Genomic DNA, 72,089 nt, shown 5'->3' on the forward strand with positions numbered 1-72,089 from the left:
TTACTAAGAATTAACTCTAATAATGTCATATCACATTAAACCATCTAAAATAAAGTAGATCATTCGGGCATAGACCTTAATAAAAATTCATAATACCTCATAACGCTTACAACAATATCTTCAATAACAGGAAAAAAGTGAATGTCTTTAGACACTATTAAAGCTACTAAAGTAGAACACGTGGCACCATTTTCGAACTAGATGACCTACAAAAACATAGGGAAATCCATGAATTCTTGCAAATGGACTTCTAACATCAATGACCCAAACCTACATAATAGTAGAAATATAAAGAATATGGGTTAGTATATCCACTTGTACTAAGAATGGAAACATATGCACATATAATATTTAAAATCATGATTAAAGGGACATTTTGTTCAAAGTCATGCTAATTCACTTTTGGAAGCATTTATGAACAAATAGCAACACATACAAAAAGCCAATGATAACATATTCATTAAGACAATTCCATATTAAACACAAGACCAATATCAATATAAAGTCAAGTGAAAATGGATACTATGAACATAAGATCATATCGACAAGAATAGTAGCATATCAAGATCATATAACCAAAGAAACTCCAACATTATGTCATAACAACAAAACCTGTACAAGAGTTCATATCACCTTAACATATAAGATCCTTAGCAATAATCCCTCCCCAAGCATATAAGTGCAATGCTCATGTAAAGTCACATAACCCCACATTATCAAGTAAACCAAGAAAAGAGATCATAAGTAATTCCTTGCTTCATTTAACATATCATTATTAGTAGTCATCATCATATATAACAATATAGACCAATAACGTGTTCATAAATGCAACTAACATCATATAGGATCATCAACATCGAAGGTCAAAATATGCATATCATTTACTTTATAAGATCATAAGAGCACTCTCCTAAGACTATTCTCAAGGACAACTAGTTCAATGCATAGGTAGAGTCTCATACCCCTATCTACACTTAGTAGAACCCCTTAAGTCACCCTAGTTCACTTTACTTTTGGGAAAAATTGGCTTAACCGAAAATAGACCATGTGAGATAAACATAGAATCTGATACCATGAAATCGTACTACAAAAGAAGGTGGTCAACTTCCCAAGGTAGGACCAAAACATGAACATAGTATTCTAGGTAGATCCACTAACATGTTTTCCTGTGGGGATATTATAGTTTAAGGAATGGGAGACATGTGTTGGACTCTCTTTATGCATAATTGCATTACAGTCACTATCTCAGGAGAACCCTTAGTGAATCTATCTTCTATGAGAAGTCAACACCTCTCATTTTCAAGTTCACTCAGTACAAAGCTAAAGTACCTTTTTGAAACGTCATTAAGTAATTCTTAATCAGTCATAGCTTAATATAGGTCGTAGGAGAGTAATCCCTTATATATCTTATCATATCATTTATCTCGTTTAGCATAGGATGATAACATACTTTCATCACAAACTATCATTAGTGAGATCACATATCATAGTCAATATCACATAAGGCACACAAGAAGATCATCTTCAGCCTTTCACCCTCACAACCTTACCATTGTCTCACATTCAATACAATACTATCATGCCATTATAATCATCACATCATATTTTCCTAAATATAATCACATGTAATACTTCAATTGCACAAAACCATCTGCAAATACAATCCATCATTATTGAAGTAAATATGTCAAGATCACAATGTCTTACCAATAAGCCTCCATGACCTTCATAAATAATCTCACCCTCAATTCATCACAATTATCCAATAACGCACTCATCATCATCATCATACTGAAGTAAATTAAACAATAATATGATCAATTCCAACAACACTAATCATTTACTAGTCCAATTCATAACTAGGGTTAGGGTAAGGGATTAAATTAAGGGATTAAATTAATGTATTAGTTCACAAGACTAGTTTAAGGATTAAGAAATGCAACAATTAACACAAAAAGAATCATAAACTATAATAATTAAAGGAAATCAACATCATAACTAATTAAAAGTAAAATCAGGAATTTGGATTGAAACTCATGCTTTGGAATCTTTTTGAAATCAATTCGTAGGAACCTCTTAGGGAAAGAAGTCTCAAGAGTTAAGAGTCGTCATATCTTAACATTCATAAAGATTAATGGAGATAAAGTTGAAATATTGGAGATCTGGTGACCTTGAAGCTTGATCTTCAATGGAGTTGTTGCGAATAGAGAGACAAAGTAGAGAGAACTTTGAGAGAATTGGGTTTGGGAATTATGGGTTGTTAGGTTAGGTTAATGAGGTTTAGGTATTATGTAGTCCCTTAACTAAATTAATTGGAAACCCCTTAACCCCTAATTATTTAACTAATCAACTAACTAATTAATTGCCTAACATAAAATTCTACTAGTGAAACATACCTCCCATCGATGACTCACAGACCTAAACACCGAAGACTAGACGACAAACCGTCCAGATGGTCCGTGGTTATGGTAAAAAAGTAACATTCATCCATTTTACAAATATGATCAACTGTCCACCCTCGAAGCCAATGACGGCTCGTGTTTGGCTCATGGATGCTCACTATCAAATGACAGTTCAAGGACCCCTAGGGTGGTCCTTGGGGTGTCGTACATTGACTTTTAAAACCTTAACACACTGTCGTTTATATTTTACACCTTTTATCAAGCTTTCATTAAATTTTGACTCGTACAACATATTGAAACATGACAAGGCACACTGGCACACATTCACAATTCACCAGATGTGGTGGTCGTTTCTTAACATTTTTACTCTAACACTTCCTACCTAGTTTAAATACAATATTTTAGGCCGATAAAAAGTGTTCTAAGTATTAGTTCTTCATGTGAGGCTCTAGATTAGGTAATGGACTTTCAGAATGTTACATTATCCCCTCCTTAGGAACATTCATTCGCGAATGATACTAAAATCTTTTCAAAGGGATAGGATGGCCCAAAACTAGAAAGCCAGCTAACAACAACACAAAATCATTATGAGTCACAGCCCACAGTAATTCACAACTCAAATCAACACATAACTTTGACATTTCACATAGAAACTCAAAATACAATTTACAACATATAAGATCTTAACTTCAAAACATAGGGAACTACCTTCTCAATATCAACATGAGATCAACATAACATCAAAAGTCACTTATGGAAAATATCTTTTCAAGGGTCATAAATACGCTCAATACTGTTAGATGAAAGAAACTATACACAAGGTCGCATATAAGTTGCAAGTTAAGCAAAAGAGGATATTTGCTAGAAAACTTATTTTTGCATGAACCTTTTTCTTAATTAGGCATATTTTAGGAAATAAAGGCAAATTAATTATTATTAATTAGTTCATTTTAATTGGATTACTAACCTCAACTTTGGCTAGAATTGTGGGGAAAGAGGTAAGGATAACAGGATTTCATGTTTTCCTCTGTCACATTCGGGGAGCACCCCCAAGATGTAACATAGCGTACTTCACCTCTCAAAGGTGTTATACAATCTGATAGTTAACATTCATCGCATTGTCATAGTAAATGTAGCGGAAAAATTTAAAACTTTTCATAATACATCATATGCTAGAAACTTAACTTCATATATACTCAAAATATTATATAACATACTTAGACTCTAAGTCTCTTTGTCATCTTAGACTGAACAACATTAGATTACATTAGGGACACAGCCATTAAATCATAAGACATAAGTACAACAATACTACACTTTATAGTAAACCATAGTTTAGGAAATCCTTGGAACTTAAGGATTCATTTCCTTGAGCTTGGGAATCACATATTAAGCTCCTCAATCATATAGACATCCTTTAAGCATCCATAATCTACGATTTGTAAAAATAAGTAGAGGAGAATGAAATTAGTGCAAGAGTGCACCAAGTCTTTCAAAAGAGACATTACGTCAAATAATACTTCATGCCTTTTTTAGTAAGTCTTAATAAAAACTTTATACAATAGCATTTATATCATTCACATACTTCATATCAGCATATTAAAAATCCAAACATCATATAAAATCACATATTTAATTTAAGTCATATTTGAGATCACTTTACAGTGAGCTCTCTTTACATAACATTGAGTTAAGTTTCTTTTCATTATTAACCTCCCAAGTAACCCTCTAGTGATACTTGGTTCAATGCATCACCTTAAGGTTACAAAGAAAGGATACATACAATCTACATAAGCCAACACATAACATTATATAAGCATAATATATCAAAGACACATTTATGTTAAGACTCCATTGTCTTTAAAGTAATTTACATCTATTTGCACATCTATACACTTTACTTTACATAAATCATTATAAGATCTTATTCATGACCTCAATCTTAGTCTACTAGTGCAATGTACATATGAAGCTCCATAACATCAGACATACTTAGTAAGCCCTTCATGAGACCACAAACCCTAACAGTTCATACATCAACATAACAAGGCAACTTAACCCAAGCTAGGCAAGACCTTCATCATATAGTCATTAAGACCAACATTATGCATATATGGACAACTTTACATCATATAGACTCATACCATGCACATCTTCATAAGAAGTAGACCAATGCTACAATTTCATGCATAAAGAATTATCCATAATCATACACCTTTTATCACCTTCCTAGAATTCCCCAAGGTGCCACTTGTGCAATGTCTAGGTGGTTCATTACCTGCACCTATCCAATGTAACCTCCCTTAGGATCCTAGTTAGTGTTTTAGTCATTTACTTCCATTCTCCATTTTACATTAGGAAAACTATAGTCTTAGCCAACACTAATAACATGCGTGCTAAACATGGAATTTGGTGTTGTATAGACTTACACCTATCACATCCGGGAAAGACCCCTATACGTAACCAGCGTCATCATCCACTTTGAGGACTAAGACTATCCTCTTACCTTACATCATTACATTCATAGGTCAAATTTAGCAAAAAGTTTAAGAACTTATCATCAAATCTACTCAAAGGTTTAGATAGAGCTTTACATACACATAATATATATATATATATACATATATCAAGTAAACATAGATCCTTCGTATTGGAAGATTACTTAGTCTTCTACTTTTATTGCACTTAACAATATAAAATATAAATGACATAATAGTCGTCTCATGTCATAACCATCTAATAAGAGTGTAAGAACTTTGGCATAACCCATAAATCAAAATAAGAATGCCTAACATGGGCGATACAATGTTTCATACTAAATGAAAAGGAAAGAACATAATAGTCTTAAGCTCAAAATAACTCCATTAGCTAAATAGTGGCATCTCCCTAGGAAATCGAGGACCTACCCTAATTGCATTAATAAGAGATCCAAGCCTTCGTCAAGTCATCTTTGAAGAACTTCAATTACCGGAACCTAAAATATTGGGGAAAAGGAAGAAATATGGTTAGTGCATCACTTGTACAGAGTATTAGACCATATGCACATATACCTTTTAAATCATGCTAAGAAAAGGGATATTTCATAAAGTATGCACTTTTCATTTAAACCTTTATGCACAATCAACAAGACCATACCAATCAATAATGCATGTTCATTACGTCATAGGCATGTACATCACAAGAACAAGAACATCAATTCTAGTCAATTAAACATGCATAGCATATAGTTGAATACATATCCAAGTAACTCTATCATAAAGTCATAACGTTAACAAGCATGAATAAGAGTACATTTTAATATAATTAAAGCAAGACAGTTAAACATGAATTCCTATCAAGTCAACAAGTTCAATGACCAAGAAAATACCCATAACCTTACATAATAAAGTAACAAAACAAGAATCATGACTACTATCCTACTTCACGTACCATAACATTTAACAGTACATAGCATCATACATTAACAATATATACCAACACATATTCACATGTAAAACTTATCATCATATACTATCAACAATGTGCAAGTTCATCATATATATATCATATATCATCGTAAGCATATTCATACACAGTAACAACCTCCTAATGTTCCCTGCAAGGCAAACTAGTGTAAGGCCTAGGTAGAGTCCCATACCCCTACCTAGGCAATGTCAACATATCAAGTCACCTTAGTTAGTTTATACTTCATTACTTCCTTTTAATTTTTTGGGAACACTTGCCTTAACCGACATAGACCATAAGAGCTAAGTGAGGAATCTGGTGTTTTAAATTTTACACCAAAGGAAGGTGGTCTACCGGCAAAAGTAAAACCCAACATAAATGTATCTTTCTAGGTGGATCCACTAACTAGTATTCCAATGTGGGAAACATAGTTTAAGAACTAAGACATAGGTATAATCCCTCTACATACCATTTGTAGATTGGGTCCTACTCTCATGGGAATCAAATGGATAAGTATCCCTCCTAGGGGAGTCAACACCATATGTGGAACTATAGGGTAAATCTCCCTCTATGGAACGTCAACCCTTCCCAATTCAAGTTCACTTGGTGAGCTAAGTACATTTTTGAAATGTCTTTAATATATTTATTACTCATCATAGTTTATTGTAGGTAATAGGGTCTAACCCTTGTATAAACTCATCATTACATAGCTCAATAAGAATTGCATGAGTATTTCGCTTTCATTACAGTCCATATAGGTGATTTTAGCAAATTGACATTCTCATATCATGATAAGGCATATAGGTAATTCATTCACCATCCTTATAACGTTTACATGTTAAGCCAACACCTCACAATCATCATCAAGACATTTCAAATCAACATCATATCACCCTATCAGTCCTAATGCAAGGCATACTCCAATACAACATCATGATTTAATCAAGATTAACCACAATTTGAAGTAAAGGATAGGTATCATAAGAATTACCAAGTCTCCTTCATAGTTCATCATCAAAGTCTTACCACAAACCCTTAATTCAACCCAATTGGGGAATACATCATGATAAATCAATAACCAACATTATAACAAGGCTCGAAGAATCACTATATCACAATTCAATACTAGATCTTATCCTAAGACAAGATAGTTAGGTCAATTCATAACATACTTCATGTAACACTTTGAAAATCAAAAATGTGTCTTAAGGTCTAACATAGGTGTCATAAGTTCTAGACACTGTTTTAAGTCCTATTATAATATTTATGAGTCATTAATTAAATTTAGGAATCAAAATGTCCAAGAATGTCTATGACGTCCAGAAACTTATTCTAGGAGGTACTAGCGTGCCTAAGCCTATTTGACAAGCTTTTAGGAGTTGAAAATCTATGAAAATTGGTGGAAGGGTTTTTAACATGTGTTTGAGTCGATTCATAGTAAAAATATTAGGGTAATACTCCTAAAGGACGAACGAAAGTCCCTTGAGGATGACCCTTGAAAGTGGAGTGGAACACTGCCTGGGCTGTGTACACCAATGAGAGGGCATCGACGGTCTGTGTGTGGATTGATGAGGTGTCTTCGACAACCATCAATAAACACTTAGAAAATGCAATGGATACCTTGCCTACACAAGTCTCTGACCAATACAACGGATGTGCAGCACGGAGGAGGACTGATCCGTCGACTGACCCACGGTCCGTCGATCGTGGTGTCATTGATGGCACTATAATTTTCCAGCTTATTCAAATTAAGTTTAATTTAATTATTTAAGGTGTTATGTGGTTAATTAGTGGTTTATGGGAGTCTAATTAAGTTAATTAACCCCCCATATAAAGACCTCAACCCTTAACTCACAAAACAAATCCTCTTCTTTCTCTCTTTTCTCTCTCTGTATTGGAGACACCATTGAACACTAGATAAGGGAGGGATTTGGGGGATGTAAAGGTACGAATTCACCATCAATTCTTCATGAACTAACAAGTTACAGGATCTAATTCACTTTTGATACCTTTTTAATCGAAGGGTTCTTTCAAAATTGATTTCCAAAATTGAGTTTTCAAGTGGGTTTTCATCCAATATGAAATCAATGTTATAAATTGATTTTTTTATGATTTATTTTGTATATTATGGATATATTAATATATATTTTAACTCAATTATAATGCATCTTGGTTATTTGATCTTAGTTGTAGAAGATGACCTTCAACCCTAAACCCTAGGTTTGATTTTGATGTAAATTAAGTTGAATTTAGTCCTACTAACTTGGTTATTGATTGAATTACCATTAGATGATATTGTAACATTAATTATTAAGAAATTGGATCTTATTATAGTCTTACATTCTAGACATGAGAAGATGATCTAGGTTAGAAAAAGAATTGACCTAAGTATCTTATCTTATGCTATGATCTGGTATTGAATTGTGCTATTATGTTTCTTTTAGTCTTGTTATCATGTTTATTATTGATCTAGTATTATGTATACCCAACAAATTTAATTGATTAAGGGTTTATTGTAAGACATTGATGATGAACTATGACAAAGACTTGGTAAGTTATATGATCTCTATCCTTTACTTCATATTGTTGTTAATCGTGATCAACTCATGATATTGTATTGGAGTATGTGTTGTATTAGGATTTATAGGGTGGTATGATGTTGAATTTAAATGTCTTGATTATGATTTTGAGGTTTATTTATATGTAAATAATATAAGGATGGTGATGATTACCAATCACCTAGTTGAGGAAGCAACATGGGAGGTCGAGGCTGTAAGACCCCCAAAATGAGTTAGGGTGTCTAGATCCTAACAGGTTCATCATAAGAATCTAAGGTTATAAAGTTTCTTATAATATTGTTTTGAGGCAGTGTGTAATGTTTGAGGTGATTTGGAAATTAAACGTCAAGGGACGACCAAGATGTTCGATGACTAGTCACCTATATGCCTCATGTGTATATTAATCCAATGAAGTTCATGGATTGACCTAGGTCAGTTTATAGGCTAATCAATAAAGGATTCTTATATTCGAAACCTATTGGGAAGGGCAGTGTAAGAGAAATCAGACAAAAATGATCGGATCTTGGGACGCCCCGAAAAACATATGAGGTGCTCGGAAATGGTCTAAGTAGTTGAATAGGAGGATCACTATGACTATAGCAAATATATCATGATACTGTGAAATATTAAAATGATTAATAATGATGTTTATTATAAGTATATGGAGTTTCATGAAGTTTTGAGGTCAAACATCCAAGAACGTCTAAGACATTTGAAAGTTCGCCCTTGAGACGTTCAAGTATGTCTTGATGGGGATGTATTTTACGTGTGCATTTTGGGTGAAACTTGCATGTAAGGTCATTAAATTGTCAACGGGAATATTTATGGTGGTAATATCCGATTAAGACTTCTCAAGGGACCCGCAAAATAGCCAACAAGAAGGACCCAAAGGTTGTCGAAACACTGCGTTGGGAGTGCCAATCAAGATCCAAGTGACGATCATTGGTGGAATGGTGCCCCGTCAATAAGAACTAAGCCTGGGGAAGGCGTGGCCACATGGCACCCTCAGACCAATCGACGGAGGCACAGAATGGCCCATCGATGGACGAAATCCCTATCGTTGGGTCCATCGCTGTAGGATAGTGCATCACTACCAAGTGATTGCTCATTAAAGAGGTGAATGGGAAATTACATGGTTTATTTAGTTATTTTTAATGTATTTAAGGGATAGAAACCTCCATTTAAGGTGAAGCTCAAGAACAACTTGGATTTCTTCATTAAGTTTTAGAGTTTTTAACTAGACCAAGGTATTGTGATCCTTCATGTCTAGTTATCCTTTCATCTAGAGAATTAATGTTAAAGTTTCAAAAGAGATTTCATGATCAAATATTCAATCATTCAATCTAGCCATGGGTTATTTCTTAAAACGTTTTAATGGCTTAATGATGATGAATTGTTGATAATGTGGTGGTTTTAATGTGAAAAACAATCCAATTGCATCGTGAACCCATGTCCCTCCCAATTCGATTTAGACCTTGCATGGCATTGTAATCGTAGCTTGTTATTGATTGAATTGTGATTTTATTACATTGAATTCTTCATGTTTACTGTTATTTAAGTATATTTATAGTGAATTGTTGATGGATGATCCAATTGATTAATGTATTAAGATTTGAACAAATCTAGTTTATTCACTGTAAGTTTGACTTCATGCTGATAGTTGTAAGATTTTTGATTATGTTTAGTTTCTTGTAGTTACTGTTTTAAGTTAATATCATGATTGAATTATGGATAGGAATCACGTCTGATCAAAGTAAAGATGTATTGGCATGAATTGATCTAGTTTTTTCTAGTCTATTGATTGGTAACACTATGTATGTGATGTGATCTCGATCTAAGGTTAGATGAAGCATGATTTCTTTTATATAATGATCCATTTACCTACTGCCTAGCGTGTATATTATTGCCTAAATATTATTGACGATCAAGGCTATAGGGAATTAGTAGTATTGCCTTTTTCCTCTACTCTATCTTGAATGGGTGATTTAGGGCCTATGTTTGTATCTTGATCTTGTATGGATTTAAGAATGATTTCATAATGTTAAATGTATGATTATACGCTACCCTAGATTGATACTATTGATGAATATAATTTATGATCCATGAAAGTGAAATTGGCTAATGGTCTATGTCCTTCTACATTCTTGTATGTTGGTGTTATGTTGTACTAGTTTGTAGCATGGCCTTGTAGTATCTTGTGCATGACTTCATATATGACTATTGTATTTTAGCTACTAACCTATACCTGAATTTTTGATGAAAGAGTAGTAATGGAAAATAATGACCAAAGACTAGAGAATTGGTAAAAATTGCTCTACTTTTCTACTTCTCTATAGTATTGTTGTTGAAGCCTTGTATTGAATTGTGTGGTATGGTCCACTTATGGTGGAGGTGTTTACTTTATTTCCAATATATATGTGATGTGACCATGGCCTTGAATGCAACTATACTATGAATGTGTGATGGTGATGAATCACCCTATGTGAAGCCTACGCCTACTTTCCTGATCTAACTATGATCTAGGTTGTCGTACTAGTGTCATGAGCATGTAGATGGCTATGTTAAGGATAATATACTTGCTGCCTATGATAAGGTCCTATAATGTTTCATGTGATATAAATCTAATATAGGTGCATAAAGTCTAAAGCTTATTGAAAGATTTTGTAACTCTTGAATAAATGAGTCTTGTGCTTTGCTAACAATTCTATGATGTTGTGTGATGTATCATTTACTAGGACGACTTCATAGGTTTACCAGTATAGGAAAGCGTATGGGACCTTGTCTATGCATTGCATATGTATTCCTTTATAGGATAGTTCCTAGGTTTGTCCTCTAAGGACATGCATGGGATTGTATGAACATGTTCTGAATATGACTTATAAGCTATGGTGTTAAGTATATGATATGATGAAGTATGAATGTGCATAGTGTCTTGGAGTGTTGATATTAAAGAATTGCTCATATATGTACATCTATAGACTTATGCATTGATATATGAACTTGTGTGACATTTATGTGTTATGTGAAAGGTTTGCTCACATACAAGTACACGCACACACATGTATGGAGATCTAGTCAACAGAGGGTCCTTGAAAGGTGTGCTCATGTGTACCCTAAAACTAGATACGTTCTTGGATATGCTATAAGCATATAAGGAATCAATATTCTAAGCCTATGGCTTATGAAAAATATTCATGAAGGATTTTAAATAAAGGTAAGTTAGCTTAAAACAGAGTGAACTTGACAATGAGAGGTGTTGACTTCCGTTGGAGGACGATTCACCATTTATACCTTGTAGAGTGTTGAATTCCCTTCGAGGATTACTAATCTATGGGTCCACATGAGGTGGTGTCTTTGCTTGAGGAAAGTTCACCCATGTTTTAACATGAGAGGAGGCCCAAAATGCCAAATTACATGTAGAGGATCATACCTATCTCTTAGTTCCATAAACTATGCTTGTCAAATAGGATCTAGCAAGTGAAGTTTACTTAGGATGCTAGGATATATGTTAAGGTTCTACTTTGTCTAAGTGGAATACCTTCTATTGGTGTTGTAACACTTCAAAAATCCAATACGTGTTCTAGAGCCTTACATAAGTGTATTAAGGTGTATACACTGTTTTAAGGTCCATTTTAATGAATATAATTCATTTAAGAAGTCTAGAAACCAAAATGTCCATGATGTCGGGAAACTAGTGTAAGGAGGTACTAGCGTGCCTTAGCCTATTTGACTAGATTTTAGGAGTCAAAAATTCATGATATTTTGTGGAAGGGTGTCTAACATGTGTTTAAGGTGATTCATGATCGAAACGTCTAGGTACGACTCCCCAAGGACCAACCAAGGGACTTTGAGGAGGACACTTGCATTTTGGGGTAAAGACTGCTTGAAGTGTTCACCTACGGAGGCGAACGATGGAGCGTGTGTTGCTCGACGGGGTATCAATGCCATCCATAGACCAAAACTTAGACAAATAATTGGATGTCCTAATTTTCACAGTCTTTGACCAAGACTATGGATGTGCAGCACGAAGAGAGGGACTAGCCGTCGATGGACCAACGATTCGTCGAACGTGGTCACATTGATGGGGCCTGTAATTTGCTGCACATTTTAATTAGTTTCAATTCATTAATTAAGGGGTTAGGTCGTTGTTTAGGGTATTAAGGAATACTAATTAATTTCATTAACCCCCCCCCCCCATATAAAGACCCCATTTCCATTATATTAATCACAACTCAAAACAAAACTCTCTTCATTCTCTCTTCTTTCTCTCTCTAGTAAAGACTCCATTGAAGACCAAGCTAGGGGAGGGTTGTAGGGCTGAAATTACTAAGGTTTCTATATCAATATTCATCAATTAACAAGATATTGGATCTAATTCACCTTTGAGATATCTTTCCTCAAAGGGTTTCATCAAATTGATTTCTAAAAATTGAGTTTTCAAGTGGGTTTTCACCCAATACGAAATTGATGTCATAAATTGATTTGTTTAAGACTTACTTTGGATATTATGGATATATTAACATGTATTATAATATTATTATGATGTATCCTTATGGTTTGGTCTAGTTTGTAGAAGATGACCCCTAACCCTTTACCCTAGGTTGTGATCTTGATATGAATTAGATTGTATTGGTTCAATTGACTTCGTTATTGATCGAATTACTAATAAATGTTGCTTTTACACAAATCATGAATGAATTAGTGTTATTTAAAGTCTTTCATGCTAGTTCTTGAGAAGATGATCTAGGTTATGAAGTTTCACATTCGGGTTTACCAACTAGAAATGACCGGCCTCATCGTCCTCTTTAAGGACTAAGACTAGCCTCTTAATTTTAATCAATACATTCATAGGTGAAATTTAGCGGAAAATTTAAAACATTTCACTACATTTACTTGGAGGTGTACATAGACCATTACATACATCTAACATATATATATCGAGTCTACATAGACCATTTGTATAGGAAGGTTACATAGAATTCTACTTTTATTGCACACACACACACACACACACACATAAACACACACACACACACACACACACATATATATATAAGATAGAACATAGTCTAAAGGATTGTCTCCTCTCATAACCATCTAACAAGATTAGTAATTTGGGCATAGCCCCACAGCAAAGTAAAGAAGCCACATATAGGCTTTATGGAATCCGTACACAAATGAAAGCAGATAGAATATAAGATTCTTAAAACTAAATCGACAATAAAAGCTCGATATAGGTATCTCCCTCGGACAATAGGACCTACCCTTACTGGGATGATCGAGGATCCATGCCTTATTCAAGTTGTCTTCCAAAGCACCTCAAAGACCAAAACTTATAATGTTCGGGAAAAAGGAAGTAATGGGGTTAGTACACCACTAGTACTAAGTATGAGACCATATGCACACATACTTTGAAATCATGCTAAATAAAATGATATTTCATAGAATATGCACTTTCCATTTAAAACCTTTATGCACATTCATAATACCTCATAGGGCTTACAACAATATCTTGAAGAATAGGAAAGAAGTGATTTTCTTTAGACAATATCTAATCTACTAAGGTTGAACACATGGACCATCCTCGTACTAGAGGACCTACTAAAACTTGGGGATATCCTAGTAGTCTTGCAAAAGGCCTTCTTACTTCAACGGCCTGAACCTACCTAATTGTAGAAATATAAAGAATATGGGTTAGTATATCCACTTGTACTAAGTATGGAAACATATGCGCATATAATATTTGAAATCATGCTTAAAGGGTATTTTTGTCCAAAGTCATGCTAAGCACATTTGAAAGCCTTTATGCACAAATAGGAACACATATAACACGATGATCACATATTCGTTAAGACAATTCCGTACTCAACACAAGACCTATATCAACATAAAGTCAAGTCAACATGGATACTATCAATATAAGGTCATATCGGCATAAATAGTAACATATCAAGATCGTATAACCAAAGAGACTCCAACATAATGTCATAACAACATAACATGTACATGAGTTCATATCATCATAACATATTAGACCCTTACCAACAATCCTTCCGCAACCATATAAGTGAAATTCTCATATGAAGTCCCATAACCCCACATAATTATGTAAACCAAAAAAAGATATCATAAGTAATTCCATACATCATATAACATATCATCATGAGTAGTCATAAATATATATATATATATATATATATATATATTGTTATATATATATATATATATATATATATATATATATATATAACAATAGACCAATAAAATGTTCATAAAGAAACTAACATCATATAGGATCATCAACATGTAAGGTTAACATATTCAGATCATTTACTTTATAAGATCATAATAACACCCTCATAAGACTTTCCTCAAGGTCAATTAGTGCAATGCATAGGTAGAGTCTCATACCCCTACCTACACTAAGTAGAACCAGTTAAGTCACCCTAGTTAGAGTTTATTTTATTACTTTCATTTACCTTTTGGGAACAATCATCTTAAAATATAATAGATAATGTGAGCTAAATATGGAGTCCGGTGTCATGGAACCCTACACCGAATGAAGGTGGTCTACTCGCCAAGGTAGGACAAAAACATGAACATAACATTCTAGGTGGATACACCAGCTAGTATTCCTATGGGGGCAACATAGTTCAAGAAATAGGATACATGTGTTTGAATCACTTTATACAAAATTTCATGATAGTCACTATTTCATGAGAACCCTTGCTGAATCTCCCTTCTATAGGAAGTCAATACCTCTCATTGTCAAGTTCAGTAGGTGCTAACATAAACTCCCTTTTTGAAACGTCATTAAGTTATTCTTAATTAATCATTGGTTAATATAGGTAAAAGAATACTAACCCCTCATATAGAATTTCATATAATTTAGCTCATTAGGAATAGAATGATAACTTCCTTTAATTAGAAACCATCATTAGTGACATCACATATTATAATCATTATCGCATAAGACACACAAGAGGATCATCTTCAACCTTACACCCTCACAACCTTACCATGATATCACATTCAATGCAATCATATCTTGTAATCATATTCATCACATAGTATCTTCCTAAATCTAATCACATGTAATACTTCAATTGCACAACATAATCTTCAAATACAATTCATCATTATTGAAGAAAGAGTTCAAGATCACAAAGTCTTACGAATTAACCTCCATGACCTTCATCAATAATATTACCCTAAATTCATCACAAATATACAATAACCTACTCATAATCATCATAATATAGTTAATTAAACAATAACATGGTCAATTCCAACAACCCTAATCATCTAGAAGTCCAATTCAAAACTAGGGTTAGGGTAAGGGATTCAATTCATGGATTCTTTCACAAAAACTATGTTAAGGAATAACATGGTCAATTCCAACAACCCTAATCATCTAGAAGTCCAATTCAAAACTAGGGTTAGGGTAAGGGATTCAATTCATGGATTCTTTCACAAAAACTATGTTAAGGAATAATAAATACAACAATTAACCCATAAAAAATCATAATATATCATTAGTTATAAAATTAAATTAACATCATAACCAATTGAAAGACAAATCTGGAATTTGGATTGAAACTAGTGTTTTTGGCATTTTTTTAAAAATCAATTTGAAGGAACCACTTGGGGAAAAGAGTCCCAAGAGTGAAGTATTCCATATATTAACGATCCTTGAATATTTATGGAGATAAATTTTAAATCTTGGATCCCTAGTGACCTTGAAGCTTGGTCTTCAATGGAGCCTTTGGGATTCGATAGACAATGTCGAGTGAAGTTGGGGAGTATAGGTTTGGGAAATATAGGGTGTTAGGTTAGGTTAATGAGGTTTAGGTCTTATATAGTCTCTTAACAAACTTAAATAGACACCCGTTAAACCTTAATTAATTTAATAACAAACTCACTAATTAATTCCCTAACTTATAATTCTAACAGTGAAACAGACCTCCCATCGACGAGTCCCCGACCTACGGACCGTCGAGTGGATAACAGACCGTCCTACTGGTGTATTGTTTTGATAATAGAGTCACATTTCATAAATTTTAAAAATATGAATAAGTTTCCACCCACGAAGCCATTAATGACTTGTCATTTTGCTAGTGGATGCTCAGTGTCAAATAAAAGTATTTGGTTCCATACAAAACGGTCCTCCACAAGGACCCTTAGGGTGGTCCTTTGGTAGTCATACCCATAAGTTCTTACCATACACACATTATCTTGTATATTTAACACCTTTTTACCAATTCTCATTAAATTATGACTCCTGAAACCCATCGAAACATGCCAAGGCACACTAGCACACATTTCATAATTCACCGGACGTCATGATCATTTCTTAAAGTTATGAATCTAGCACTTCCTAACTAGTTTGAATATATTATTTTTGGCCTATAAACAGTATTATATTTCTTAGTTCTTCATGTGAGGCTCTAGATTAAGTCATGGACTTTTGAAGCGTTGCATCCCAGATGAAACCTAAATGAATAAATGAAGCTATGGAAGACGATTCATTGGTACAAGCTATGAGATATGAACTTGATCAATTCGAAATAAATCAAGTTTAGATTCTTATAGAAACACCAAAGAATTGTTCATTTATCAGAACAAAATGGGTGCTTCGGAATAAGATGGATGAACATGAAAAAGTTATTCTTAACGATGCAAGATTAGTTGCTCAAGTATACTTGCAACAAGAATGTATTGATTATAATGAAACCTTTGATCCAGTGGCAAGGTTAGAATCTATTAGAATTTCGCTTGCTTATGCATCTTTTAACACTTTTTTTTAAATTTCTCAAAAGGATGTGATAAGTGATTTTAAAAATGGTTTCATAAAGGAAGTGGTATATGTCAAATAGTCCCCCGGGTTTGAAAAATCGACTTCCTAACATTGTTACATAATTTCTAAGGCTGTTTATGGTCCTAATCAGGCTCTAAAAGCCTTGTATGAAAGGTTGACACCTCTCACTTCAAATTAATTGTCAAAGGGTAAAATTGACACAACTCATTTTAATCAAAGAGATGGAATTTATATCCTAATTGTTCGAATTTATGTAAATGATATTGTTATTGGTAGATCTTACCCCTCCATTTTTGAAAACTTTGCAAATATTATGAAAGAATAATTTGGATGAGTTTAATTGGAATAATTACATTCATCTTTGGATTACAGAAAATGGTACGTTTATCCGTCAGTCCAAATACACAAAAAAACTCATAAAGAAATTTATTCTTGAAAAAGGGAAGGCTTTTGGAACTCCCATGAGTCCTTCTACAGGTCTCAATACAGATGCACCAGGAAATGATGTAGATGAAAAAATATATCGTGGTATATGGTTAGATTATTGGTGTATATATCTACAAGTTGTCCAGACATCATGTTCTGTGTATGCAAGTGTGCTTGACTTCAATAAGCTCCTAAGGAATTGCACTTCACTGCAGTAAAGCACATTATTTGTTTCCTGATAGGAACTGTAGAATTAGAATTATGGTATCCTAATTCATCCCTATTTGATTTAATCAGCTACTTAGATGCTGACTTTTCAGGTCATAAAAATTATATAAAAAGAACTAGTGGAATGTGTCATATTCTTGGCCAATCCTTAATATCCTGGCAAAACAAGAAACAAACCTCCGTCGCTCTATCAACCACTTAGTCAAAATATCTTGCAGTAAGAAGTGTTGGTACCTAATTACTATGGATTATGCATAAATTAATTTATTATGACTTATCTTATGAAGGATTTCCTATTTTATGCAATGATACAAGTGATATCGGTTTGTCTAAATATATTGTGCATCATTCCAGGGCTAAGCATATGTAACACTCTGAATGTGTAAAACGTAATCTAGATCCTAAATTGAAATTCTAAGGGTTGTAACACTTTTTTAAGGTCAAATATAATGTACATAGTTCATTCAGGAAGTTTTGAAATCGAAGCATCAAGAAACGTCCATGAAGTCCGAGACTAGTGCAAAAAGGTGCTAGCGTGGCTTAGCCTATTTGACGAGGTTTTGAGAGTCAAAATTTTATGAGATTCGATGGTAAGGTGTATAACACATATAAGAGTTAGTTTAGTGTTGAAATATCCGGATATGACTCTTCAATGACGAACCAAAGGGTCCTTGAGGAGGACCCTTCCAATTTGACCAAAACTTGTCTTGAGACAGTGTCTACCTATGAAGGTTGGCAATGGGGCGTCGATGGTCACTAAGACATTTTCCCAAAAGGAAATTTTAGCCAGTCTCTGTCCAAAAAACGTTGTGAAGGACAGTGGGTAAATAGTGCCCATCGACTGACCTACGACCCGTAGGTCGCGGTCTCATAAGTCAGGCCTGCAATTTCACTAGTGTGTTTTAGTTAGTTCATTTAATTAAGTTAATTAGTTAGGGGGTTAATTATTGTTTAGGTGTTGGTTAATTAGGTTAGTTAATTAACTATATAACCTATCCTAAGTCTAAACATAACTCAACACCTCTCAATTACAAAAAAGCAATTGCTCTTCCTTCTCTACACATTATCTCTCCCAGAGAAATTGCATAGAAGACCCAAGTAAATGAGGGTCATAGGGCAGAAAGAAGTAGATGTAGACAAAAAGATTTAATTTTCTGCACTTTCTAACCTATGAAATGTAATGACGAATGTTAAGAGGTTAGTCTTAGTCCTCTTAGAGGAGGACGACACCGCTTACTTCTGCGGGCAGCTCCCTGGATGTGACAATATATAGATCTTAAACATCATTTTATTCGTGATCATGTTGAAAATGGAAATTTTGTGCTAGATACTAAACCACTTTTGGAAAAAAGATTTAATTTCATTCGGGAACGTCTTGGTATTACATTTTTTAATAATTAAATTGCTCATACTGAACCTTTTATATGATTACCTGCCTTAATTATTTATTTTATTTTACTAATTAATGTTTGCTTCTATGTAAAAGTTGTTCTCTTCCGTACTCGTCTCCTAAATCAAATCAAAAACCCTTCCTTCACCTTAAACCTTTCATCTTCCCCTTTGTTATATTAAATCTACCCTCTCCCCTTCTATTTCTCTCATCCACCTTTTTCTTTATCCCTCTCTTCTTGCTCACTATGACCTGCACTAGATCCATGGCATCTAAAAGCAACAACTTCGGAAACACCTCCGACCTCTTTGGTTGGAACACCATCTCCCTAACGTCTGACTCCTCTAAGAATGTAATTCGTTCCTCTTGCTCAAAGAATAGGCCCTCTTCCTCTTCAAAGATAGGTTTAAAGAAACCTCGCTTCTCGTCAACTGGACCACTCTCTGGTGAGGACATATAAAATTTATGGGGAATGAACTAGAAAGTCAGGTTTGAGGCAATTTAGAATAGATCCATCATCGACAGACGAGTCATCAATCGCTGTCAATTGAAGGATTCTTACTGCTCTATAGGTACTTTATTAAAAGCTTAGAAACTTGTTTTTTTAATTAGTTGTGGTAATGATTTGTATGAAGATGATGTTTTGTTATTCTATACGAACCTTCGTGTTTTACCTGATAGTGGTGAACTTGAAACCCTCGTCTTGGGTAGTAGAATAGTTGTGAATGATTGCTTTTTTGAAGATGTGTTTGGTACTAAATTTCTTTAAAAATCCCGTATATGAATGGTGTCTTTCCCTCTGATTTTAAGGTCACCGTGAAATGTGCTAAAATAGTCAAGGTTGAACCAGCCTCTGATATATCTTGTTTTGGGCCTTTGTCTCTGTGTTTTGAGAATCGTCCTTTCTCACTAACATCACCTCACGTGATGTATTTATTCTATATTGTCTATTGAATAAGTATCCGATCAACTGGGGTACTTGGTTTAAAGAGTACATGCTACAAAGTGCAAATAGCTCTAGTGGATCTACAAGTTTGCCCTATGGACTCTTGATCTCTCATATCATGTTTGACCATCTTGTCGATGTCTTCTCTTGGAAGCCTATCGAGGTCATCTCTACCTATGATACCCGTACCTTCTCAAGTATGGGTTATGTACTATTTGGGTCTACCTAGCTTAAGAAGGAATATGTAAAAGCCCAAAGTACAACCACCAAACCAACGCCGATTTATGTTGATTCGGCTGAGATCCTAGTCAAGGACTCTAATGAAATCAAGGCTTACCTCACCACATTGGAAGCTACTTGGAATAACTACTCAGTAGCATTGACATACTTTTCTGCCTCAACAGAGAAACCCACACTGATATTGGTAAATAATAGTTGGTGTTGACAAGTCTAAAGAAGGATGGGATCTCCATAGTCCATTAGTTGATAAAAAAAGTTGATTCTATGAAGTCAGGAGTTAGCTCTTTGAACACCGAACATGCTGTAAATGTTTAGACTTCCTACTCTTTCTTTTCCAGAAATGTTGATCGATCTTACAATGCCTTTTGCAGGAACATGCTCAACACTTTAAAGTACTTTATTGATGATTACTAACTTTAATCTCCTGTGTGTTTTGTTTGGACTGTACTTTCGATATGGATGTGTCCTTAAAGCTATAGTTTTGTACTCTTAGAGGTGGACTCTGCACGTCCCTTCATTTGTTTTGCTTGTTATGTTGTTATCTGCTCTATTTTTTTACTGTTCTTTTTATTATGCCAAATGAGAAGAATCTATCCCTCCACAAAAATACATATACAGTTGTCTTCTAGTCGAGGAGAGATAGGGCCTTTCCATTAAAGAGAGCTCATGGCTGAGACACTCTCCACAGTCCACAAACGTACAAGCAGACAAGAAGAGTATCAAGGAAGTTTCACAACTCTTATTAATCTATTTTTGTAACTTATTGTCATTATCGAAAAGGGGGAGATTGTTAGCTTCTTAATAATTAAAATCATTTAAAAAAATAATAATAAGTCTACCCTCACATTCACGATCACTTAACAAATACAGTAACATACAATGACACAATCAAGGCATACAACAAAAAGGAAGAATTAGATAACGGTTACACCAAACAAGGAAAATCATATTAGACCCCACAATCCAAGGAGGCCAATATCGCTATGATTGAAAAATCTCCAAGGTTCAAGGATGACTGACAACCTAATCAAGATCCATTTGTATCGACATAGCTCCAGCAATCAAGGAAGACGTTAATCATTACGTAAAGATGCTTCATCAGAACAAGTAACAGTACATACATGATTTCAATCCTATCCAAAATATAATCAATTAAGAAATCCCTACAAATCCTTCATTGAATGAAAATCCTTTGGGTTCCTTATGAAGAGCAAGATTTTGCACCTATTTAAAGTGAAGGTGTTGACATAAAAAAACATGTAACTTCACTTGAGCTTATCAAACAACCTTCTTTTATTTTTCGTAAAGCTTTGTAAACATGTGAGTGACAGAGTTGAAAAGAAAAGAAAAGAAAAGATTCAGAGTGTAGGGTTACAAGTTGAGGCTGCGTCAAGATAGAAATTTGATTTGAATATCAGGCAGGATAAAGTTCCAAAGAACTCTGTAACATCAACTCTCCTCAAAGATCTTAAGGAAACCTTTGAAACCCAAGGGGTATGGACTAGGCACCACATTTCTGATCTGAACCAGTATAAAACTCTCCATGTCATTTACTTGCTGCATACTATTTCTTCTATTTTATCTCTGTACTAACTTGCAGGTGAGTCGAATGGTAATTGCAAGAAGTCGATTGAAGGAATTTTAATTCACCCTCCCCCCTTCTTGAATTTCAATATAAATGCATACCAACCTCACTTTGATTCCCTCCTATGGATCATTTTCTGTAGTTGGATAAAATTGATAGAAGTTTATTCTATCATTCAACATAATCTGTAAAGATCAAAGGATATGTAGCTGATGATTGGGCTTGATGTCTCATGAAAGTGCAAGAAACATTCATGAATTTTACCAAAGAGGGTAGAATATAGATCAATTTAAGCTACTTGCATTGGTAGAACTTGATATCTCTATCAATGACTCAACTATAACTTCATATCTCTATAGATGGATCAATTATGTTACATGCTAACAATACAAGTCAAATACATATAACAATAAATTGGATCCACTATGAAATTATAAATCACATCGAAGTGAAATGCCATTATATTCGTTAACTTGTTGTTGATCAAGCTTAGAGTCTTTGACATATCATGTTTTACGATCAATCAATCGATATAGCTATAGAAGTAATGATAAGGAGATGACACTAATTTCTATTATTCAAATTAGTGCTTCCTGATAAGTAGCGTCAATTTAATGAGAAATGTTGACCATATAAGATATTTTGTTAAAATATTGTACATAACATTTTGGTTTAACTATTCATACTAAAAGTCATTATAATTTGCTAGGTATGGCCTGATATAGTGCTAAAATCATGCTTGTAATTATAGGTCTTTCTAAACAAACAGTCTCAAGTTTCTCAATTATAAAGAAGAAAATAGATAGTAATTTTCTTCAAATCTTTTGATTCTTGATTTATCAATAGTTATCAGAAATTGTATCACGCTGTCATTTAATTTTGTGATTTTAAACATGTCATGTGATAAGTTAGAATAGAAGAGAAAGTAACATTATTTTTATTTTTTATTTTTAAATTAATTAGGACTTATATTCCTTTTTATTAATGTATTGAAAGGCCAAATGAATTTCCTAATATGATTTTCAGTCTCTTTCAATTCTTCATCTTCCTATTTTGCCTCTTCTTGTTCACCGCCTGAAAATGTTCTCTGAAGTGTTCTTCCACTGTAAGTTTTGGACTCTCCTTATGAGATTCCAACATGTCCCTGTTTTGATTATCACTCTCATCTTAAGCTGAACTTTTCTTACTTCCAGGTGTCCTCTCTGTCGTGAATGTCGAAGTAGATAAAATGTGTGAGTCGTGTATTACATCTTTGCGAATCTTTCCTTGTTGAAACGTAGGAGCAATTCGCTTTGCTCGCGTGCTTCTTCACCTTGATTGTTCAGTTGGATGCTTTCTTGGAAATCAGATATGTCTCCTTGACTCTCAACTCTTGTTGGTTCGTTTGTCACTTTTTTATGACTGTAGAACCCAATGACATCAATTTTGTAACTAAAAATGATGATTGTTGTTTTCTATATATATTCTCTTTGTTCTGATTCTCAATGATGAGACTTGATATTTATCAATGCTAAGAAGCTTTGTTCCTAGACTTGGCAATTGATGAAAGTAATGAAAAAATTTTATATGCTCTGAATATACTATTGTATTAGCTATGATATCCTCTAATCGATTCTCTTCTCTAAAAACATGCCTAACTTGTAATGTTATTTGCTGCATTATCTCATGTATGTCTTCCACCTTCTCATTAATTTACCATGAACTTCTCCAGCTTCTATTCAACATCTTCTTTAAGGTTAGTGAGTCTGTTTCTAGTCTCACTTTCGTTAAACCATTTTCCAGACAAAAATGTAATGCCTTCCGCGCAGTTGTAACCTCTGTGTCCATGTTGGTGGTCTCACCTATGCTATTTGGCTTTGCATATATAAGATCTCCATTCTCATCCCTTATACAGTACCCATATGAGCTCATCCCTGGATTTCCTTTGCTAGCCCCATCAGTGTTGCATTTCACCCATCCTTCTCTTGGTTTCTTCCAGCTGACCACTTGATAATATAATTAAGCCATGTAGCTCTGTAAAGTGTCCACTATTTGTGGACAGTGATATGTCAATCCTTTTACCCACAGAAATTTTGTCCATACTAACTAATATATTATCAATTGGATTTGATAATACATATTATTTTAAGTGATTTCCTTTACATGTCTATGAGAATTTCTCCGTTTCCACAATTTCCACATAATGACTGCTGGTACAACTTTCAGAATTTGATTAAACTTATTTGACACATATTAATTCCACCATTTAAAAATTACCTGCTGCAAATTTAGCACATTGATAGTTATACCTGCACATGAAGCAAATTTCTTCCATAGCTTTTGGGGCTATGCGAGCTGTTAGTAAAAGGTCTGATATTGTTTCCATTTACCCTTTCATACAGCAATAACATTTAGATACCATGGGAATTCGCATCCTCTTAAGATTATCGTCTGTAGCAATCTTCATCCTCCATACCCTACAAAAAAAAACTGATCTGAATAGGCAATCCTTTCATCCACATATATCTTCGCCAATTCTCTTTTTCCCGTCTACCTCTCACTCTATGATATGTTGATTTCACAGTAAAAATACAAGTTGAGTCCACCAAGTCGTATCAATGCATGTCTCCAATGTCTTACGATTGATGTTTTCAACTATGTGTTGCACCATCTCCTCTGATATAGTAGCTCTTAACTTTGTCACATCCCACACTCCGTTTAAGATTAATTCTTTCTCCTCAATTTCCTCCTCTTGCGTCCAATCTCCTTTTGTATAGTATAGTGCTCCTTCCTTAGTCCCGTTATCGAACCAAAAGCTTGAATTCCCAGCTTTTAATTGCCACCAAATGTTATGCTCCACTTCATTCCTTTCCATTATCATTTTCCTCCATACTTGTGAAGATCCCAAACTTGTGACAATCACAGGATGCAATTTTTTATAATACTTTGCCCATAGTTATGTTGTGGAAAATCTAAAATTCCACCAAAGTTTTGCTAATAGAGCACTATTTCCATCATGTAATGATCTTAAACCAAGTCTACCCTCTACCTTAGGATAACATAACTCTCCCCCTACTACCCAATGTTTTCCTTTGAGTCCTCCCAAGTTTCCCCAAGAAAACTTAGCAAAAACTTGGTGAATTTGTTCCAACACCTTTCTGGGTGGGTTTAAAGTTGACAACACATACACCGACATTTATTGTAGCACATTATTAATGAATATCCATTTCCCACCAAAAGTTAGAAATCTATTATGCCATGTAAAGATTCTTTTGGCAATTTTCTGCACCATCTCTATATAATAACTTGATTTCCTCCTTCCATAAAAAAAAATTGGACATCCTAGATATGTAAAAGGAAAATTACCTTGACGTATTCTTGTCAACCTTCTCATTCTAATAGTTACTATCAAAGGAGTATTGTCATGCAAATAAAAGAAACTTTTTGATTTATTGATCTTTTGTCCCGACACCAGTTTATACTCTTTCAAAATCCTCATTATTATGATTATTGACCCTCTATCTTCTGATCCAAAAAGAATTGTGTCATCCGCATACGAGAGGTGATTTATCTCCGGACTTTACTTCGGAAGTCCATATACCTTGATAGAAATAACCCTATGCAAACTATTTAAACCTCTTGAAGATTGGAAAAAACCATGAAAGATGCCATTTACGATTACTGAATACCAACTATTAGATATTATCCTCCACACCATATCAATAATCTCCTCTGCAAAACAAATTTTCTTAACACTTTTGTAAGGAAAATCCAAAAGACTCGATCATACGCCTTGGTGATAGCTAGTTTTACCACCACATTTATATCTTTGGTCCACATGTTAATATCTTTTTTTATTTCTCGCGCCAATACTATATTCTTTGCAATGCTCCTTCCTTTAACAAAACCTGACTGATTTAGAGAAATAATATTTGGTAGAACCAATGTTAACCTCTCATGCAACATCCTGGAAATGATCTTAATTCATAAAAGTGCTGAGACTTATGGGTCTAAGGTCTGAAAAATGCCTCACAGATTATTTTCGGGCAGCAATACTAGATTCGTATGTGTTATAAACTTGGGCAGCTCTTGCCGTAGAAAAAATTTTTCACTGCATTTGCGATATCTTCCCCTAAAAATTCCCAACAACTTTGAAAAAATTGACCTGTAAAAAGCCATTAGTTCCACATCCAATGCTTCCATTTAGAACAAAAACTACTCTTTTTACTTTCTCATGATCTGGAAGCTTTGTCATTTTTTCATTCTCCTCTGTTGATATGTACTTGGGAATATGATCCACCATTGTGTAATCCTCTGCTCTATACTCCTCTTAGAATTGATCCTAAAATATGCCACTGCTGCATTTCAAATTTCACTATTGGATTTTAGTTCCTCTCTTTGCTCTGTAATTATTTCAGTGACCTGAAGATTTTTTCTTCTCCCCTTTACATATGAATGAAAATATTTGGTATTCATGTCTCCTTCTTTGAACCACTTATTCCCGCTTTTTGCCACCAGAAATCCTCCTCCAACCTCACATATTTTATTAGATCCATTTCAACCTTGCTCAATTCCGCCCTATTGTCTACAGATGGGTTTATCTGTAGCTGCACCTCCCTTAATTTGATAATGTATTCCAAGGTGGCAATTTGTTGAAAAAAATTACCAAATACTTCTTTACTCCAAGTGGATAATGCCCTCTTAACATTCTTCAGTTTAACGTGTAATTCAATAAATGAATTACCAACAAAGTCGTCTTTCCAGTTATCCTCTACAATCTTCTTAAACTGCTTATGCTTGCTCAAAAAATTCGTGAATCTGAATGGTTTAACTGTTGGAACTTCATCACTGTTGCTCATATGAAGAGGAGCATGATCTGATCCCTGTCTGATAAGATGTTGGACCTCAGATGGAGGAAACAAATCCAAAAACTCTTGATTTACCAAAATCCTATCCAATCTTTTAAATATGCAAGCTTTATCTATTCGACCATTCCACAATGTATATTTGCTTCCGGAAAAATAGAACTTCACACAGAGCATTACTACTAATGAATGAGGAAAAATCAATAGCTTCATTTATAATGAACTCCAGCCCTCCCAACTTTTCCTCCTCATTTATAATAACATTGAAATCTCCCCTAATGACCCATGGACATTGTACATTCTTTGCAATGCTCTCAAATTCCTCCTACAATTCCAGTGTCTCCATTGCCAATCTCCTTGCATACACCACAAAAATCTTAAATTCCTTATCATTCTTTTTTAATTGAAAAGTGAGCTGCTGCAAAGTGTCTGATATAACACTGCCTTCCATCCTTCTTTCCAGAAACACCAAAGTTTCCATTGATATTTACTCCAGCATTATCAAAACCAAGTCTCCTTTTATATTGTTCTAACTCTGAAGGTTTTCTAAACAGTTCCATTAGAGCTATAAATGAGTAATGATGCCTATTATTTAAATCCAATTACCTCTCAAAAGATTTTTGAGTATTAATGGATATGAATGTTCCAAAAAAAATATTTTTTCAATCATTGATTGATGCTAGAACATCTCTCCCTACTACTCCTTATTTTGACCTGTAATTGAATTACTGATCTTCCTTTCCTCGCCCCATATTTCAAACTGTTAGTATGTCTTGGAGACAAATCACCAGCCTTACTAATTTGTTGAATGTTGTAATCCGTGTCTTCATCCTCTTCGGTATCTTTTTCATGCTGCATCAATTCATTATCTTCCTCTATTAAATCTGGACCTTTAGGAATTTCTCCCTCTTCATAACATTTTGCCCCTTGTCTCTCCATAATTTGTTAAAAATAAATTTCGTGAAGTGTCAGCGTCTTCAATCCCATCAGCCAGTCTGTCACCCACATTGTTAGTATTTGTCAACTATTCTTCCTCATTGGTGTCATTCTTAAACATCTTATGATCTGCATGTCGTCCCTTACTTTGGACCTGACTAATTGTACGTTCACTACTTGCTGCCCTTCCCATCTCCTATGAGTTTTTCATGGTATTTAGTAACTTCTTTGTTGGTATTTTTCCTTGTATTTCAGTAGAATTATCCTTTGACTTTCCTTGCTACTTGTCAATTACCTCATCATTGGCCTGCACATTTTCATGGTTCAAGGTTTGCTCTTGTTCTTCATTGTTCAGTTAGTTGAATTTGTTACCAGTTATGATCCCTATTCTACTCCATACTTTTTGAGGCTCCTTGTTTTTTACTCCCCCCAAACATTGCGTTTTGTTTCCACGAAACCTTCCCCTTTATTCTTATCTTCCACTCTCGCCAGTTTCTCCTTCCCTTTGTCATTAGGATTTTCTTCCTCTTTTTCCTTCCAACTGACCTGATTGCTCCTTGTGTGGATTTAATTCTTGATGTATAACATAGCATTGATCTTCATTGTGCCTTGAATCTTACACGTTTGACAGTACCGGGGGACATAATTGTAATTGATTTCAATCCACTTCTTCACTACTTCATTATTCTGCATCCTCATTCCATTTTAATTCATTTGGGGAACTCCTTTAGTAAATCAGTTCTACCTTAAATTTTGGGCAACTTGGCCTCGTCTGATTCTTCGTAGCCATGTCAACTTGTAAAGGTTTCCCCACTACTGCAGCTAATGAAAACACTGCTTCTTTACCAAAAAAATTTGGTGGGAGCGCAGGAAAGGAGATCCAAGCTATCGTTGTTGACGTTTCTTCCTCCAAATTAAACATTTTAATGTTCTCATGGGGTATGACCAATTCTTATGGGTAATATAAAATACGGGCTTATAAAGTAAGTTAACATAATCTTCTAATAATGTCGCCCTGATCAAAACATATCGATTGCTCAATAAGCCTATGTTGCATTTGCCCTTTAATTCACATTGCATAGGGATGAATTTTCTAAATTCTTGTATCTCTAGCCAAAGATAGGAAAATTTTCCCAATTTGCATAGTCAAGATTTTCATTGACTATCATCTGATTCACCTCCTCATGCTCCCTAATAACTTGTGGCTCACCATGCAGATATGTGATTGGTTTCAGCGGATGGATAGATAAAGAACTTTCTTTGTTTTCAACTTGTCAACATATGTACCTCCAGATGCATATGGTAATAGGTCGACCTCAGGAGGAGGTTGACCTGTGGCCGTGGCGGCCATGGTTATCGGAATTTTAGCGGCGGCAGCGTAGGGTTCATGGATGAGATATTGTTTTAGAGATTTTTTTTTAAATTCCGCTTTTTTCAAATATTTTGAATTAATATTACTTTTTTAAAAAGACTAAAACAGAAAAATGACAAACAAGGAATTAAGAGGAATGTGTTAAACTTCAATAAATAAAGAGAGTAAAATAGGAATAACCAACCTTAATGAACGACAACATGTCACATGTGGCGGTAATTCACAAAATATATTTGTCTTGTATCTGCTTTGGGGACTGGTGGACAGGAACCATTATATTTGACAAAATAATGTGTTGATTTCTTTGGCCATCGCCCCAGAAATTTTTTTCATTTTTTTGGAACAATGTTCTACAACCCGATGAGCTAATGTAGGGACTTCAATTTTGATCCTCATTTTTCTCTCTAGCTTACCCTTTTCCCAATCTAAGAGTTTTTATTCCTCTAATGGGTTTTGGGGGGACATGGGTTGTGTGAGCTCCAAGCAGGCCAGAGCCCATTCTCCGCCCCAACGATGCAATTCTTCTCTAACAACTCCTGTCATTATTAATGCAGAACACAATGTGCACCATGTCAAGGCTGGATTTGCTTCTCTTCAGAAGATCAAAGAGGAACCCAAAAAGGAGAAGAAGGCTGAATCATTAATCTCCTCTAATTCTAAGGCTTCGAAAAAGGGGAATTTGGATAAAAAGGCTAATTTTAGTATCAAATTTTGGAGGCTAAATGAAGGAGAACATTTGTCTGCAGGATGGCCTGTTTGGCTAACCGCTGTTGCCTATGAAGCTATTGAGGGATGGATGCCCCTTAAATCAGATGCCTTTCAGAGATTAGAAAAGGTAATTTCTTTCCTTTGCGTATTCAAAATTTAAATTTGATTGGTTCAATGGAAAATATTGTTTCATATGGAACATGACATTCACGATTCATATAGCCGAACCTAACTGGACTGGGATTGTTGATGTTTGTTGTTGTCATGAAAACATCAGTTCTCGTGATAGAGAAGAAAAATGGATCTTACATTATCTATAATACAAGATTTCAGATCATAAAAATGTATACTATGTTTTGATAATTGGTGCACGTGTTAAATGTTATTGCATACCGACACGATGAGCCATATAGGATTGACTTTCTAATTACTATTATACGATGAGCCGATGACCATTGTTTTTGGTTGGTCTTATTGTTTTACTCCAGATTCTTATGGCTGCTTATTTTATTATTTTCTTAGTGTCCTGAAATCCTGAATGGGATCTTGGCCATGAAATTTTGAAAGAAGAAGCACTATGAACCTTAAGTTAATTTGTAAATGCTAGCTCTGAAGGATACTTAGCATCGGCTGCGTTGACAATAACTTTTGGATAAATTTTCATCATACCATTTATATTGATAGGTTCATATATCCTACATAGTGATGTTTATGCTTGAAGTAGAGTTTGAGGATAGTTTAATTTATCCCCCGCATGCCAATTATGAGCTCCCCGTTCATTGAAACATAAGTACAATCATAACTTGAAGGAAACCGCAAGGGTACAACAATATAATAATTTACTGCAAGCAAATGTAACAAAAACGATGCTTGACAGATTTAACTCTTCAACCTAGTTATAATGAACTTATAGGAAACTATGCAAGATGTTAGACTGACATTATACGCTTGGTTTACTGCACATGGCTCAGGGATTTTGGAAATTTTGATAACATATTTAGGCCTTGACTGCCTAATTTCATATGCAATGGAACACGGACGTTTGGACTGACTATTTCAGTTGAATGTTACCGTTGTATGAATGCAGGTCATCCAGAAGGTGCTCAAAGATAGGAAAAGCTGACGAATTTAAGCTGTAGTTGTAGATATAAAAAGAAAGATGATTTGTCGATGTTCCTTCACTAGTATGAGTACTAGTTAAACATTATTGCTGAAACATATGTAGTTCCATCTCGAACTGTTTAGTTTTAAGAAACTAAACTCTGATTTTGAACTTTTCCCCTCACTTACATTATGTTATCAGAAAGAGGGCCAGTTCCACAATGAGAGCATCAGGAGCTTCAAGAAATTCAAGAAAGGTGCAAAAGTCGCTTCAAGAATCGAGCAACTTTGGAATAGTCTCAACAGAGGTCTTTTTCCAGTCATACATATAAACATACTTACATTCCTTTTTGACGGTACATTGACAAATTTCTTTTTATTCCTTATGCAGGAGGCTGAAGCCAATATCCATAACGGTCTTCGAAACATTGGTGGTAGTGGCCATATTTCTAAAGGAAAAGGAGCTACTGTGGCAGGCATATCAATGAAACCATCTTATGATACAGTGTCAGAGGCTTCTCAGACGACCGAAGAATCTCAAGGGGAAAGCATCCGATCTGTCCCTGCACAAACAACTTCAAGTGGCACTGCATGGGCAAAAATGAGAAAGCAAGATTCTGCAGCCTCAAGACCCCATCCACAGGCCAACTCAAAAAGTCAAAAGTTGATTGCCTTTGACACATCTAGTGTACTAAACTTAGCCAATACCTTGTATTTAAACATGTCAGGTAATAATGACTTTGCGAGCAGGATCAATAACGATGCCAGAAGCTACAACAATGATGCAAAGCATTCTATTAGCAGGCAATACAATCATCATGAGCAACAAGATTCTTTTGGATCATCTGATATACAGCAGTCACAGGAGATGTCAGAGGTTCGTATTCTTGATCTACTATACCTAGAATTTAATAGTAAGAAACTGAAACTTTTCTTTTCTGCTGTAACGCTAGCATAGGAAGGCTTTTATTTTTTTGGAGGAAAATTGATAAAATTGACCCGTAAGCTATTCTATGGCTAATTGAAACTGTTCCTCCGAACGTTTGATAGTAGTCAGTTGTGCAATGTTAAATTGTGTGAACAATTCATTAAAAAGCTAAAACTGTTTATGAACAAACTTTTATTTTCATAATTTTGTCTTCAACATACTGAAAAGAAAACAAAACTGTGCCTTCAACGTCTCCTCACGTGCGGGATTGATTCTTTTTCCGTGGGCCAAGTACATGGAAATTCTTTTTCGTAACAAGTGTCACTGAGACTTGAACCCCCAAGATTTCTATTTACACTAATACCATTTTAAGATATAAACTTGAGCTGAACTCAAAACCAAGTACTAGTTCTAAAATTACTACAATTATCTGAGTAATTGATTACTAGATACAATCAGTTAAACTACAACTGATTTATTGCGTGATTCATAGATTTACAGCCTTAATTGCATTTAGTGTCCCATATCGGTTAATGGAATGGGTCCCTATATAGTTTGGGACAGCCCTCACCTAATGATCAAGTTTTTAGAGTTGAGTTAGCTGCAAGGTCTATTTTCTTTTCCCATTCCTATCGGTGATTTACTCGATGTTAGGCTCTCATTCTTATGTTGTCCATGCTTCAAATATCCGGTACTAGGAGAGTGTATTAACGGTCAAAAATTTGTTGCGAAAATGGGATGTCATCTCTTTATATAGTCTCGGACTATCATCTCCTCATGAACGAGCTAAGTTTCATTTAGGCTCGAACTTCATTTTCTTTGCATGGAGATATTATTATTGTTTTGCTTTGCAAGCTCTGTTGTCTGTGAAAAATTAGAGCAATGCCTATGATAAACACACATCTGACACATAAAGCGATAGTAAATGATACAAGTGTACTGTATTTTTAATATATGCAATGCTACAACCTAGATGGTAAAGAGAGAGTATTCAGAAAGATGAGAGATGTAAGGATGAAGGTGTGTTTTATTTATGAGGAGAGCTCCTCTATTTATACACAAAATTTACAGACTTTTGGCCAAAAGTGGCCGACACATACTTTACACTTGGCCTCCCTATATTCGGCCAACACAAGAAAACAAAATACTTACTATTACTACTTTACATAATTGGCCGACAAACTTTTTACATGATTGGCCGACAAACTATTTACTTTACGACTTTTATACAATTTGGCTTTTTATAGCCGATGCAACACGACAAAAATAAAAGACTCTTACTTTATACATATGGCTAAATGGAGGGGATGGAAGCGTAAAGAGAGAGTATTCAGAAAGATGAGAGATGTAAGGATGAAGGTGTGTTTTATTTATGAGGAGAGCTCCTCTATTTATACACAAAATTTACAGACTTTTGGCCAAAAGTGGCCAACACATACTTTACACTTGGCCTCCCTATATTCGGCCGACACAAGAAAACAAGATACTTACTATTACTACTTTACATAATTGGCCGACAAACTTTTTACATGATTGGCCGACAAACTATTTACTTTACGACTTTTATACAATTTGGGTTTTTATAGCCGACGCAACATGACAAAAATAAAAGACTCTTACTTTATACATATGGCTGATATTTAGCCAACACTAGTAACTCTTAACTCTTTTTTTTTATCCTAAATCAACTGTAGGTATCACATTGTCTTCTCCGTTGCATTTGGAGCATTTGTGGTCTGGATATTTGTTGTTGATAAGTTTGCAATACCTTACTAATAATTCTTCTAAAATAAATCCTTTCTTCAAAGCTCTCGTAGATGATTGTTCTTCTGGTTGTAATAATGACAAAATCCATGTTTGAACTTCGTCCATATCTGATTTTCTTAATTCTTTGGAGTTTGCATATATCATTACCTGATCTCTTGCATAATAACTCCAAATAGCATTGCCGTTTAAATAATTGTTTGCTAGCTCTTGTATAATCGTAGCTATACCAATTATTCTTTTATTTGCATAAAAAATTGGTATTTCTATTTTTGGTATCTCATTTTGTTTTTCTATTTCTTCTGGAATAATCATATCTTTTGTTAATCCTATCTTTACCACCTGTATTGGTGATTTTATCTCTTCGTATAATATCTCTGCTGGTGCTGTATAACATTTTATATAGAATAAATTTCCTTTGGTAATTCTTTTATATGTAAGAAATGCTCTATGTAATTCTGGTATTCCGACTATCTATTCTCCGGTATATGTGTATACTGTATTTAGTAGTCCGTAGTTATAACATGTTTTTACTAGGTTGGGGTTGGTCTTAGGTTGTGCAATAAGTTTGTTATATCCTTGTAGTTTCTGGGTTATATAATCTTCTTCGGGATTTTTTGTTTGTGTAGATCTTGGGTTTAGGTTTAGGTATGTTTGGATTTTGTATATGTTTTCAATGTAAGATTGGGTAATATAGTTATATCTTTTTTTGTTGTTTTGTAGGCTTACTGCATAGGTTGATGTTTGTGGTTCTGCTGGTATTTGCATTTGTGGTTTTTGGGTAAATGGTTTTGCAAATAACTGGTTTAACTTTGTGTTTTTTGGTTTTTCACTAGTTCTTTTACTTGTACCTGCAGCTGTATATGAACAAACATTGTTATGGGTTTTATGGAGTTTTCCAACGTCTCCTTCTAGTTCTGGCTTTTTACCGTCCGCCGAACGACGTAGCTCCGCATTTTTAGAGTCATGTTGCTGACTTGTAGATTCTTCCTTTTCTTCTAGCTTTTGAATTCTCAATCCCATACTGTCCACTTTTATACAAAGTGTAGTTAGGGTTTTGAGTATGTTTTCCATAACATTATCTTGTCCTGGCTGTGTAACTCTGTCTTGATAAATAGTCTGCAATCATATTTTTGTCAGTTTTTATTACCTCAATTGTAAATGTAAAATTTAGTATGTTTAATACTAGTCTCCTTATTTCTTTTGTTGTAACTGAATCATCTAATTTTTTCGTTATCCACCATTTTACTTGTGTGTTATCTGTTCTTACAATAAATTTATTGTAAACAATATATGGTTCAAATGCTAATAAACATTTATATAATGCGAATAATTCTTTTCTATTTATTTCCCATTTTATTTGTGCTTCTGTATAAGATCCTGAATAATATCTACAATGGTGTTCTATTTTTTCTTTTTCATATTTGTATTTTAAAACTCCTCCATAACTATGATCATTTGAATCTGTTTCGACAATATAAGTAAATGTTTTATTTTCATCAGGAAAATATAGTTTTGGTAGTTTTTTACATAAATTCTTAATATTTCTTATATGTTTTTTATCTTTATCATCAAAATGATATTCTACATCTTTTTTAAGTTTTTTATGTAATGGTTTTTGATGTTCTGCTAATTTTGGTATATATTCTCTTACCTGATTTACTAATCCTAGAAAGGATTGTAATTTCTTTTTTGTATCTATATTTTCATCAATAGTAATTATTTTTTGTACTATATGTGTTTGCATTTTTATTCCATTTTTATCTATTTGTATTCCTAGAAATTCTATTTGTGATTTCATAATTTCTGTTTTTCTTTTACTCAAACTTATACCTGCATTTTTTACTATATGTATAAATTTTTCCAATAATCTTATATGTTCATCTTGTGTTCTAGAATATAACAATATGTCATGTATATATACAATACAGTTTTCTAGCTGGTTAAAACAGTTATCCATAAAACGTTGGAATCTACCTGGTGCATTTTTATATCCAAAAGGTAAAACATTCCATTCATAGAAACATTGCGGTACTGTGAATGCTGTTAATTGTTTAGATTCTTCTTCTAGTTTTAGGTGGTAAAATCCTTATTTACAGTTAAATTTACTGAAATAATTATATCCTTGTATTTGTCTTATTTTTAGTATTTTGTTTGGTATTGGATAATTGTATGTTTTAGTTTTAGCATTTAGATTACGATAATCTATGACCATTCTACTTTTACCTCTTTTTTGTTCACTATGTTTTATTACTATAAATGCTGGACTTGTATGTTTACCATTGCTTTTTTGTATGTAATTATTTTCTAACAATTCATTTATATGTATTTTAAATTCTTCTAGATCATCAAAGTTATATTTTAATGGTTTCTGTGTTATTATACTATTTTCATCTATTAATTCAATTTTTACTTTTGTCTTATGTTTTTCCCATCCTTGTAATGGATCTTCACTATATAATTGTTCTAATTGTTCATTAATTAATTTGACTTTGTCTATAGCAAATATAATAATTTGTAATTGCGTTATTTGTTTATTATTTATATTTTCCATTTCTTGGTTTATCTTTTCACTTCCTTTTATCCATTCCATAGTTTTTCGTTGTTTATTATTTACTCTTTTTGCTCCTATCTTATTTCCGCATGGTGTAGTAAGCCACCAATGTGTTTTTGTTATTATGTGTGGATAATATCTATCTAAAAATGGCATTCCTAATAACATATCTTTTGTAGTAAATTCAAAATTATACATTTCTTCTATTGTTAGTATTTTATCCCATATTTGTATTTTTATATTTTTTGCTTTGTATTTAATCATACTTCCTTCATTGTTAAATCCCGTTACTACCATAGGTGTTTTTAATTTTTCCCATTTATCTTCTGGTAAGCAATTATATTTACATATATTCGCTTCTGCTCCTGTATCTATCATAGGTGTATAATATCTGTTGTAATATCCTTCTACTATAATTTTTGCAAGTATAAATATTTTCATTAATCATTTTGTCCTTTTTATAATTATTTTCTTATTTTGACAAGTTATTGTTAATTGTTCATTTTCTATGTTGTATGGTTTAACTTTTTCTAACCATTTTATTCCTAATGTAATATTATGATCTCCTTGGTATATTTTGAATTGTATTATTAAGGGTATTCCTCCTATAATTATTTCTTTTTCTGTTGTTTCTTCATTCGTGTTTACTATCTCACTAGGTAGTCCAGGGCATGTATGTCCTGTTCTTATAATTTCTTCTTCTAATACTAACTCTCTTGTTATATAATTTTCTTCTTGTCCTGTATTTATTAATATTTTATATTTTCTTTGGTCTATTATTCCTGTTATGAAATAATGATATGGTGTTATTTCTTCTTTATCTAATAAGCTTTGTGCAATTTCATATTTTCTTTTAGATGTACTCATCCTTGATGAGGTAGCTCTTGTCAATGTATTTCGTACGCTTGAAGTGCTTAATCTTTCTTTTATTATCTCTAAATCTTCTTCTATATCAATTTCTTTATAGCTATAGTCATTATTGTCTATTACAGTAATTATTTTTTCAAAAGGATTTTCTATTTTTATTTTATTAATTTTATTTCTTGCTGTTATTTTATGCTTTGTTGTTAATATATATAAATTTTTACATCTTGCTGTAAATAATTTGCTTCTTGGTGCTAGTTCTATTCCAGACATTTTCCAATATAGAACTAATGATCTATCTATGTTTTTATCTGTTAATGATACTGTATAATTAGCACTTATTGTAAATTTAAATTTTTGATATATCAAGTTTCCTTTTACTGCACTAATTACGCTTTTTTCTATAGGGTGTACAATTCTATCATCTGCTAAATATATTTCTATAGGTGTATCTATTCCTTCTCTAAAGCAGGCTTTTATTAATATTTCTGTTCCTCCTAAATGTACATATTTTATTGGTGTTTTAGCTTTTATATCTTGTATTTCTTTGTTTATCATTCTTTTATTTATTATAGGTATATATGCTTTTCCTCTTGTGTATTTGCAATCTATGATATGTTCTTTTTGGCTAACTACATAGTATTCTTCTTTTTGTCTTTTAAACCAATTTCTTAAAATAGGTATTTCTAATACTTTTTCAACACTGAAATCTAATTCTTTTCCTTTTATTTGTTCAAATATCGTATTATCAAATATAATTTTCTGTTCTGATGATTCTTCATCTTGATATTCTTCCTTAGATATTATTTTTATTTCATTTTCAGACATTATATTTCTTCATCTGTTTCATTATTATCTATGTTAATATTTTCTTCTTCATTCTCAGTTTCTATATCTGATACTTCATATATACTATCATTTTCACTTAATTCATAATCTATGAACTCTATTTGCATATATTTTTCTTTATCTATAATTAATTCTGCTATTTGTTTTCTTTTTGGATTTTTGGGTAATTTACAATCTTTAGCTATGTGTCCTATCTTTCCACAATTATAACAAGTACATTGGGATATCTTTCTTTTTGGTCTGTATGGTCTTTTTATTTTATAGTTTTTTACATAATACCTTCGTCTTGGTTGTTTATATTTATATATAGATTTCTTTTTTCTATAATTTTTATATCTTTTAGATTTTTGTTTTTTAGTTGTGCATCCAAATTGTGGTGCCATTTTATTTTTGCAACATGATAAATTTTTATTTAGTACTTTTTCCATTTTTAATTTTTCTTTTTGGTTTTCACATAGTTGTATGAACCATTGATTTAAAAATTTTATTCTAGATCCTAAAGTGTCTACCATTCCTTCATTATTCCAATCCTTTATTACGTTTGTACTAAATGGTTCTGGTAATTTTGTATAATATTATTTTCTTATTTCTTTTGCTTCGTCTAAATTGTATTTAGCTTTGTAATAATATTATTTAAATGCGCAAGTATATTCTTCTAAGTAACACATTTTACATATAGCTAATTTTGTCATAAGTTGTCTATTTATTATTTTTTCTCTATTTTGTTCTCTTATATCTGCAGTCATGCCTCCAAATTCATTTCTTATTGCTGATTCATATTTATCTAGTATACCTAATCTTTTTTAACCTGTAATTCCTACCATATCGCCTTAGCCAATATTAAGTCATATTTAATCTTCAATATCTAAATCATCATATAAATCATACATATCATAATAAAGCTCATCTTGTATACTTTGTATGGTTAACTCAGTCCAACCTTGGGTTGTTATTTCTATTATAGTTTGTCGGCCAATCATGTAAAAAGTTTGTCGGCCAATTATGTAAAGTAGTAATAGTAAGTATTTTGTTTTCTTGTGTCGGCCGAATATAGGGAGGCCAAGTGTAAAGTATGTGTCGGCCACTTTTGGCCAAAAGTCTGTAAATTTTGTGTATAAATAGAGGAGCTCTCCTCATAAATAAAACACACCTTCATCCTTACATCTCTCATCTTTCTGAATACTCTCTCTTTACACTTCCATCCCCTCCATTGGTATCAGAGCTAGTTAATTAAATAACTATGGAAAACAAATCAACTATGACAGATGATCTACAAGAACAGGTATACCATTTTATATTTACGAGTAGCTAAATTAATTTATTCCTGAAAATCTCTTGTTAATTATAATTGTTTATCATGTTTGAATAATGTTATAATAACCATCTTTAGAAAGTTTGCTACAGAAATATGCTTCGAACAAGTATGCCTAGACTATGCCATCCTAAGGTTGAAACCGGTAGGCAGAGAAGGCCGTTTAGGGGAGTAAACAAAGTTGAGGCGCTGTTAGGGTAACTAATCAAAGAAGAAAGCTGTAGTAGTGACCAGACTAGATGATTATTGAATCATTATTTTTTGCATAATAAGCAAGTATAATTTATTAAGAGGTTGAAAGGAATAAAATTTTAGTGAAAAATGAAAATAATAAAAATGGAAACCTACCTATTAAACGATGATGTTGATTATAAGATATTATTATTCTATATACTAAAAAATTTGAATACTGATATAAAAAGAGAAATTTATAATAAATTATTAACATATGAGATAATAGAAATAACAACCCAAGGTTGGACTGAGTTAACCATACAAAGTATACAAGATGAGCTTTATTATGATATGTATGATTTATATGATGATTTAGATATTGGAGATTAAATATGACTGAATATTGGCTAAGGCGATATGGTAGGAATTACAGGTTAAAAAAGATTAGATATCCAGATAAATTAAGTAGGCTTTTTAAAATATTTTATAAAAAGTTATGATGAATAAAAATGAAAATACTAAAATAAAAAGAACTAAGATAAATAAAAATGTAAGAAAAATATGGAAAAAATTAAGATCTTTATATATAGAATATGAACTACCACAACTAGTCAAAACAGATAATGATAGAAAAAATCAATTGATAAACATAATTTCAAAAATAGAATATAAATATGTCTGCTATTTGAAAAAACAGTATGAACAGAGAAATCTATAAACAACAATTAATAGAAGAAACAATGGAAATAATGGTTGAAAAAGAACAAGAATTACAACATAGAAAAAGAAGATTAGAAGAAAACATTTAGCAGGAGTATGTAATAAATCAATACTAGCACAAAGAAAAGATATATTAATGTTAGAATTAGAATTAGATTGTCTTGAATATGAATTACAACATAATATAATACATAGATCATAATGAACAAAGAAGAATTTGCAGTAGACGAAAAAACATATGAAAATCAAGACGGAATGATAATAAAAATAGTATTTTCAAATTTAGGAAGAAGATCCAAGAAAATAGGAAATAACTTATATTTAATGCTAGAAAAAGAAACAGCAAAATTAGAAGATAGTTTAACAGCTATGGTAAGAATAACAAAAGAAAATGAAGAAATAGATAAATCAAGAGAAATTGAAAAAATAAAAACACAAGCAAAACAAGAAGTACAAAATTTAGAAGAAATAAAAAATACAAGAATAAGTGAATTAGAAAAAGAATTAGCTAGGTTAAAATTATTATATGAAAATAAACAAAAAGAAAAAGATAAAGAGCTAGAATTAACAAATGAAATAAAACAAATGGAACAAAAACTAAATGAAGATCTAAATGAAGATATTGAAGTAAACGAAATAGATGGAAATGAAAATGACCAACAATCAAAAATAAGTGATATAAGTGAAACATATACAGAAATTCTAGAACAGATAAATAAACCGAAAAAATTAGAGATAAACACAGGAGATATGAATAGACCTAGTACGTCAAGAGTTAAAACCCCAGATAATAGTCCCAGAAACAGTCCTAGAGTTAGTCCTAGGAGGACACCACCAACTTATTATACAGAAAGCTATCAACAATCAGATCGAAATAATGCAATATGGAACAGTAGATTAAATAAAAATTGGACACCTAAACAAGCAAATGAACAATACAATTTTTTAGATTTAGATTGTGTCGCAGATATAAATAAAGCAATATTAATATGGATAGGAAATATGTGTACTTTTTCCATTTTTAATTTTTGTTTTTGGTTTTCACATAGTTGTATGAACCATTGATTTAAAAATTTTATTCTAGATCCTAAAGTGTCTACCATTCCTTCATTATTCCAATCCTTTATTACGTTTGTACTAAATGGTTCTGGTAATTTTGTATAATACTGTTTTCTTATTTCTTTTGCTTCGTCTAAATTGTATTTAGCTTTGTAATAATATTCTTTAAATGCGCAAGTATATTCTTCTAAGTAACACATTTTACATATAGCTAATTTTGTCATAAGTTGTCTATTTATTATTTTTTCTCTATTTTGTTCTCTTATATCTGTAGTCATGCCTCCAAATTCATTTCTTATTGCTGATTCATATTTATCTAGTATATCTATATTTGTTGCTGATGGAGATCCATCCATTTTCTTATCATTCCTAAGTACTTCTAAACTTTCCGAGGGTAGATTTTCTATCCATAATTTTGTTGTTCCTACAAATGTTCTTTCTATGTATCTTGGTGTTTTTGCTGTTTCTATTTTATTGTCTATTAACTGTTTAGACATATTTCCTATCCATATTAATATTGCTTTATTTATATCTGCGACACAATCTAAATCTAAAAAATTGTATTGTTCATTTGTTGGTTTAGGTGTCCAATTTTTATTTAATCTACTGTTCCATATTGCATTATTTCTATCTGATTGTTGATAACTTTCTGTATAATAAGTTGGTGGTGTCCTCGTAGGACTAACTCTAGGACTATTTCTGGGACTATTATCTGGGGTTTTAACTCTTGACGTACTAGGTCTATTCATATCTCCTGTGTTTATCTCTAATTTTTTCGGTTTATTTATCTGTTCTAGAATTTCTATATATGTTTCACTTATATCACTTATTTCTGATTGTTGGTCATTTTCATTTCCATCTATTTCGTTTACTTCAATATCTTCATTTAGATCTTCATTTAGTTTTTGTTCCATTTGTTTTATTTCATTTGTTAATTCTAGCTCTTTATCTTTTTCTTTTTGTTTATTTTCATATATAATTTTAACCTAGATAATTCTTTTTCTAATTCACTTATTCTTGTATTTCTTATTTCTTCTAAATTTTGTACTTCTTGTTTTGCTTGTGTTTTTATTTTTTCAATTTCTCTTGATTTATCTATTTCTTCATTTTCTTTTGTTATTCTTACCATAGCTATTAAACTATCTTCTAATTTTGCTGTTTCTTTTTCTAGCATTAAATATAAGTTATTTCCTATTTTCTTGTATCTTCTTCCTAAATTTGAAAATACTATTTTTATTATCATTCCGTCTTGGTTTTCATATGTTTTTTCGTCTACTGCAAATTCTTCTTTGTTCATTATGATCTATGTATTATATTATGTTGTAATTCATATTCAAGACAATCTAATTCTAATTCTAACATTAATATATCTTTTCATTGTGCTAGTATTGATTTATTACATACTCCTGCTAATATGTTTTCTTCTAATCTTCTTTTTCTATGTTGTAATTCTTGTTCTTTTTCAACCATTATTTCCATTATTTCTTCTATTAATTGTTGTTTATAGATTTCTCTGTTCATATTGTTTTTTCAAATAGCAGACATATTTATATTCTATTTTTGAAAGTATGTTTATCAATTGATTTTTTCTATCATTATCAATTTTGACTAGTTGTGATAGTTCATATTCTATATATAAAGATCTTAATTTTTTCCATATTTTTCTTACCTTTTTATCTATCTTAGTTCTTTTTATTTTTATTCATCATAACTTTTTATATAATATTTTAAAAAGCCTACTTAATTTATCTGGATATCTAATCTTTTTTAACATGTAATTCCTACCATATCGCCTTAGCCAATATTCAGTCATATTTAATCTCCAATATCTAAATCATCATATAAATCATACATATCATAATAAAGCTCATTTTGTATACTTTGTATGGTTAACTCAGTCAAACCTTGGGTTGTTATTTCTATTATCTCATATGTTAATAATTTATTATAAATTTCTCTTTTTATATCAGTATTCAAATTTTTTAGTATATAGAATAATAATATCTTATAATCAACATCATCGTTTAATAGGTAGGTTTCCATTTTTATTATTTTCATTTTTCACTAAAATTTTATTCCTTTCAACCTCTTAATAAATTATACTTGCTTATTATGCAAAAATAATGATTTAATAATCATCTAGTCTGGTCACTACTACAGCTTTCTCCTTTGATTAGTTACCCTAACAGCGCCTCAACTTTGTTTACTCCTCTAAACGGCCTTCTCTGCCTTCCGGTTTAAACCTTAGGATGGCATAGTCTGGGCATACTTGTTCGAAGAATATTTCTGTAGCAAACTTTCTAAAGACGGTTATTATAACATTATTCAAACATGATAAACAATTATAATTAAGAAGAGATTTTCAGGAATAAATTAATTTAGCTACTCATAAATATAAAATGGTATACCTGTTCTTGTAGATCATCTGTCATAGTTAATTTGTTTTCCATAGTTATTTAATTAACTAGCTCTGATACCAATGGAGGGGATGGAAGCGTAAAGAGAGAGTATTCAGAAAGATGAGAGATGTAAGGATGAAGGTGTGTTTTATTTATGAGGAGAGCTCCTCTATTTATACACAAAATTTACAGACTTTTGGCCAAAAGTGGCCGACACATACTTTACACTTGGCCTCCCTATATTCGGCACTTACAAAATATAAACATATCAACATATAGATAATATGACAGTTGCTCATCATAGTATATCAAAAGACTTACTTAAGAAGATCAAGAAGATAATGTCCATGATTGACCTCTTCAAGACTACCTAAATAATCCTTAAGACTTCTTATGTTTGGATCATGTCCATATAAAATATCATTTTCCCTAACTAGAGTCATTCTTAAGACTTATCTAGGTAAGACAAGAAGTGACCATTCCTATACCCCTTCATGACTTAACTAAACAACCCTTAATTACTCTAGATAAGTACTTATTCATTTTAACATACTTTAATAAGTTAAGTCATTACATTCATTAGTTAATTTAAGACTCGTTCACCAGATAAAGGGTATTCAAGTTACGGTCTTGAAAAAGACCGAGGGACTACAACTATCATATTCAAAGCCTATTATGCAATGTCTAGATAGCGTCCCATACCACTACTTATGTTTCATAGAACTTCTCTAATGCTATAAAGTATCCCATATGATTAGAATAGACAATAATCAAACATAGACCATGGTATCAAAACATGGAATCCAGAGTTCCAACCTACTTTGATGAGGGTGTTCTACTTGACAATTGTAGAACTTGGACACATCCCATGTCGGCACACGGTTAAGGAATATGAAGGCCATATTTTGTATTTTAGTCTCATTCTTAACTAGAACTACATCCCTTACAATACTCACTCTGTGCTACCCTTCGTTCTAATTGATTAATTAACATTAAAGGTTCATATAATTGGGTATCCACGTCATAACCTAATTACAGGTCATTTAACGATAACTTCCATTATTGAAAAGCAGCTCATGATGAATTTCATAAGGATTAATATAATGACTTTCCAACTAATTAACCTTAAGTCCATCACATTTTATTTGAACGATACCATTACGACATTGAACTTCAACATTCATAAACATACCACTAGGTTTAAGGTTTCACGTAAAGTCCCTCTTAACTTTATTCAAGGTCACTTATTATTCATACATTCAAGACTAAGAGACATTATCATCCAATGTTAAGACATAACTTATTCACTTTCATACATACATCCAGCAAAGGACACAAGTAAACTAAGACAAGACACCATATACATCATTTTCACACATATTACATGTCAGTCTTAAGTTACTTAGGAATAACTATAATTATCTTTAAGTAATCCTATATTATACTATATCATATTAATAAAACAATTCTACACTTGTATAGTCAAGTAGGAACAAGCATGCATCAACCCTAAGACTACACATACAAGCACGTAGTCATAGTTTACATGATTTCCTAACATACATAGCAAAAAAAATATTTTCATATTCCTTCACATATAGAAAGATAGGATCATATATCTCATATTATATACTTAACAAATAATCATTATAATTCAAGTAGTGCCGAAAAGGCTATGATCATCATATTGCATAAAGTAACACCTGCAAAGCCAAATCAATTCACATAGCACCACCACCATAATAGGACCATAAAAATCACAATATAATTGAATTCTAATTAACATTAAATAAAAGGAACTAGGGTTTCAAAACTCCACTCCATCTTACCACTTCGATTTCAAAGCCAAATCATCCAATTCGATATTATAAGGCCCTTACACATGGCAATAACGAATAATTCAACATAATTATAACAATATTCATGAAACTAGGTTAATTAATAAATATTCATTTATCTGTAACCCAAATATCATTATTCTATAATCATTACATCAATCAAAAGCCTATATTAAACTACATTAGAATTCATAAACATTAAGTAAATATCAATTCAGTAAGCCTAATATTCCATAGATCTAAGAATGTACAATTGTTAATTGATCAAATTGAAATAGCCTATAAACTAATTAACCATAATATGTACATGAATCAAAAGCCCATCATAAGAATCTAAATATGAATTCATTAATCTCAATGCATTATCACATAACTCATATTTTTTTCAAATGGAGAGATTTTTTAAGGTAAAGGGTCATGTAAAATATCACTGTAAAAGATTAATTAAACATCAATAACATAATATCTTAAAGTTTGAAAATCATTTATTCAAGAACCCAAGACTTAAAATAGAAATTGGACTTTTCATCTCCTTTGAAATGTTTGAAAATCATCTTTCAAATTGGATCTAAGGTAATAGCAGGTCTTATATAAAGAACTCCCATAAATTATTTGAATAAAACAATTAAAATTGAAGAAAAAACTTCATTGAATAAACATCTTCAAGCTCCATCTTCACTATGAACTCTCATAGAGATTTTTGGAGGAACTTTTGGAGGGAACGTGTTTTGATTTAGGTGTTAGGGTTATAATGAGAGTTTAATGATTTATATACTATTAAAATACCCAAAAATACTTAAAACAACCTTACTCACACTTTATAAGACTTGGGGTATATTTACAATTTCACCGCTAAATTTAGCAGTAATCTTGCAGGAAACAGGCAGCACCATCGACACCCTAATCGATTGACTGTGGTCTCGCCCACGACCTGTTGATGGGGTCTCATGGGTTGACCCTACAACTACTCATCATGAAAAATGGGTGTCTCCCTTGATAGAACCATCGACATGCCGTCTCTTAGTCGACTGGCCGTCGTTTGGGTCAGTCGACTTCCACAGCCTGGTCGTGTTGAGCTCCATGGTTGGGTCCTCTTTTAGGGCCCCTTGTGGGTTCTTATTTGAGTCCTACCCGGACTTATCAAACCTATACATGATCTTATACAACTTTAGAACCTACCACATGAGTTTCATCCCAAACGAACATATAAATATCAATAAAACATACATAGACACAAGGTCGTTTCAAGGCAAACCTTTCGAACGGCTTAGACGTTCTTGGACATTTGACCTCCGAACTTCATGAAACTTCACATACTTACTATATACACAAAAAACAAATTTAAGATCCTTATAACCGCATGAATCTCATATAAACACATAAAAGAACATATGAGGTACATAGGTCACTTAGTCGTCAAACGTCTTGGTTGTCCCTTGATGTTAGACTTATGATGCACCTAAATTCTTAGACACTTCCTCTAGAAACACATTATAAAACATTTTATAACCTTATACCATCACGAAAATCATGTTAGGATCTAGCTTTACCTAATTCATTTTTGGGGTCTTACAATGCTTCCACATAGAACATGAGAAAAGTTTTCTACTTCACAACAGTAGGAAGTACCATCAAATGCACTTATTCTTTACTTTATGTAGGGTAGAATCCTCTCTATGTATTTAGGTGACCTTGAATCATCATATTCTCGACATTCATATCTCCCAAATAATAAGGACATAGAATTTCCGTCTCATAGATCACCACATTGTAGATAGTACTATTAATTCAAGGTTGTATTCTAAATGACACAACACCATATTATTATAAACCCAATGTTCTCCCACCCGTAATAAAGGAATAACCTACCACTAGAACTTTGAACTTTGATCGTCTTAGGAAAGAAACAAAGGCAAGGATCGAGAATTCCATTTACAGAAAAATGCAGAGATTAAATAAATTGAATTAGATTGAAATTAATTATCCATCGTTCGGTAATATTATCTTGAAAAAGTAAGCGATGAATTCTTGGTGGAAAAGATGTCACTAATTTTTTAGCAGGGATGAAAGTTACAACATATATTTTATTTGCACAAGTATGATATTTATGTCTTCCCTTCTAATATAGTATACAAGCAGGTAATTGAGATCATCATTCAATTTCAGGCGATAAACAAAAGACTTAGAGTCATCCTGTGAAATTTTTTTAATCTCAATCCACTTTTGTTTAGTCATATCATCATTGGATTTATTGGATATATTAGTTCTATCATCCTATCAATAATTAATTTATTTTTAATTCCTAGAAATATAAGTTGTTGAAAATCATTGGGAATGAAAAAAATTGGTCGCAAAACTATTGCAATGGGAAAAATCATGAACAAATAAAATAAATTCAGTACTATTAAGTTACGAAATACCTAAGAACAAAGTATGATATAGTCTAAAAGTATTTTTCCTTCCTACCTCTTTAATATAATTTGTAATACCGTGTATCCAAAAAAATATTTAACCAAGAGATTTCCAGAAGTTGCAGGTCGAACAAACGGTTGCCACCTACAAACTATAGGGTGACCCACGGTCCATCGTAATTGTCCGTGGATGGACACCTGATTCTCTATAAAAACTCATCCTCAAAATTGATCACTAGACTAAAAGGATAAATTGTGGATCAGTCTATGGGTTCCACAGTCTATGGGCCATCAATCAATCCATAGGTCGAGACCCTCAGAACCTTACAAAACCCATTATGTAAAGTCAATCAATGGAAACACAATAGGACGATGGATGAGTCCATGGACCATTGATCAGTGTGAACGTGGCTTAAACATATTTTAGTCTTGGTTGTTTTGTCTTTTTCTTCTTTGTTGGACCTCTAAACTATGTCTTTTAAGCCCTAAACTATGTGGTTTTTCTCATTATTAGCCTAGTAAGCTTATTAGAAGTAACCCAAAAATAGTTTACAGGAAAATTCATCAAACATAGAGAAAAACAAAGGACAAAGTCGACCAAGCCCTATTTAAAGAATGCAATGATTATTCATCAGTGTCAACCCCAAAACAAAATAATTTCATCAACGAATTTTGTCACTGGATATGCAGGATTTCACTAGTGGGTTGCTTTCACCCATTAGTTCCCCTAAATTTAAGTCAGAATTTTTATTCCCTTAATATCATTTAGACCTAGAGTTTTTGAAATATTAGAATTTTTTTGGTGTTTGGTGTTACAATTATTCAACCTATTTATCCGTATTCTTATGTCATTTTGTGTAGATTCTTTAGTAAATTCAGAACCCTATATATGTAGTGCTTTTAGCTAATGCCTTACACACGCTAAGCTAGTGCTTTCATATATACATGTTTCAATTTACGAGTGTCAAATTATTAGACATAATAGTTACATTCTGAAAAAATTCATGTCAATAATTGAGCTATATTGCTCTCTGGTACTGTAACGACCCTAATTAGCCTAATGAAGGTATGACACTCTTGAATCGATACAGGGCGAACTTGACCTCTCGGAGGTCTTGTACAAGCCCTTTGACATGATCCATTGCATATTTGTATAAAAAATAGTGCGGAATTAAAACTTTTCACATGAAATACCTTAAAACATCTGTCAGATAGAAACAAAAGAAAACTCTATGTCTCAACATATGCAAATCTTAGACTCAAGAATACCTGGGAAATGAAATATATAATAAGAAATAGAAATACTCAGTCTATTACAATACCTTGAATTAAAACACATCAAGAGACGATTATGCCCTCAAGTTATGTGAGGACATACTTAAAATTTTCTTGATGATAATTAGATTCCATGTTTTCCTTCAAGCGCTTCTCACCTTCCACCTATACCTTTAGATATAACAAAATGTATCGAATTTGTAGAAACACTTGTACTAAGTATGACTTAATATATTAAATCATGAGAAATGGACATTCATGAGAAATATGCTCTATTTGATGAAAACATCATATCAAAAGTATAAGAACAACATTTAATTACAAAACATCAAAGTAGCATGAAGCATACATCTCAACATATAGACATGAGATACTTCTACCAAAGGTTATTCTAAGTCTCACCATATGTTATAAAGCGACCGCCTATACAATCCCTTCACACATACCTAAAAGATCCTTTAGACTACATATGGTAGAATGATTCTCATTTCACCTCATAGCATATATGTGTACATAACATTCTCTTCCCAAAGGTTTACAAAAAACTTACTTATGTAATGCAAGAAAATACCGCCTAAATAACCTCTCTAAGATTACCCAAATAATCCTTAAGACTGCCTAAGTTTAGATCATGTCAAATTATAATAATTACTTGCCCTATTTAGAGTCATTCTTAGGACTTCCCTAGAAAAGACATGAAAATGTTCCCATGCCCAATTCATACCTTTACTAAGATACCCTTAAACTATTGTAGGTAAGTACTTATTCATTAACACACTTTAAAACTTAAGAGATTATCTTCATTAGTTAACTTAAGAGACATCCAAAACATAAGGCCATTCATGTAATGGTTTCGGAAAATACCGAGGGCACTCACACACTAATATCTTCAAAGACTAATCGTTCAAAGTCTAGATAGAGTCCCATTTCACTACCTAAACTTCATAGAACTTATACAACACTGAAATGTATCCCATATGATGAGAATGACATTAACCGACATACACCATGGTAGATAAGCATGGAATTCAGAGATACCCTACTCTGATGGAGGTTGTTCTACTTTCTAACGATTTAAATTGGACACATCCCATGTAGGCACATGGTTAAGAAATATAAAGTGTTTCTTGGTACTCTATAGTAATCCTTAAATATAGCTACTTATCAAACCATACCCACTCGGTTCTAGACTTTGTTTTCATACATTAGTTTACATAAAGGATCACGTGAAGAAGTTTCATATCTAGTTAATAGGCCAATCATATTTCACCTTACCTAAGAGGGTCCACTAAGGCTACCTACAACTGTCAAGAGGATAACTCAATGACTTTTCTAAGGATAATTCCATGCCCTTCCAACCTATAAACTATAAGTCTACTTTTCATGTAAGAAGGATAACATATGACTTGGAACATCAAGGATATCATAACCTTCAAACTAGGCAGAAGGTACAACATGAAGGACCTTCTTAACAATGTTCATGGTCACATGTCACTCACACATATAAGAAAAAGATTCTTTAGCATACGAAGTCAAGAACTCATAATCTCATTATATATATATCAACTAAGAGATATAAGTCTACCAATACAAGACACACACATACTTCACATATAGCATATCGTTCTAGAAGCATATAGGAATAACCTACATAATCTATAGGTCACCTTATTCACTACTATAATATCATCAATATAACAATCATATCACTTACGCAACCATGTAGGAAGAATCACAAATCAACCCTAAGACTATACACTTAAGGACATAGTAATAGTTTACATGATCACCTTATGTTAATACCATCCTATACACTCTTAAGTAAGTACACATGCTGCATGTTATCACTAATTAATGATAGCTCATTTTGGAGTGAGACCTGATCTTAAGATTACTTTACTATACACTTAAAACCTAAAGAATTTATGTTTATCAGTGTAGTTAATAATGTTGTTCTGTAACACATACTTTCACACTACTCACAAGTGCATACATATTATCATAACTCACATAAATCACTACACAAATCATCAGAATACATCAAGTAATGCCAAAAAGTACACTTCGGTAAAGTTAAAAAGTTTTAAATTTTTCGCTAGAGTTTACAGTATGATTGTGATGAAATCTAAGAAGAGGCTTGTCTTCGACCTCTGAGAGGTTGAAGAGCCAGTCACATCTATGGTATAGAACCTTGATGTTAAATTGATGAACTCTCATTTATGACCTATGAGCTAAGCATCTAGGGAGTTAATATCCCAAAGCCTAATTTTATAAAAGTAATGTAATAATGTCTTTTGAATGAAAGTAATTTACCTTAGCATCGAGTAAACTTGAGTATGATTTGTGTCCCTTCCCAATGTGGTAAGGAAGGTCTACCATAAATCTCATGAGGTGAATCACCAAAAATCCTCAGTAGGCATAACTAGAGTTTCCATAAGTGAATAACCACAATGCCCTATCTTGGCATAAAGAGGGTTTTGACATCTAGCTCAAAGTTCCATAACTATGCTTGCAACATAGGACCTAGAAAGTCAATTCACTTAGTATTATTGCATGTGTTAGTTTTCTACCTTCTAGGTAAGAACACGTTCCATTTGTGTAAGGCTCTGCAACGCCAAATTCCATGTTTAGCACCGATGGTCTTAGTTTTTGTGAAGGCTATAGTTACCCTAAAGTAAAATGGACAATTGAAGTAAATGTCTGAGACCCTAACTTGGAGGACCTAAGGTAGGTTACATAGAATATGTGGAATTAATGAACCCATCTATATATTTCACAAATAGATCCTTAGGAAGTTCTAGGAAGGTGTTATAATGTATATGATTATGATTATGTCTTTATGCATGGCATGGTAGTATTTCTGCATTTTTCATGAAGATGTGTATTGTAGGAGTCTAGGTGATGAGGACTTATTCTTCTATGCAATGTGTGAGTCTTAATGACTATATGATGAAGATTGTTGACATGAATGGAGTGGGCTTCTTACTTGATGTATGAAATAAAATGTTAAGGATTGTGGTCTTATGATAGGTTTACTGAGTATGTTTGAGGTTATAGGGCATTACACATACATTACACTAGTAGACTTAATAGTAGCATTATGAGTAAGGTCTTATAATGCATTGGCGTGAAGTAAAGTTAGTATATGTGTAGGTTGATGTAGCTTAGTGTTATATTCCTAAGGTCTTGACTTAAATGAGTCTATCATGTTCTATACTTGTATGATGATATGTGATGATTTGTGTAGATTTTATGTATGCTTTCTTTATGGCCTAATTGCACCAAGTATCACTAGAGGGTTACTTGAGAAGTTAAAAAATAAAAGTAAATATAGCTCACTGTAAAGTAAAAAAGCTCATTATAAAGTGACCTTGAAAATGACTTAAATTCTATATGTGATTTTCTATGATGTTTGGCCTTTGAATATGTATATATGAAGTATGTGAATAATATAAATGCAATTGCATAAATATTTTATAAAGATTTACTCAAAAAATAATTTAGTATGATTTCAAGAAAACAACCCTTTTAAATGCATGTGTTTTGCATGGTTGGCATATTTAGTGCATTCTTGTACTAATACCATTTTTATTTAATTGTTACAAAGTGTAGGTTATGGATGCTTATAGGATGTATTGAATGGTGAGGATATTGATATATGATTCCTAACGTGAAAAAAAGAAATCCTTATGTTCTAATAATCTCCGAAACTATGGTTTACTGTAAAGTGTATAATTTAGTATTATATTTATTTCTTATGTTCTAAGGGTCGTTTCCCTAATGTACTCTAAAGTTGTTAAAACTAATATGACAATGAGACTTAGAGTTTAAGTATGTAATATGATATTTTGAGTGTCTATGAAGTGAAGTTTCTAGAATATGATATGCTATAAAAAAAATTAAATTTTCAACTAAATTTTCTATTACAATGCGATGAATGATAACTATGGGCTTGTGTAAAACCTCTGAGAAGTCAATACGCCATGTTACTTCTAGGGGGTGCTCCCCGGATATGACAGAAGGTTCAATATAAAGGACCTTCTTAACAATGTTTATGATCATATGTCAATCACACATGTAAGACTAAGAGGATTTAGCATACTCACTCAAGAAATCAAATTCTCATTATACATGTATAAATTAAGGGACACAAGTCCACCAAAATAAGACAAACACATACTTCACATGTATCATATCATTCTAGAGCACATTGGCGTAACCAATATCATCTATAGGTCACCCTATTAACTACTATAATGGCATCAATATAACCATTATGTGACTAACGTAATTAAGTAGGAAGAATCACACATCAATCCTAAGACTATACACATAAGGACTTAGTCATAATCTACAAGATAACCTAATGTTAACCGAACAAACACATACTTTCTCATTTCTCACAAGTAAATAAATGTGATCATACTTCACATAAGTCACTATACAAATCATCATAATTTATCATGTAATGCCGAATAGGACACGATAAATCATAATATATCAATTAATGACGGAAAGACCATGATCATCATTCTTCATAAAGTAACGCTGATGAGGCAACATAATTCACTAGTAAATCACATAGAATGCCACCATAAGTGGATCATAGTAATCACATCATAATTAAGGACCTAATTTACATAAGATAAAGAGAATGAGTGCAGCGTACCACCAAATTCATTGTAAGCGCTTCAATCCATAGAAAAATCATCCAACACAATACTCAAAGGCCCTTACCCCTAGCGATGATCAACAATTCAATTCAATACTCACAATAGAAAATGAATCAAATAACTCAACATATAATTATTGAATTAGGGAAACATACTAAGAATTCTAGCATGATTCTATCATACTTCAATATCCCTAACTAATTTACATAGTAATTCAAAAGCATCAAGGCATAATCAATTCATCCATAAAATGGTCATACTAGAATTGCAAGGTTTGCATGGGTTCATAAAGTTTTTAGGTTAAAATTATCAAATTAACATCAATCAATCATAATACAATTATTCAAATCTTTAATGCAAGATCCCATGGCTAGATTAAAAAATAAGACTAATCATCTTTTGATCGTCACTAAAAAATCATTGGAATTTACTCCTTGAAGGAAGAGATTTCAACGATGAATAACCTTACATTAATTGTGATTAAAAATCCTCAAAATTAATTGAGAAAACTTGAGAAAATCAGTCTTTTTCCTCGGAGCTTCAAACATTAATCAATAGAGGTTTTGGAGAGAAAAATGGAGAGATTTTATTTGTAGTTGAGGATTCAGCTTTTATTGGTGAATTTATGGGTATAAAAAGACTCAATTACCTTCAATAAGTCAATAATAATTACCTCAAAGATCCGTTCACTCATTAGACATTTTAACAAACTCAAATTTGACGTAAAAACGATGCAAACAAATCTTGAAGTTTACTGCACATCATAGAGTAGTTTCCAAATCTTGTTTCTAGAAAATTTGGGGACATAATGGTTCAGGACAGCCCCCCGTCGCAGCGCAATAATTTTTCCCTCTCACTGTTAGCTGGGGGATGCGCAGCCACTACCAGAATTTGGCTAGCGTTGAAGCATGATAGTCCCATGTTTGGGTCCTCTTTATAGATCCTTAAGCTAGTCCCCAGGGCATTGTTCTTGGATATTTCGACTCTTTACATGTCAGGCTATGTGTAGGAACCATAGATGCGCAATTTAACCCTAAAACAATCCCCCAAAACATCAAAACCACATAGCACGACACACTAGCTAAACTTCGACTAGTTTCAAGACATTCTTGGACGTTTGATCTCCAAACACTTCAAAACATCATATACTTCTTATAAACACTAATATTAACAATTTTAGGACTTTAAAAATCATGAAACACATGTTATTCTCTAGTTCAACCTATCTCATTTTTAGAGACCTTACAATAACCCCGACTTGGACAACATTCGTCCCCGAATGACTCTTGGTTATTTTTAAATACTGTCAAGATATAATAAACTCAACACTAGCAGAACGAAACCATACGACACCATAAAAATTACACAATCAGAAGGAACATCAACTTTACATACTTTTAGGGATTCAAAACCCATCAAGAAGATAGAAATTAATCTACGACTCATTATGCAAGTCAAACTTTCATTATTCATTTCTAATATTAAGAACTCCTTTATTCATTGTCATGCTCATATGAATAAATTATATTCACATCTCAACCATTGTTAACTGAAGAATTATTTTAGTAAAAGAATTCGAAAAATCTTACAGTGAACCTCCATCTTATAGTTAAAATGCTTCAAATTTTAAAAATTCAACTCTTAGAGAATTAATGATGAAAGAATTATAATACAAGATATATAACCAATTAAAATCAATGTATAACATAATCAACTTCATAAAATTCAAAATGCAAGGAATAAATGAAATTTTATTTCAACAAGACTCCTAGAAACAATGCAACAATGAAACATGCTACTATGACTTTCTAACTCTCAAGCTTGAGTTGAATAGAAGGGATGAGAAAATCAATCAGAACTCCACTAGTCACCATACTCCTCCATATTGAAGGAAATAATAACAACTAAAAGAAAGAAACCATAAATTACCAACATCATCCTCATCGTCCCGTTTTGGATCCTTTTCCCTGGAGTGCATAGAAACAATTCTTTTTTAGAGTATCATCACCTAAACACTAGGAGTAGCTTTCTTACCATCTTTTCCTCTAGAAGTAATTATAGGGCAATCCTTCACCTTATGTCCATCCTTGAGAAAACAAAAGCGATGCCCGATACCAACTAGACATTCCCCATAGTGCCTCTTTCAACAAGTGGCTCAAGTAGTCTTGGTATTTTGAGAACCACTTCCCGTCACAAATTTTACATTAGGATTTCTACGTTCATCTTGAGTTTCAGCCCTTTTCTTTAACCTAGGTTGGTTTTGCTCATTTGGTCCACTCCTCTTTAGCTTTCTTGAAATCCTACTAAGCTTAGTGAATTTCAAGGAATACTGCTCAACACTCATTTTGACTTACTTACGATTAATGAACTTTTAAACCTTTACCTCCCTCCTCTCACGCGGAATGTATTTTCTAAGAAAGCCTCCTTAAACTCTTCCCACTCTATAGGACCATAATCAACCGGCCTATTATCTTTCCATTAAGTATACCACACTTAACCAACCTCCCTCAAATTGTACGAAGCCAATTCCACCTTCTCCTTAGAATTCACCCCCATTGAACTGAAAACTTTGTACACACCATCTAGAAACTCTTGGGGATCCTCTCCCAACTTAGATTAAATAAAGATAGGAGGATTCATCCTCACAAAGTCTTCAATCTATATGTCATAGTGCTCTTAAAAATATTTATTGTAGGTTTAATACCCCTATTCACATGAGTAGTCATCGATCAGGGTAAAGCAAATAGAGCCTTTCTTATATGCCATTTGTATTTTTCGTGGGAACCACCAGAGACTCACAACCTTCACCTATTATAGGGACTTGAACACCTTGTAGAGGAATTTGAGCACCTTGAAGAAATTTTTTAACTTAAGTAGGAACTTCTTCAACAACTTTTCGCTCTTCCAACCTTCTAGCGGACATTCTTTTAGTATTCATCTCCTATAAACACGAGAGAAGAGATTAGTAATAGACACTTACAACGTCTACTCTATAGGCACCACACAAGATTGATGAAGAAAGTGAAACTCTAGGTCCTATAGCGTCTCGCCCATAGATATACCGTGACTCACACCTATAATTAAGACTTTACTAGACATGGCTTTATGAGAGTTTTTTATTACTAAGATCAATTCATAACCTATACTCTTATACAATGTTCGTAACGATCCGAAGTACACCTTAGATGTTATTGCACTCTTGAGTCGATACACGGTGTACTTGACGTATCAGAGGTCTTGTACAAGCCCTTTGACATCATTCATTGCATACTTGTATCAAAAGTTGTACGCTAACATTTTTCACACGAAATAACTTAAAACATCTTTTATATAGAAACAATAGAAAAATCTAAGTCTCAACATATGCAGATATTAGACTGAATAATATTGGGGACACGACCTATACATTATGAAATAGAAATACTTATCTATTACAGTACTTTGAATTAAAAGACATCAAGTGAGGACATACTTCAACTTTACTTGAAAGACAACTAGATTCAAGATTTCCTGCAAAACGGTTCTCACCTTCAACCTACACACTTAGATAAAATATTATGTACGGAGTTCGTACAAAAACCTATACTAAGTATGGATTAATGAATAAAATCATGAGAAATCAACATTGATAAAATATGCTCTTTTTGACTAAAACAGCAATTCATAAGTATAAGAACCACATTTAAGTATTAAACATCAAAATAAGATCAAGCTTACATGAATACATATAGACATGAGATCCTCTTACCGAAGGTGATTATAAGTGTCCTATTAGTGAGTTATGAAAAAACATCCCACACAATCACATCGACACACCTCAGAGATCCTTTAGACTACCTCAGATAGAATCATTCTCGCTTCACCTAATAGCATATGTAGATAACATTCTTTTCCCAAAGGTTAGCAAAATAAAGATTTAAGTGATGCAAAAATAGACCAACCATACACCCTCTCCAAGCTTACCTAAATAATCCTTAAGACTACCTAAATTTAGATGTAAAATTACTTTCTGATTCATTCTTAGGACTTCCCTATGTAAGACATATAGAGACCATTCCTATGCGTCCTTCATACCTTAAGAATGAAACCCTTAAACTACTCGAGGTAAGTACTTATTCGGTATAACATTTTCTACCTTATGCCATTATATTCATAAGTTCAGTTAAGAGATATCCAACACATAAAAACATTCAAGTAATTGTCTTGGATAAAATCTAGGGAACTCTCACTCTAATGTCTTCAAATACTAATCGTGCAATGTCTAGATAGTGTCCCATTCAACTAGCTAAACTCCATAGTACTTGTCCTACACTAGTATGTATCCCACATGATGAAAATATTCAATAACCAACATAGCCCATTGTAGCAAAACATGTAATCCCAAGTCCACCCTATTCCAATGGGGGTTGTTCTACTTGCCAATGATAGAACTTTGATATATCCCATGTAGGCACATGGTTAAGGAATATGAAGGGTTTCTTTGTACTATATCCTCATCCTTAACTAGAATTATTTACAAAACATACTCAGTAAGTAATAACCTTTCTTCTCATAGATTAATTTACATAAAGAACCACATAAAGAGATCCAACATCTAGTGAATAACCCAATCACATTTAACCTTACAAAATAGGGTCCACTAAGGCTACCTACAGAGTTCAAGAGGATACAACAATGAATTTCTTAATGATGATTTCATGCCGCTCCAGCCAATCAATCATAAATGCATCATTTACACAAGAAAGATACTATTACGACTTTCAACTTCAAGGATATCATAACATTCTTACTAGGTTGAAGGTTCAACATAAATGACCTTCTTAACAATGTTCAAGGTCACATTACAATCACACATATAAGACTAAGAAGCTTTAGCATAGTAAGTCAAGAACTCATTATCTCATTATACATGCACCAAGTAAGGGAGAAAAGTCTACAAAAGCAAGAAACACACATACTTCACATATAACATATAATTCTAAAAGCACATAGGTATGATGAACATCATATATAGGTCACCCTATTCAATACTATAATATTATCAATATAACCATCAAACTACTCATGCTACCATGTAGTATTAAAGATACATAAACCCTGATACTATTCACATAAAGCATAGTCATAGTCTACATCATAACCTAAAGTTATTAGAAGAAACACATTCTTTCACATTACTCACAAGTACCTAGATATGATCATACATAACACAAATCACTATTAAAATATCATAACATATCAAGTAATGCTGACGAGGAATGATCATCAGACAACATAATGTAACGCCGACGAGGTTACATATTTCACCTGTAAAGAACATAGCAACACCACCATAAGTAGACCATACCAGTCACAATATAATTAAAGACCTAATTTACATAAGATAAGGAGAATGAGGGAAGTGTGCCACCAAATCCACTCTCACCACTTAAATCCATAGCTAAATCATCCAACAGAATACTTAAAAGACCTTACCCATGGCCATGATAACCAATTCAATTCAATACTTACAATAGTCACTGAATAAAAGATAATTAAACATAGAATTTTGAAAGTAGGGAGCATTCTAAAAATTAATGTATGATTCTATTATAATTCAATAGACCTAATAAATCAACACAATAATTCAATATCATTAAGACATAATTTAGTTATCCATAAAATAGTCAAAACTAGAAGTGCATGGTTTGCATAGCTTCATAGACTTTTTAGGTTAAAATTATCAAATTATCACCACTTCAAACATAATACAATTCTTCAAAACCTTTCATGCAAGAAACCATGACAAGATTACAAAATAGGAGAATTTATTTTTTGATCATCACTTAAAAAAATTGGAATTTAATCCTTTAAGAAAGAGATTTCATGGATGAAGAACCATTCTTTAATTGTGATGAAAATACCACAAAATTGATAGAGAAATCATGACAAAATTAGTCTTCTTCTTTAGATCTCCAAACCTTCATAATTGGAGGTTTTAGAGAGAAGTATCGAGAGATTTTAATTTGAGTAGAGGTTTTAACTTTTATTGGTGAGTTTAGGAGTATTAAAAGCTTCAATATGTATCAATAAGTCATTCCCAAATTATCAAAAACACCCATGCACTCAGTAGACATTTAACCAACTCAAGTTTTAATGAAAAATGACACAACCAAATTTGGGAGTTTATTTCACTGGCGTAGTCATTTAAAATATTTTGAATTGTTTGTCAAAGCCCCATGACGCAGGACAAGAATTTTTTTATACCATAATCTGGCTGGCACAGCAGCTTGACAGTCCCATGTTTGGGTCCTCTTTGGTACCCTTAGGTTGGTCCTCAGGTTTTTGTTCTCGACGGTTTCAACCTTTTACATGACAGGCTATGTGTAGGAACCATCGACACGCAGAAGTCAGTTTGCAATGTTTGGGAGTGTTTTGAGGGTAAAATCGAGTATATATCGTTATATTTGTAGACTAACTTGTAAAGGGTTGAAACGTCCAATAATGACGCCTTGGGGACCATACTTACGGTCTCTGAGGTGGGCCCAAACATGGGCCATCGAAACAGCCAGGCATCCTAGATTTGGAAATTGTTGCGCGACGCACAACCTGCAATTGATGAACAATCTTAGACCTGAGATTTGGGGCCAACACTCACCTTACTGTCCCAATATATTTTTCAGAACCAAAATATGAAAATGAGCTTGCGACGCGTAGCCAAGTCCCAGATTTGGCTGTGTCTTTTTTAAGTCAAATTAGACTTTTAAAAAGGGTCCAAATAGTGTAGCGGTCTATGGGAACTTACGCGATCATTTGTGGACTAAGTTAGGTCATTTTAATTTTCATATCACCGACCATTTCAAACCCTAAAAATCAAATAAAAAATCTCCCCAAAACCTTTTCTCCAAGAACGTTCATTATCAATAAGTTTCAAGCACCATTGAAGAGGACAAAGTTTTTCACGTTTTCTTCACCAAAATTCGTGAGTTTCTTCATATTAAGGTATGGTAGTAATCATTGAACCTTCTTTCATTCAAGGAGCCATTTGAAAAATATTTCCAAAAGGATTTAAACTTCAAACTTCTTTATTCCTTGACTCTAAGTATAGGTCTTTGCATGAAAAATTTGTAATGATTAAAATGTGTTGTTCTTAATGTTAAATGACGATTTTATTGTCAAAACAACAATGAAATCATGTATATCCTTTTTATTATTTTCTAGCTTATGAAATGTGCTTAATAAGCATGATTAGATAAACTTAAAGTTATTATTTGTTGGTGGTTCTATTGTGTTTTAGATACTTCCCTAAGATCTATTTTTATGATGAATTATTGAACAAATTGTGAATAGGGGGTAAAGTCTTGGATGAAGATTAATTTATTCTATCTTGGTTAAGTAATGTTGAAGTAACTCTTGAGTGGTATGCACCTTTGGTGTCGGCGTTTACTTGAAGGTTATGAAGTTATACGTGTATTGTGAAATGGACTTAAAAGCATGATATCTGAAGTGAAGTGATGATTTTGATATGTATATGTATGGTATGTTTTGATAAAAGTAGGTATCCACATGTCTATAAGTCAATGCTATGAATAATGGTTATTATGTTGAAGGTGTTCTCACATGTAGTCACACACACACTTGAATGTATGAATAAAGTTAATGAATGAAAATGGCAAATTATAGGGTGGAGTCTCTTCGTGAGTAGAGATCAAATATCTAGACCATCCTTATTATTACAGAGTATGAAAAAGATTTGGGTTAACACTCTTCGTAAAATTATATGAAGTGTTAAGTATCATCCTTACTATTCTCAATGAGATTTCCAAATATACGTTGGATGTTAGATACCCTTTGTGACTTGAGACGGGGTGTTCAATAGTTATCCATTAACCTATAGTCAATAAAGGTTTAAGATTCCATGGGCGAGTTATGCTTAGCACCGAGAGGATTTAAAGAAGGGTTGGGTACACATCGCTATTAGAGATGTTGTATTAAATATACCTCTTTAGATGGGTTTTCCTCGTTAGTAGAGAATGAGTTACATTATAGCAGTCTCCATATCTTTCAACAATGCGCCCTCGTAGGTGTATCTATTCGAGAATCCATATAAAGTCTAAATGGTGTGAACTTGTCTTAGGCAAGTATGGATCCCTCATCCGGTTAGGGTAGTACTGGGATTAAATTTAAATCCCTCATCATTTACATCGTTTAAATCTAGACACCACAAATGTATGTAAATGAACAAAGTCGTCTTAAGGGTGTACTACTTAAGGTAGATGTTGGAATAGGACACTACCTATCCATTGAACAAGTAGACATTTTGAGGGAGTCTTGGCGTGTCCTTATATGAAATATATGAATGGGTTATGATATGATGTAAAATGAAATAAATATGACATTATGTTGAATGTTATGGAAGTATGTTGTTGTTAAGACTTGTATAATGAAATCTTAGTATGTGATAAATGTCATGTTCCTATTTTAATGTTATTCCAATGGAGAACTAAATGGAAGTAGTAAGATAGGATGCTACTTTCACATTTCACCAAGTGTGAATTGGAGGTTTCGTTGGAAGATGGCTCTTATGTGAAGTTCCTAAGCATATTTATGTTTCGATAGTGTCTTTGATATTGAATTGGTGACTAGTGTAAACGAAATGAAGTAAGCCTATCCCTAGTATTCTTAAGGATCTCTAGAGTAGGTATTGGGGAAGTTGTATAGGTGATATCCTTATGTCTTATATAGGAGAGACTTTGGACAACTTAGGATATGAGTAGTTCATGTGTAATTTTTTGTTCACTATAAGAATTCTCTTACGGTAAGCAAAATGGAAGTTTCACCTTATGTGCTAAATAATGACTTTATGATTTTTTGTAACTTACTTCATGAAGGATTTTGATCAAAATAGCATTACTTGTATGTTTCAACTAAATTGTCCTTTTTTGCATCATTTTGCACAATGTTATACTTAGTACAATGTTTGTACTAACTGCATACTTTTCTATACTTTATAAGAATAGATAGGACCAAGTTTAACATTAGAAGGTAATCTTGGGAATCGAATCTCCCAAGACTAAGAATGTCCTCATATATACGAGGGCATAGTCTATATTTCTTTAATTCTTCTTTAAGACTTGTATTAGACTATTTATGTATTTCTTTTAATGTAAAGGGTCGTATCCCTATGATATTTAGGCCGTGTATTTAAGTGGTCTTGTGACGACGAGACTTATTCATTAGCTTTTATAAAACATAATTCTAATTATTATATTCTTGTGAAATGTTTTAATTTCACAGTACTTTTCATGACCTATCCAATGAAAGATAGCTAAAAGGCTAGTACAAGTCCTTCGAAAGGCCAAGTACGTTGTTTTCCGACCTAAGGGCTGCACTAATTTCTACGGTGTACTTGGGAATCTTTACATCTATGTTGTTAATTCCTTTCTTATTAACTACCTGCTTGACCGGCAAAAAGAAACTAGGTAAATTCTAAATTTGGCCACATCTAAAAATACTTCTAAATGAAAGAATTATCGATACACGGAAGAACCTATTTAACAATGTTATTTAGATAGGTCTACTTTGTTATCAACCATGGTTTCCATAACCTTAGTTGTAGATTTAGTTACCCATGAAAGCATGGACAAAATTAATGTTTGTTATAAAATAAACCATGAACTTACTTTAAGAGTTAGAAGAAAATCCAGAAAATAAACTTTAAATTGCAATGTAATACTTGAAACCAAATTCGGAAATTTAATTATTTCCAAAGTTTTGAAAAAAAATAACCAAACAAAAAAAAGAAAAATAATCACAATATCTAACACAACAAACGAGGTTTTAAACAATATTTATATAAAATGTTGTCCTAAATTAAAAGAAATTGAAATAAGGATTGTTTTTATAAAAAAGTGGTTGTTATCAACGACTAATTATGATGGACAATCGATGAAACAAATTCAGCTAACTTCTGCATTTTTATTATAGACATCTTTCCTGTAAAACAGATAAAAAAAATATGTTAAAATCAGTACAAAAAGACTATAGACACACACAAATCTTAAGCAAAAAAGAATTGAAAGCACCGGAGAAACCACGACACATAAATACCCTCAACTTAAATTCATTGTTTGTCCTTTAGCGACACACTCTTACTCAAAATCATACATGTACAAAAGTAAATTCTTTTAAGCTTTTGCAATAATATGGATATCAATCTCCATTTTTTCTTTGATTTAGTGCATGCTTATGCTCTCATGTTTTTCTGTGGATCAGACCATTGACACAGACTCACTTTGCACAAACACTTCTACTATTTTGTTGATCACCAAGGTATAAACTTTCCGACATTGAAACAAGTGTCCTCACTTAAAAAGAAATTCTCATTTTTTGCATAATTATTTCATGTTTGAGTACAAGTATCTTGATCTGACACTCACGCTCAAAAACAAGTTCATACATAGATAGTACACGTCGCCATAGGATTTCCATTATTTTCACTGCTCACGTTCACCATGTTAGACTCCAAGGATCATGGTAGGACTTTCTTGTCATTTAATGTAGGCTCAGGTTAGGTGTGGTACACTTGGGTATATTTTTAGTGACTTTTTTCCCTCTTTGAAATCCTCGCCAACCTTCCAACCTCTTTTCATTGAATTTTTGTTCCCTACTTACTTTGCTTTTCATCTTTTCTTTGTTCCCCTTCTTATTAGATATGACTCATATTTATTTTTCAACCATTTCAAACTGTTCTCTTTCTTTTCTGCACTATATTTTTTTCTTTTCTTTTATTTTTCTTCTCTGTTGGATTCACATTGATTATTTCACCAAGTCACATATTTTACACACTTTCCCTTCAACTCTTTTCATACCCATTTTTGGGTTCTCAATCATAAAACCCCCTTTCAACTTATGGTTTTTCCATGAGTTGAAGTACATAATACCTGAGGTCGGGTCAAGTCCAAGATGAGGTTATTTTCACGTTATCCACTCTCAACTTAGGCTATTGGACTAAGTCATGATGCAACTGTCCAAGAAGAGACTGGGGCCAAAACATTAAACCCTGGGAAAGTGAGTTGGTGAAAAACAATAGGTTTGTTATAGGTTTAATAGATTTTGATAAAAACAAAGATAAAGCTTTCATTTGGTGAACTGTATTTTATGCTAGATATTTTCTAATTCAAACAAGGACCTATGATCCTTTCCTAGTATTCTAAGACAAATTCTTTTTGCGGGATAATCTAGGTAAGTTCTAGCTAGGTACTAACTGCTTAACACTCCTAATTCCTCACACTCTCTTGACACCTCATTACTCTATCACATTATCTAATTTCCCAGTTTAGGTGTTATTTGAGGGTCATGCAGCGGGTGCCTATCTATGTAATTCTTAGAGCCATCACATTCAACTCTTCTCCACCTATTAATGCAAGCGCTTTCTAGACAGGATGTCATTTAGTTTCAGCCATCATGCTTTCGTCTTTCATTTTTTTATACATTGTACAACTAACGAAATGTAGGTTCAACATAAAATTAACAAGTCACTTGAGAAAAAATAACATAAGCAAGAAAACCCCAAGAGAGGATTGTGATTTGGGCTATGTAACAACCCTAAAAATTGATATGCTAAGTAATGGTTAATATATCTAGAATGCCTACAATTGGGCCGGGTTCACACAGATTTATGCGCGTAAAACCAGACCTCTGAACCCTTGAAAAAACAAATCCAACATACTTGGGGAATTATTTGAGCTAGTAAAGGTTGGGTCCAGCAAAGAAGGGCTCCCGAATATGAAGATTTACCCTGTTGATCTTTACCGGACTTAAAAAGGGGAAATCATAGGTTTGGAGGGTCTAGGAGCAAAATTGTATTTTTCCAAGATAAGGGTAGTATCGTAATTACCCTAAATATGTAATTAAAAATTTCATTAATAAGTTGGAGGGGCAATTTAGGGAGAGAAGGCCGAAAATTGGATTTTTGGGTGAAGTCTTGCTCCACCCGTGTTCGAACCTAGGTTGAAGCAATGATTTAAATTGTTTTTATTTACATTTGTAAATTAACTTAACTAATTAATATTTATTATCTGATTTAATAAAAAAGAAAATCATATTTTTTAGAGTTAAGAAGAGTCCTAGTTTGACTAAGTCCTTACCAAAGCCTAATCTACTATCACGTTTAACTCTCTCACGTCTATCTCAATTCACGATCATTCTCTCATTTCTTATTCATGTTTTCTCTGACAAAAGTAAATTCAAGAACAGAAAAACTGACCAAACTTCTTCACACTTGAAGAACTCACAACGAAAGATAAAAACAAACAACTAATCAATCACGTTAGGCAAAGAGAGGGTTTTCAGTCGAGTTGCGGTTGTGGTTTTCGGTGTTGGACATAAATTTCTAGGAGAAATTTTGGGCATCAGTTCAAGTTTTTAATGTCAAAAAGGTATGGGTTCTCTTCTATCTTGGTCCCTTTCCAAAGAGACCCTTAAGGTTTAGTATATTCAAATCTGAAAACTAGGGTTGTTCCCCCTTGTATGTCCTTGTCACTAGTTCCCCATGATTCAAAGGTTAAGTATGTTTTTTTGTAGATATTAAGTTTGTGTTGTGTTTTCGTGATGAATATGTTCATGAATGTATGTTTGAAATCATATGAATGACAACCTATGTGATCCGAAACTATGTGTACATGTGTGCAATGTGAACCGTGACTATGTGCTCTCGGGTTTAAGGATCTAAAATGTAATGTTATGGTTATATTCTTACATGCACAAATTTATGTAAAGCGTGATGTTCATATGATGTGTAATGTGACAGAATTGAGTGAGAAAATCATGGCAAAACGAAACCATGAAAATGCACCTAAAACGTTCAAAATGAACTATGAAATTTCACTAAAAACTAATGTGCAATGTGATAAGATGATGAAAAACTACAAAATTTCCAGCTACAAGTTTATGGATTTTGGTCACATTGAAGTAGTTCAAAATTTTATGAAAAACGAATTAACACAAGTGAGGTCATGGATGATTAAACCCGTGACCTCACCATGTTATAAATTATGAATATGAGCGAGTTAAAAAGAATGTGGTGCGGGGGATTTTAACCGTGAGCTTTGTAGGAAAATGGAATTATGAAAATAAAAAAAGAGAGAAGTCGAATTAGAACCCACAACCTCTCGGTCATTCAAAGGAACAAAAGGAAAATAAATGTTAAGGCGTGAGTTAATCGAACCCACGACCTCTAGGGGAAAAAAAGGAATTTTAAAAGAAAAATAAAGTGAGCTACGGGGATTCGATCCCACACCCTCACGGTCATCTAGGATAACTCAAGAAAAAATGAAAATAAAAGAAAATAGATTGTGGGGGATGAATCCGACAACCTCTCGTTCCTAAGAAAAATGAATGAGAAAGAAAGAAAAAAAAGAGATGAAGACGTTGGGGCTCGATCTCTTGTCCCTAATCGTGTGGATCGAAAATAAAATAAAAAGAAAATTGTAAGTTCTGTTCAAGGGATTCGAAATCGGGTTCCCTTGCCCAAATTCCTTTTTGATACATAAGTCACACGTAAATAAATGTGCAAGATAATGCCTCCTACAAAGATTGAAATCGAGATCTTGGCATACATACAAGATGCATGAGTCTTTTTTAAGATAATTTTAGGAAGATATGAATCTCTTAAACGAACTATGAATGATACCTCATAGCATGTATATATCAACCCATAAGACTAGAATACACGTAGAAGTAACTAAACCTAAGATGTATGTAATGAAATGATTAAATGAACAATGAAATTATGAAATTATGAAATCCTAGAAGGGTTAAGTAAGTGTGTGAAACATACTAAATGGCCAAGTTCATTGGCATACGTCTTAATGAACAATTAAATGATGAAACCCTAGAAGGGTTAAGTAAGAGTGTGTAACACACTAAATGGACAAGTGCATTCGCATATGATGAAATGAACATTCACGTAATATGGTTTGGGTAACAATAAATAGCAAATGTGCTAAATTTAACAAATATTCTGACATTACGAAAAAAGGCTAATGTAAAAGATGAGAGAAATATCAAATAAGCCTATGTGAATGCTACCAAAATGAACTCACCTATGACAGTGTAAAGTTAATGAACAGACAAGTCTCTATGAACACTCTAATGATAGTGTTGAGAATAATAGACTTAATACTAATAATGAGATGAGAAATCATCTATTGAGCTATAATGTCCTCATACTAGAAGCCATCTTTCATGATATATGATTTTAATGTAATCGAGATTTATATTGAGCACCGATGGACTAGCTGTGAGCGGTGATGCCTTCTCTCGGGAAGGGAGGAGGTTCACGCATCTCCCAGTCTTCGAACCTATACTACCAATTTAAGGATCTGGCGGGGTTTAATTTCCATGTACGCTAGAATGTTTTTGGTTACTTTAGCCAGTGATTCCACCTCTTTTGGGTGTGGGGAGAGATTGGATTTCGTGATGCTCACATGATCTATAGTTAAAGTTAAAGTTCCCAATGAATGAATGATGGCAGCCGCAAATAATGCACATAATGAAATGATTTATACCAAAGGTGTTAGGGTAGGATGATCAAGAGGTGATCTAGACTTAATTAATTACACTAGGTAATTCTTAATCATTGCACAGCGAACCCAATGAATGTATAAAACTACATCCTCGGTATAACTAGTTTTAACACTAGCCTATGAATGAAATGAAATGAATTATGTATGAATGAATGAAGAAGACTCTGTTTTTTCTAATGAAGTCTCCCTAGTTGAGGTCCCATATGTTGATCCCTCATTTTGGGAAGTCTTAATGTCTAATCCATTATTCTAAGGTCTCATAGTATATGAATGAATGATATGAAAGATGTTATGTGTTATAAGAAAAATGATATGTTCTATGTGTCAGATGTTATGTGATGTGTACAATATTATAATTATGACGATGCATGTTACTCTCATGGCATGACTTTCCTAATAAAAAGTTTGAAAGCTCACTAACTTTCCTAATCCCATCTCGGCAAGTCCACTAACTTTACTTTGCATAATCATGTTGTTAGGTAAGAGTTGTTCTTACTCATGCATGTCCTTGGTGTGTGCTTGCATATACCAATACTTAGTACAAATGTGTACTACTCCCATAGAATTCTAAAATTTAAGGTGCAGGAACAGGTGGACGGTAGAGCTTATATGGAAGGCCCTTTTGCTTTCGAGGATGTCTACCGTTATTATCTAGCTTAGATGTAGGCTATATCTATTGGAGCTTGTCCCACTAGTGTTTCTTTCCAGTTTTGTTCAGACTTTGTATTGGTACCGTTTTGACAAAAAATTACATTTAATAAAATTATGAATTGATTCTTTCATTTGATTATCTTTAATAGATGGTTGATTTGTAAACGTCTATGATGTAAGCAAGTATGGATACATATATATCAAGAAGCAAAAAGAATAAATTTTTCCACTAAAATTAATCTAGATGAAGTAAGGATGATGAATGTAGGCTTGTATGCGACCTCTAGGGGTCAACGATGCCGATCTCGTCTGCGATCTAAATTTCTGTCATGACTATGTTGGCATTAGATCCCTAGGTTAAATTCCGAGAATAATGAGTTCACATCAACCACATTGAGTAGTTTTTAAGTCATGGTAGTGAAGTGCACCCCTATCCTTGATTAGAGACTACATGATGCGTAAGAAAATTACCTTTTTCTGATCTCATCATGCCTTTTCCTAATGTCTAATTTCTTGTTGCTATGAGAATGTCTAACATCAATCTTTGTTGTTTTCAGAGAATGAATACTAAGAGAATGATTGATTAGAGGTTAGGAGGAGCATCTTCTGGGGACAATAAGGTTTCACCACTGGCTCCAGCTGAAGGAGTAGCTGTGATGGTGAACCCTACTAGGTTGACTGATGCGAAGGTGTGGGCATATCTAGACCAGATGATACAGGCCATTACTATGTAGGTTAATTCCATGATACCAGGTTATTAGTCAGAGCCTTCTTTGAGAGATTCTTTCCTACAGAGATGAAGGAGGCAAACGTTTAGGAGCCCATCATCCTTAAACAGGGATTTATGTAACTCAGAGAGTTTTCCCTGAAGTTCGTCAAACTATCCAGGTATGCTACTTCGCTATTATCTAACAGTAGGGATGAAATGAGCAGGTTCCACACAGGATTCACCGTAGATCAAGAAGAGGAGTGTCGGGCTGCAATGCTCCATAATAACATGGACCTCTCCAAGTTGATGGTGCATGCACAACAGATGGAGGATAGCTAGAACAAGAGAGGTATCCATGTTGATAGGAGGCCTAAGCCTCATGATCACGCAGGTCCAAGCAATTGGGGAAGCAGGAACAAAGTTGGCATTTGTGAGCAGCTCAGATTTAAAAAGTGGAAATAGAGTTCAGGGAACTCAAACTTTTAGAAAATTAAAACACCTAGAAGAGGCTGACCCGAGCCCAAGAAGGCAATGGAGGTGATATGCAGTTTCCCAGAAAGAACTGTACTAAGTGTAGTCTTGTTCACAATGGAGAGTGAAAACATTTATTAATACCTCTTTCGGCTGTGGTAAGAGTGGACACATGGTTAAGGACTGCCCACAAACAAGGGTAAGGCTGGAGGTAATGCCCATCCTAGGCCTAATCCACAGGATGCAGCAGAAGTGAAGCCTCCTAAGAGGAACACGTTCTACGCCCTTAAGGGCACGGAGGAGCAGAGAAGTCCGCTGATGTAGTCACAGGTATGCCGCAATTATTTTCAAATTTTTTTGTGCTTTAATTGATCTAGGGTCTACGCATTCCTTTGTAACTCCTTTACTTGCTCGCACTTTTGAGATATTGCCTCAAAATGTAAGAAGTAATAGTGTATAAAAGGATTTCCCTATAGTTTTAAGTTGTAAGACTGTGTGAGCAGACTTGGTTGATTTACCAATGTATGATTTTATGTTATTCATGGCATGGACTGGTTTCATAGTTGTTAGGCTTGTATGCATTGTCCTAGTAGGGTTGTGAGATTTACTTTCCCTAATGAAGAAAAGCTAGTCTGGGAGGGGTATAACTCGAGTTGTCCAAATCCCTTTATTTATTGGGAACCTTAAGCCCAATAAAATGTTATCCAAGGGGTTATTATGTAATATTGTGAGTGTTAATGATTTAAATCATGAAATTTCTTCCACTGACATACTGCCTTTAGTGAATATGTTAAAATATGTATTTCCTGATGATTTGCCTGGAGTTTCACCCCCTTGAGAGATTTACTTTTGAATCGACTTAGAACTCTATACTAAACCAATTTCAATTCCTCCTTACAAAATGACTCTTACTGAACTCAAAGAGTTTAAGCTGCATTTAAAAGATCTGTTTGATAAGAGTTTCATTCAACCGAGCATATCCCACTAAGGCACTCCAGTGTTATTTATGATAACGAAAGATGAAATATTTAGAATGTGTATCAATTATCGGCAGCTTGACAAAGTTACTATAAAGAATAAGTATTCTCCTCCTTGAATATATGAGTTGATCGACCAACTACAAGTGTCTAGCTTCTTCTTGAAGATTGATCTTATTTCAAGGTACAATCAGCTTAGGGTTACGGATGGAGATATTCCAAAAAAAGTCTTTCGTATCCGTTATGGTAAATATGAGTTCCTAGTTATGTCATTTGGTCTCACGAATGAACCTGCGGTATTTATGGATATCATGAACAGGGTCTTTTGTGGATACATTGACTCTTTCGTCATAGTATTCATTGATGACATTCTCATATACTCTAATACCAAGGACGAGAATGAACAACATTTCAGACTAGCGTTGCAGGTACTTAGACAACATCATTTGTATGCCAAATTCAGCAAGTGTAAATTCTGGCATAGATCAGTGACCATCCTTGATCATGTTGTGTCCAGCAAAGGTGTGAAGGTAGGTCACAAGAAGACTGAGGCTGTTAAAAACTGGACATAACCTCTTACTCCCACTAATATTTGTAGCTTTCTGGGATTGGCTGCTTGCTACAGTAGGTTAGTAGAGGGTTTTTTTTTCCATTGCTGCCTCACTGAAAAGTTTGACTATGAAGAAGGCAGTGTTTGAATAGACGGAGACTTGTGAAAATAGTTTCAAAGAGATCAAGGACAGACCCACTTTTGTCCCGGTACTTACTTTGCTTATGTGACGGGAAAATTAGACTCTTTATTGTGATGTATCTAGGGTTGGTTTGGGTTGTGTTCTTTTGCATGGTGGTAATGCAATAGCTTATGCGTCTAGTAAAGTCAAGGTTTATGAAAAAAA

The 72,089-nt window shown here is 33.1% G+C and overlaps 2 protein-coding genes across 6 annotated transcripts; one reads left to right on the forward strand and one right to left on the reverse strand.

The window, feature by feature from the left end:
* Positions 1–26,488: 26,488 nt before the first annotated feature.
* Positions 26,489–27,058, reverse strand: LOC138347576 (uncharacterized). The gene has a single exon (XM_069295873.1). It carries the CDS (start codon positions 27,056–27,058, stop codon positions 26,489–26,491), a length of 570 nt encoding a protein of 189 aa, XP_069151974.1.
* A 2,324-nt stretch (positions 27,059–29,382) lies between these two features.
* LOC109119781 (protein IMPAIRED IN BABA-INDUCED STERILITY 1-like) lies at positions 29,383–34,902 on the forward strand. Of its 5 annotated transcripts, none has more exons than XM_069294962.1 (5): positions 29,383–29,559; positions 29,744–30,024; positions 30,985–31,306; positions 31,390–31,875; positions 34,548–34,902. In XM_069294962.1, exons 3-5 carry the CDS (start codon positions 31,220–31,222, stop codon positions 34,650–34,652), a joined length of 678 nt encoding a protein of 225 aa, XP_069151063.1. In that variant the 5' UTR covers positions 29,383–29,559; positions 29,744–30,024; positions 30,985–31,219; the 3' UTR covers positions 34,653–34,902. The 5 variants fall into 5 exon arrangements, 4 of the variants coding, with proteins under 4 accessions (XP_069151063.1, XP_069151065.1, XP_069151066.1 ...); XR_011219984.1 differs by lacking the exon at positions 29,383–29,559 and adding an exon at positions 34,414–34,471 and having other exon boundaries at positions 29,568–30,024; positions 31,201–31,306; XM_069294964.1 differs by lacking the exon at positions 29,383–29,559 and adding an exon at positions 34,414–34,471 and having other exon boundaries at positions 29,568–30,024.
* The last annotated feature ends 37,187 nt before the right edge of the window (positions 34,903–72,089 follow it).

This window comes from Solanum lycopersicum, chromosome 3, assembly GCF_036512215.1.
Source record: "Solanum lycopersicum chromosome 3, SLM_r2.1".
NCBI classification, from domain to species: Eukaryota; Viridiplantae; Streptophyta; class Magnoliopsida; order Solanales; family Solanaceae; genus Solanum; species Solanum lycopersicum.

Coding starts and splice junctions, on each gene's coding strand:
- LOC138347576 (XM_069295873.1), bottom strand. CDS start 27,058: ATGCTCTGTGTGAAGTTCTATTTTTCCGGAAGCAAATATACATTGTGG.
- LOC109119781 (XM_069294962.1), top strand. CDS start 31,220: ATGAGAGCATCAGGAGCTTCAAGAAATTCAAGAAAGGTGCAAAAGTCG. Junction 31,307..31,389: donor TTGGAATAGTCTCAACAGAG/GTCTTTTTCCAG, acceptor TTCCTTATGCAG/GAGGCTGAAGCCAATATCCA. Junction 31,876..34,547: donor AGTCACAGGAGATGTCAGAG/GTTCGTATTCTT, acceptor TTGTACCTGCAG/CTGTATATGAACAAACATTG.